At 37.7% G+C, this 72,089-nt stretch overlaps 1 protein-coding gene across 6 annotated transcripts; it reads right to left on the minus strand.

Moving 5' to 3' along the window:
- Positions 1-25,636: 25,636 nt before the first annotated feature.
- LOC107790712 (uncharacterized) lies at positions 25,637-35,975 on the minus strand. 6 transcript variants are annotated; one of them, XM_075222829.1, is made up of 11 exons: positions 35,508-35,975; positions 33,321-33,484; positions 32,589-32,712; positions 32,365-32,494; positions 31,284-31,345; positions 30,226-31,196; positions 29,547-30,139; positions 26,688-29,462; positions 26,523-26,606; positions 26,294-26,398; positions 25,637-26,161 (listed from the first exon to the last, which is right to left on the minus strand). In XM_075222829.1, exons 1-11 carry the CDS (start codon positions 35,660-35,662, stop codon positions 26,108-26,110), a joined length of 5,217 nt encoding a protein of 1,738 aa, XP_075078930.1. In that variant the 5' UTR covers positions 35,663-35,975; the 3' UTR covers positions 25,637-26,107. The 6 variants fall into 6 exon arrangements, with proteins under 6 accessions (XP_075078930.1, XP_075078929.1, XP_075078928.1 ...); XM_075222828.1 differs by having other exon boundaries at positions 26,688-29,465; XM_075222827.1 differs by having other exon boundaries at positions 29,547-30,145.
- Positions 35,976-72,089: the final 36,114 nt, after the last annotated feature.

Here is a 72,089-nt window from a genome sequence, read left to right on the forward strand (position 1 = left end):
GAGAAAGAGGAGGAAGTGCAATATATGAACAACTTTCAAGGGTCTTAAGGCCCGAATCAACAACAATGGAGACCTCAAGATAATTGGTATTCTAACAAGCAAGGTAATTGGAGTGGAGGTAACAATCAAGGGAATTGGCATAATAACAACAATCAAGGAAATTGGAGTGGAGAAATAGCCAAGGTAATTGGTGTGGCAACAATCAAGAGGGATGGAACAATAATCAAGATAATCGGGGGACGATTTTTCAAAGGCCCCCGATGTATCAACAATCGATCAACCCACTTCCTTATCCTTCTCAAGGTCCAAGTTCTTCCAACAATAAAATGGGGCGAACTGAGAATATGTTCAAACAAATGATGGAGAAGAATACCAATTTCGATGCCCAACTCACCTCACACACTACATCAATTTGCAACTTGGAAGTTCAAATGGTGCAAATCTCTCAAGCTCTAAACACTCGTCCTAAGGGGGCACTATCAAGTGATACGGTGGTGAACCCAAAGGGTGGGAGCAACACGGGACATGCCATGATCGCCACGATAAGGAGTGGAAAAGGTAGGAATGCACCCATCTCAAGCCAAAGGAAACTTGTGGATGATGAGCAAGTGGTACAAGAAGATGAGACCCCGAACTATGTGGTGCAAGCTAATGATGAAGTTCGGATTAATATTGATGACAATGTGGAAGAGACTCAAGAGGAAGTGAACCCATCTATGGATCATGTTATTGACATACCAGAACTGGTAGTGCAAAAGGCTAAGGCACCATTACCTAAGCCTTCTCCTCCATATCCTCAAAGGCTTGCCAAGCAAAATAGCGAGCATTAATTCAAAAAGTTCATTGACATGATGAAGAGTCTATCGATCAATGTGCCATTGGTTGAAGCTTTGGAACAAATGCCAGTTATACAAAGTTTATGAAGGATTTGGTGACAAAGAAGAGGTCGATAATTTTTTAAACTATCAAATTCACTCATCAAGTAAGTGTAATTGTGCATTCAATGGCTCCCAAATTCGAAGATCCCAGTGCTTTCATAATCCCTTGTACCATTGGAAGTGTCGAGTTCACTAAAGCTCTTTGTGATCTTGGGCAAGTATAAATTTGATGCTCTATTAAGTTTTCAAGACTTTGGGAATTGGGCAACCAAGACCCACATCTATGAGATTACAAATGGCCAATCGTACTATGAAGAGACCGTTGGGAGTAATTGAAGATGTATTGGTTCGTGTTGATAAATTAATTCTTCTGGCGGATTATGTCATTCTTGATTGTGAAGTGGACTATGAGTTGCCTATTATTCTTGGTAGACCTTTCCTTGCTATGGTGAAGGCTCTTGTTGATATGGAAGCCGAACAACGTACCTTCCAGGTTGGTGATGAAAAAGTAGTTTTCCATGTGTGTAAGTCCATAAGGCAACCTAATAGCAATGAGGTATGCTATTTCGTGGACTTGGAGACAGATGTGATTGTGGATGAAACAACTGTTGGGATTAATGTTGATGACACATTGGAGGCTGTCTTGCTAAACTTTGATGATGACGAGATGGATGGCTTCGTGAAATATGTGAACTCTTTTCAAGGAATGGGGTTGTATACTTATGAACCCCGCAAATTATCCTTGGATATTTAAAATAGGACAACTCCTCTAACAAAGCCTTCAATTGAAGAGCCTCCTATCTTGGATTTGAAGTCATTACCTCCACATCTTCGGTATGAATTTCTTGGCCCTTCTTCTACTTTACCGGTTATTCTTTCCTCTTATTTGACTAACGTGCAAGTAGACTCTACATTTTCCATGCTACAAAAGATGAAGAAGGCTATTGGATGGACATTGGCGGATATTTGGGTGATAAGCCCTGCATTTTGCATGCACAAGATTAATTTGGAGGAACGTTCCAAACCATCTGTTGAATATCAAAGGAGACTTAATGAGCCATGCAAGAGGTTGACAAAAAGGAGATCATCAAGTGGTTAGATTCCGGGGTTGTCTACCCCATTTCTGATAGTTCGTGGACTTCTCCAGTTCAATGTGTCCCAAAGAAAGGGGCATGAAAGTGGTCACCAATGATAAGAATGAGTTGATTCTTACAAGAACGGTGACCGGGTGGAGAGTGTTTATGGACTATCATAAGCTCAACAAAGTCACAATGGAGGATCATTTTCTACTTCCCTTCCTACATCAAATGCTTGATAGATTGGCCGGTCGTGCTTTCTATTATTTACTTGATGGGTATTCCGGCTATAACCAAATTCTTATTGCTTCGGAGGATCAAGAGAAAACTACCTTTACATGTCCTCATGGTACTTCTGCCTTCAAGCGGATGCCATTTGGGTTGTGTAATGCACCAATGACTTTTCAAAGGTGTATGATGGCGATTTTCACAGACATGGTAGAGGATTACCTTGCAGTCTTCACGGATAACTTCTAGGTGGTGGGGAATTCTTTTGATAATTGTATCGTAAACTTGGATAAAGTGTTGGCAAGATGTGAAGAAATAAATTTGGTGTTCAATTGGGAGATATGTCATTTCATGGTCGAGGAAGGCATTGTCCTTGGCCACAATATCTCAAAGAATGGCATTGGCAAAGATCGAGGTAATTTCTAAACTTCCACCTCCAACTTCAGTGAAGGGCGTGCAGAGTTTCTTAGGCCACGCGGGGTTTCTTCAAAGAAAATAGCTCTAGCTAGTGACTTTGTGACTCTTGTATTGACTTTGATACCATCGAGTGGTCTAATTGGACCATAGGGATCTACAATCTTGAATGTGGTCATTGTGGGCCCTCGACTCTATCCTTTTTAACAATATAGTTGCATGAGGGGTGAGATGCTTTGTTGCTAGTCCGAGTACTTGTGCGGAAGGTCTAGAACTTGCCCTGAATGTGTTTTAAGGCAAAATCATAAGTTTTGCTTGGCTTGATAAGTGGTTTTAGGCGTTCCTTGGCCCGTTTGAGTTTCATATTGCCTACTAATGATATCATCCCTAGTCAACCCCTTATAGCCTTTAGTCTTTCTTATTTCAAAATCATGTTACAAGCCTTTACCCGTTCTATGGTGATCCTCTCTTGGCACTCGAGCTTTCCTTAACACTCATGTGAAACAATTGGCTAAAAACATAAGTTTAGGAGAGAGACGAGGAAGTCGAAGAAAGGTATTAAGGCACAAAAAGAGAAAAAGAAATGACGAGAAGGAAAGGCGAAGAAAAGAAAAGAACAAAAAGAAGAATGCAAAAAATGAATATGAAAAAGTTGAAGGGATTCAAAAAAATGGCAATAGCCCCAAACATGGAAAAATATGAATGAAATGATCAATAAAGAGTGATGTTAAGTCTCTCTAGACCCCCATGGAAAAGAATGTGCCTCAAGGAATCGGTAAAGTGTGAGCCGAGAATTGAAAGATGGAGTGCTTAAGGAAGGTGTAACCACTTGTCCATATTGCATCAATCCCTATTCCAAAAGCCTTCATTACATCCCGAAAGAAGTCCTATTTGATTTCAAGCCGAGTGAGCTACAGTAGTGGTGATTCACATAAGGGGCAAGCTTATGGTACCAGAAGTCGTACTTGTGACATTCTCTTGACAGAGATGAGTGAACCTTTCGTAAAACTGAATTGAGTGCTAAATTCTTAAGTGATCTTGGCAAATGGAGAGGAGAGGAGAAGGAGTTTGGAATCCACCATGACCTACAAGATAGAGCGGAAGTCCTAGATGAGCTAAGACAACCCTTGATGCTCGAATGTCGCATTAGACCTATATGTGCATAAATGTTTAACTTGTTGCCTTGTCAATAATGCATAAGTAGTGTAGGTAATTATTGGTCCCAACTGAGGTGTGAATGATTCTCCAATGGCTGGTTATAATGTCCTTTAACTTTTGGAGGTGGAAAATATTTTGTTTGCTTGAGGACAATCAAAGCCTTAGTTTGGGGGAATTGATAAAGTTGGGAATTTGACTACTTATTAGCGCCTTTTAGCTTTTGTTTTAGTCTAAAAGTGTTCAATTGTGTTCCCAAAAACTGATAAAATGTGCTTAATTGCAGGAATATTGGAAACTAACTCCCGAGATGAAATCCAACTCAAGAAGGAGTAATCTGAAATCAAGGACACAAAAGGCACAGTAGCTCAGAAGTGCGAACCGCAGAATAACTTCTGCGGCCGTAGAGTATGAAGGAAAGGCCAGTAGAAAAAGTTACAAAGTGCAGTCTGCACATGAATTACATGGCTGCAGAAGCTGGGTCAGGAGAAAAGTTTAGAAAGTCTGCATTTCAAGACCATCAAAAGCGCGAATCGCATAATTATTAAGCGGCCGCATAAGAAGAACTATGCAGCCACGGTTACAATTGTGCGGACCGCAGAAGAGAAAGGTGCGGCCGCAGTTACAAATCTGCGGACCGCAAAAAGAGTGCAGTGTGGCACAGTCCAGAATTATGCTGCCGCAGATTTCCAATCCTGTCAAGCTGAACAAAAGTGCATACCGCACATGGAATTATGTGGCCGCAGAACCTCCGAAAGGGCATTTTTCTCTAAAATTTCCAGGCCTGTATAAATAGACGAGTTTCACATTTTAAGGTTAATTTTTGATATCAGCAGCTAGAGTAGTCATTTCTCTTTACTTCTTTTAGTAGTTTTTTATCTTTTGGCTTATTTTAACATAGATTTTGTCATTTTAACTTTGTAATATGAGTTTAATTATCATATCTTCTTCTATTTCTTCAATTTCAAGCATGAGTATTTAGATTTTTACTCGGGTTTTGACCCAATCCTAGTGTGTAAACCTTATGGGTGTTTGATTTAGTGCTTGTTTATGGTTGGGTGTTTATTATTTAGCCTTGTTCATGCTTTAATTTGTGGAATTAATAATTGCAAATATTAGTTTATGCCTATTAGTCTCTACTTGAGAAAGAGATACTTAGTATAGGAAAACTTGGCTAACAAGAAATTGGGTCAATCGAGAGATTGATAATCCCAATTAAAGGGTTCAACCTAGAAATAGTAATAACCCGACTTGAGCTATTTTCAACCGTTTTGTGCAAATACCCATTTGGACTTGAGAAAGTCAAATTGGGTAAAATCACTCTCTAACCGAGAGGTATTGAGTGGGTAACTGAGTGTTGATAGTTATAATACACCCCGACCAACAAAACAAGCATTAAATTTTATATCCCATTAGGCTAACACCTAGGTAATGGTCATATCCCCAGGCTTTTTACAAACCTTGAAAAACAATGAAAACGTAGTTTCATTTCTTAATCTTGCATTCTTAGTTTAAATTAGACTTAGAAATAACCTAAATTTGTGGAAGTGTAAATTGAGATAGTTCAAGCTCATACGGTGCAATATATATTCCTAAGTACCATTCATAGCTCCCTGTGGAAAATCGACCCCGACTCCTTGTTGGGTATTACTATTGCATCAACTGTTTCATAATCTTAAATAGAGGTATGACTTGGACAAGATCACTAGACATATAAGATAGATAAGAGTGATTGCACACACAGTTGACTTTATACTTTCAAGTATTTGAATTACAGGTCCAAAACTACATGTCTTTTATATGAAACCAATTCTACTTGAATTGTTTCTTCAAACTTAAGATTCTCATTTATATTTAGCGTTATCATAGATATAGTCGACGGACATTTTATATCTGTTTCAACCTCTTTTTTTCACAAAGACATAGCATAGAGATCTCTTCATTCATATTTTCAGATACATGAATCTCTCTAGAGATTTTATGAAGTGATATGTCATGTTCTTCTAGATAACTTGCCGCTTTATTATGATTATTTTGATCATTTTCTCATCTTTTTTATCAAAAATTTTATTTGAAACCGATTTGTCTATACACTTTAAATGTACCATAGACTTTGTCCTTCTATGGCTTATTCTAATAGGAGCATTTATAGTGAGAATATAGTTACTTTCTTTGGGTTAGTAAATGTGTCTGGCATGCTTTGTAATATATTGCAGATGAATTATCTTTTTATAAACTTTAAGTTCATATTATCTTATTTGAGAATCCAGATGTATAAATGATAATTCATTTCACGTAACATTTTCTCAACTATTTATCATGTCTCCCCCTCACATTAGAAAAACTACTTTGCTGTCTCAACTTAGGAAGACTACCTTTGTGTGTTATGGTGTTAATCAAAATATACACTGCACATCTATAATAACAAGATAAAATTATTTGGTTCCTGGCCCTGAACCACTTGTGAGAGGAGAATGTAATATACTTTCGGATATAACGTATATCAAACTGATATAGATAACTTTGCTCTCATACGCAATAGTTTAGCTATTAAGTGGATGCACTCAATAAATTATTTTACTAAACCAACTGTGATGTAAATCAACTTATCAAGATGAACTGTCTTGAATAGAAAATCTAAAAATTATGCTCTAAATTAAATTATTGAGCAAGTTACCTCGCAAAAATAAGTTTCGGGATAATAAGAATCTCACATGTAACCATCTGATAGTATATCTTATGTGGTATACATGGCAGGTAAATGGACTCATATTCATTTTTGAAATTTTCAGCATTCATGGGGTTCAATCCCAATTTTAGTTGTCTATTAATTAATGAAACAAAGAATTCGTAAAGAAATTTCTAGTTCTTTAATATTTACCCATGTGAATTCTCTTTTATTTTTGCATATCATACTTAAATTAATATGGCTAAACCAATTATGTTGACCGGATAAGTTATTAATATTAATAAACTTCAGGTTTACACCATGACGTGTGTAATTATCAATAAACTCCAAGTTTATTATGATATGGATTATTATATTAATAAACTTATACTTTATTGTGGCATTTTTTTATTTGTATAGTACAAACTAAAGAATAAATCGGATAGCTTTTCACATACATATTACCCCGCTACAAGTTGTATTAATAGAAGATATTAAATCTTTCCTTTATTTATAGTTTCAATATAACCAACCATTTTCGTGAACACTTTAGAAACTCAATAAGTTTCTTTGAGACTTACTACGACATAGTACCTTATTGATAATCAATTTTATTTCTCCAAAATAGTATAATTGACTCTTCCAAAGCTCTCAATTAATTTTGTACTAGCATATATTCATCAACATCAATATGGTGAATATCTCTTTCAAGAAGAAATTTATACCATCATGGTCATGGTCAAAATCATTATAGGCAAGATATGTTGCTTCCATTATTTTTGTCTTGTAATAATCACATCGTCATAATATTTTGACATGCAATAATAATGAAATTATTTTCTTATTTCATCTCAAACCTCCTTCTAGAGGTAAGTGTGGTATATTTACTACCACTGACACGTTCATATTCTTCCAAGAATGAATATGTATTCGTAAATCACATGTTGTCAAATTCACATCATGAATGGACCATAATCATCTATATGTGCCTTACAATATCTCATGTCAAATTGATGACAAACATTGTTTTCACAAAGTGAAGGATTATGTTGAGAATTCTTATTGTTCTCATTACCACAATGATGACGATTATAATTTCGTCTATTTCTACGTTCACATCCATTGATACCTTCTCAAAAATAATTTTATCTTCTTTCAGACTTATCAGATATTGCTACCACATTCTCTTAAGGGAATAAAAATGAAGTTACTTAAGTGGGACAAATTTCCATTTCTTGTGCTCACAATCATACATGAATTTAATCATGGCAAGACATAGAATTTAAGCACTTCGGGTGGTTATAATTTCTTACAAACTCTATTAGAGTTATAATCAAAATTTATTGTCTTTGCTTGTATTTAAAATCAAATCATTGAATTTCAAGAATTTTAAAAAAAAAGGTAAAATACTTACCTTAAATCCAAAATGTATTTCTGAAGGAAGTTCACGGAACAATTGATAATCATTACGCTTAATATTATGTGCAAGTTAAGCGTCATGCATGTATTCCAAAGCCTGGTGACCAAAGTAGATGCCTAGTCTAGTGTTTAACCAAAAATAGATTTCTCGGTCAAAGTCAACATTTAGAAGAAAGTGGGTTACTGATAACCAATATTTACTTCACTTTCCTAACAAATTTAGGAAAAATAGATCGAAGTATGGAAATGATTAACAAAGAAAATTTAAAGAACGAACTGGCCATCGCTACTCGAAACCAAGACTTAACACTTGTAGAGTAAGTAAAGAATCATAACGGTTCTCACACTTAATTTGGAATCATTAAGGGGGTTAATTATATTTATTGTCCGTTGCCATAGATAACTGTAAATGGCATATTTATGACTAAAGATTCCTCATAACTGCTCCGATTACCCTTCCTTATTTACTCCTGGTTCATGTATCTTCCCTTCTTTGCAACCTTCATTCATTTTGTTCCATTTCTCTTTTGAAAACTGTCATGCCCAGTTCTTTTCTCTATGCTACCCCGTGTGTATTTTTCTCGCACCTTCCTTTTATTCTTAATTCAATGAATTGAGAGTGCCTCTTGCCGCTATATCGACGCTCCACACGTCATGCCCCATCAGCTTACTGATGTTTCACATGTCATATAGAGTTTCGTGCTGATAACTTGTTATAAAACAATAAAAGAAGAAGAGTATTATAGAGAAAAGTAGAGATGAATTTTTTATTGATTTGGGATGAATATATAATAGAACTCATCTACTAACAAACTCTAAAATCTCTCTAAAAGATAGACATTTACCATAAATAAAATTGTATTTAACACTCTTCGTATAGTTCAACTGCGCCTTAGATAGTTTGACAAGCTTGGGAATTTTCTACTTGCCCTTTGAAAAAAAAAAACATGTTCATATTTCATACAGAAAGAACATTGGTGATCCATAGTCTGCAAATTTTGTTTGATTGAGATAATGGAATAGTCCAAGTCTATATGGAGATTCTAATGTCTTATTTCTCATGTGAAATTAGAGTACTAGTAAAAATTTATTTTTTATTTGATATTTATACTCACCCAATAAATACATAATACATATTTTCATATATTCATCGGGTGCGAGTAAATTTTTACAGTAGAGTACCTCTTTTTTTCCCTTATTGCAAAGCTAGCATTTCCAATTATTTTAAGTTACAGATGAATCAATTACCAATAAAGTTCTTGTTTTTTCATTCTTCTGAAAAGAATTCCCTTATTGATAATTGATGATAACAGCATTTGGTTTAAATTCATGGGTAGACCAAGAAATTTTAGTACATATATTCTTTAATTAGCAAATATTTTATGGGGTCAAACTCAAAAGTATCAAATCACGTTTTCATTGACATTTTACGAGAAGATTATCAATGATGCAAAGATTTGAAGGTGTTTTATTGACTATTGTATGGTACAATAATAAGCAACATGGAACCAAATGATTGTTGGAAACTTAAGTTTTAAAAAAGCGCATATAATATAATATTAGACATCCGTAAAACCAGAATACCTGCAAGAAAGTTAATTATGTACGACAGTCATTGCTTACATAAGACAGTGGAATTTGAAAAACATAAAGTTTCTAGAGAAGAACAATCTCTCTCTATATATATATAATTTAGGGACAAATATTAGCCTAGTGATGTGGCAGCCTCATTAAACAGAAAGTATTTTTTTACAATTAATTTGCTTTTCCTTTCGACTTTTACCATGAAAAATCCAATAGCAGTCGTATTTGTTCCCAAAAAGACGTAATGTTTAAAATTAACGCTCATGCACTCAATAACATTCAATTTGTTAATACACTCAAATCTCTCTATAACAACATCGTTTGTTCCAAAAAATTTTGACTTTTATAATAAATTACTGTTATACACCTGTAACAGCATTTGACATTTAAATATATTTTGGCTGTTATAGACAAAAACTATCCAAAAACTAATTGTTTTTCTTTTATAATATTATATATAAAATATTAATAAAATATTTAAATTCAAAATCTCAAAAGATATAAATATTTCACGAATTAAATGCTAAAGAAATCTAATATATTATTAAAAAATTCTTAACTAAACGCACAAATATTTAAACTCTAAGGCACATAATAAAAAAAACGAATAGATTATGGTTACATATTATAAGTAATTGTCCAATATAAGATATATCATGTGTACATCTTCAAATAAATAAAGAATGATGTGCATATCTTCATAAAGTATAAATAGATCTTTTAAGTATTTTTTGGCGTTTTTCTAATGCAAGATATATCATTTGTAGATTTTTAATTATAAAAATATTTGATGTGCATATGTTCATGGAACATACTGCTATCCTTAAGATAATATATATAGCTATTATAAATTGTACATTAAAGTTATATTTGCTTAAATATTTAGAATTATAATCTTAGAAAATCTATATGGCTGTTATAGAGGGGTAATTTTACAAATAGTGTATCGTCATAAAGATGGTTGTTGCTCTTATAGGCAGAATGTTGTTATAAAGAGGTAAAATATAATATAAAAAATTAGTTGTGAAAAAAACTAGGTATTTATAGTGAATGGTTGTTATATAGGGATGTTGTTATAGAGGTATGATGGTAGTCCTTTGGTTTCCCCAGAAGACGCAAATTTTGACAAAGTAACGGCATACTAATTTTTGGCAAAGGTTTGGCTCATTTTATTTGTTGCTTTTTGGTCTATGAAAACAATAGTTTTTGGCTCATTCTATTTGTTACCAAACAATGAGACGCAATCGTAGATCGAGCCTTGGAAGTTCTCTCGCTTTTTCGTCTGTGAACAATGTCTTATCCAGAAAAAGAAAACAATGGTCTTCATACCCAAAAATTTTCATTCATCACTAAATTATGATTATGTGGTCTTCATGAACTAGGAAGCATGAAATTTTATACTTAAGTATACTTCAGAAACCAAATATGAAAGCCTAGGACTCGACCTATTTATTACCACTGTGGCTTCGGATCCCTGATAAGAATGACATTATTAATGTACTTTGTGTGTAAAGGGAGAAGATATCGTGCAGGTATGTTATACAAAATACCGTTTTCCAGTCAATTTTGATATAGAGAATGATGAAGTTAAGCATTTGATATTGCACTGCCTTTCCGTAACATTAAGCAATCAGCAATAATTCTAAAATCTTAGTTAATATTCTTTTACAAAATTAGTGAATCTCACTTCTTCTAATTTTATACTTTGCCAAGTAGGTGGTAATAGATGTTTTGGATTTAAAAATTAACAATAACAATGTAAGTACTTTAAATAGGAGAAGAGAAATGAACAAAAAATTATGTTAACGACTTTTTGGGCAAAATATGAAAACGTTAATTTATTGCCCAAGAAGTAACACTTTATGTTCTTTTCTCTTCTCATATTTAAGATACTTATATTGTTAATTGTTAATTTTTATATATTTATGAGATAATATAGAATTATTTTATCCATATGCATGTAAAAGTTATCTATTCTCTATTTTTTCTTTTCTTCTTTACGTCCTCTTTCCTACCATTACTTGCCGTAAAAAAAAAATCTATTTCTTTCACTTATATCATTTTTTATTATTACTCCAATTTATTTAATCCAATTTAATATTTTTTAATTTTATAAAACACGGATAATTTAACTAGTCCTAAAATAAAATAAAGCCGCATTTGACACGTGGCATACCTGTAAAACATGGCCCACCACAAGAATAGGGATAAGAGATCACTCATGAAATTAAGGTATACGTAAATGACTTTGCGGATATATTTAGCCATTTAGGGGTAACTTATATATTTCCCTTTTTCATATTCTTTAGAATCTGCCAATAATAAAGGCATAAAGACAGAGATATGGATGCAATATGAGGTCAAATGAACCCCTAATGTTTTACATGGAATATATGTATGTGTGAAGTCATTAATACTTCAATATATATTTTGAATCCAATCTTTGTTAGAGTTTTGCAGTGAATTTTTAATCTATTAGGACTCTCTTTTTCGAATGAAGGGATAAAGACTTCTAAAAGGAATAAATTTCATTCATATGTCTTATCATTTTCTCGTAGGAAAAGTCTTCGACATCCTAAATTGAGGATCTATGCTTCTCACAACAACAACAACCTCCACAATGTAACCTTTTAGAAAGTTTTGTTTAGGGGAGACTATTCTCTCAAATTTTTTATTTTCTCCTTTGATATTAGTGATGAATCATATGTATGTCGATTGACCAAATCATAATAAATTATTGTGCCTGATTTAATATATTTTTCTTTGTCATATGATTTATCGTCGTTAAGGTTTACCATATTAGCTTCCGCATGAATCATAATATTTTGATCCCAACAAATGATATCAGAGCCGACGATTGAACAAGATTGAAGATAGATTCAAGGGTTCAGATCAAGATGCAGCAAATTCGGAAACATTTATAATAGTAGACCCATTTTATTATGGGTTGGTTACATAGGTATAAGGTCTATGAGTTATATAAATTTTATTATTAAAAAATAAAGTTTTAATATGATATGGCATGTTAAATATGTGATTTTTATTTTCTGAGTCAAAAGATAATTGTTGAATGACTTTGTTGTCTTAAAATAAATAAAAATGACTGTAATAGAATATCCTCATAACTTGATCATCCAAAAAATTAACTTGAATAAGTAATATACCTTGAATTGGAAATTATTAGAATAAATTTAGAATGTTGCACGACGTATACCTTTTGGAGACTAGTCTTGGCGGAATGTCCCTTTTTTACGGTTTTAGCAAAATGATCCCGTTTTTTACTTGAAAACCTTAGTTTTTCAAATTTTAAAGCTTAAAATTCTTATTTGGCGGTGGAATTAGAAGTTAATGATTGATTATTGTTAAAGCATTTGAATATTGATAACTTATGCTAAAATTAAAAGTTCAAATACAATTTTTGGTGATTTTGCTGTAAAAATTTTGAAACTCCATTGTTGGACCTTAAAAAGTATTAAAGAAGACAAAACAATTTTTTTTTATTGGTGTTATTTATTAAATTGACTATTGGGGATTATTTGTGTTGGTATTTGGAAGATTTATTTCAAATTTGATATCATTTGGAGCAGATTTGAGATGGTTTGATCGAAAATGAAGTTGCAAATTCGAAGAACACTTTGTTAAAATAATCCAGAAAAAGTATGCCAATCGGGTAGATTTCGATGAACAACTTAACAGATAGATAGAGAAAATATATCATTAACTCCACTAACTGGGTAGAGAAATTTCTGGAGAGCAAAAGTACGACAAATAGGTAGATTTATTTAAACAATTTAACAGATAAGTAGAGTAATAATAGCATTAACTCTAAATCCAGCAAAAAATCCCAAAGAATAAAAGTATGACAATCGGGTAAATTTTAATAAAACATTTAATCTGATAGAGAAACCTTTGAAGAGCTATGTACGAGTACAAGATCATTTTTTAAACACCAATAAATTTGAGGACATTTGACTATGACCAATGCAATGACCCAACCGGTCATTTTTCTTTCTAGAACCTCGTTCCCTTAAATAAGACTTTCCGTACATATTTTTACTATTCTATGACTTGTGGGGATCGTTAATTTGGGATTTGGAAGGGTTCAGATTGAAATCGGAATACTTGGTTCCTTAAGGTTGGCTAAAAAGACTAAGTTTCACTGTGGTTAATATTTTGAGCAAACGACCTCGGAATCGGGATTTAACGATTCCAATAGGTTTGTATGATGATTTCGGACTTTGGTGTATATTTGGATCGGGTTTTAGATGACCCGGAAGCGTTTCGGCGCCTAATAGGGAAAGTTGGTTCTTTGAAGGTTTTGAACTTCTTTAAATTTGGTTTGGAATAGGTTTTGGTGAAATCGAGGTCCAAATGGGATTTCGAGATCGGAAATAGTTTTGTATGTTAATTTAAGACTTGCACGTAAAATTTGGTGTCATTCCGAGTGCCCTAAGTATGATTTGGCGCATTCATAGCGATTTAGAAACTTGAAGTTCATATTTTGATTCAATTTGGTTTTGGGGTATGATTCTTGATTTTGTTGTTGTTGTTTTATGCAATTTAAGAGTTCGAGCAGGTTCATATTATATTTATAGACTTGATGGTGTAGTTCGACGGGGTCCCGAGTGGCTCGGGTGTGTTCCGGAGCACCCGGAGCAAAGTTTGAAAAATCAGAAATTTCCAGTTCTGGTTTCCTTCTACGCAAAAGCGGAAGGACCCTCGCGTTCGCATAGAAGGATTTGGGGGACTGGGGCTAAGGGTATTTTTCCCTTCACGTTCGTGTAGGCAGGTCCGCATTCGTGGAGGCCTGGGCCCTTTGGCCTTCGCATTCACGGTTGAAGGGCTGTGTTCACATAGAAGCTTGGGCCTGGGCCTGGGCCACCCCTGTTTCCCTTCGCGTTCGCATGCAGGGCCCCGTGTTCGTGTAGAGCCTTTTCTGGGCTCCTCAAGTCTTTGCCTTCGCGATCGCGTATAAGGATCCCTGGTCACAAAAAGTTTAAAAACGGGACTTAGGCCTTTTCCTCTCATTTTTCACACACTTGAGCGATTTTGGAGCTTCAAAAAGGGCGACTTCAACCTAGCTATTGAGGGTAAATAATTTTTATCTAATGTGACAACAACAACAACGACGACCCAGTATAATCCCACAAGTGGGGTCTGGGGAGGGTAATATGTACGCAGACCTTACCCCTACCCCGATGGGTAGAGAGGCTGTTTCCATACATAGATTAATACATAGATTATGTGAGTTTAATACATAGATTATGGGTAGATTTTAATATGTAAATTTGTGAAATTTATGGGTTAGATGGAAAACCTAGGTTTTTTATAAAAATGGGATTTAACCACGAAATTTCTTATGAAACTTAGGGAAAATCATATATTTGAGTTTATGAGGTTATGGGTAACAACTTTCTTCGAAAATTTCCGGAATTCGGGCACGTGGGCCGGGGGATGAATTTTAGGAATCCTACATTGGGGTTGGGTAATCACTTTAATAGTTGGAATATGAACTTTCGAACATGTATTGATTAATTTATATGTCATTTGATTAGTTTTGGATTGTTCGGCACCGAATTGAGGGTTTGAGCATAATCTTAGACCGAAAAAATAGGCTTTGAGACGAGGTAAGTCTCTTTTCTAACCTTGTGAGAGGAAATTAACCCCAAGGTGAATTGATTAATATGTGCTCCTATTTGTGGGAGCTGCATACGCACGAGGTGACGAGAGTTCGCATGTAGCTACTAATTATGCTATTGTCCGGGTAGTCTAGGACTCATACCATGCTATACTTACGATGTTTGCACCCTACTTGTTACCTTAATTGCCTAAATCTTGTTGGGACTTGAATAAAGAATTTTAAAAGGTTAAATTTCATTTACTTGAATTTTGGACAGGTCACTTGACTGTTATTGAGAATTTGTGTTTCTTTAAATATAAGCATGTCTTAAATCGGCTGTTATAAAGTATTTTTTATTTTGTGGAGCGGGTCGAACGCCTCGGTAGCAGATAGATACATCTATGGTTCGTGTCGTTCGACCCTCGGCAGTGCACAGTTTAAATATTTTATGTTGGATCAGGTCGTACGACCTCGTCATAAACTGCGCGTAATAAATCTTTGGAACTAATTAAAATTGATATTGCTTCATTGGCTTGAGATATAAATTGTTAGATGATGGAAACAAACTTGGGATTTATTATTAGTGAGAGGATTACATATTATTTTCCTGTGATTTAGCTTTCAGCTATATTTATATAATCCATGTTTAGTTATAATGTTGACATTTCATTATTAGCCCATAGTAAGTGTTAAAGTCAACCCCTCATCACTACTTCTTCGATGTTAAAATAGATACTTACTGGGTACATATTTTTTATGTACTCATGCTACACTTCTACACTAAATGTGCAGGATCTGAGGCAGGTGCATCTGGATATCAGTCCGGCGTGCATCCCTGATTTCCGAGACTTCGCCGTAAGCTGCCCTTCTGAGCTTGTTCTGCAGCACCCGAAGTCTTTTTTGCTTGTATTTTTTGTCTATTTCACTTCAGACGATAGATTAGTATTCTTTTGTATATTCTACTAGTTGCTCATAAACTTGTGACATCAGGTCTTGACATACACTAGTAGACTAGTGGTTTTGGTTTATTTCTATGGTTATGGTTGCACTCAATTAGTCTCATTTTATTTATTTTAAATATGTTATTTCTTAAATCTATTAAATTAAGGAAAGTTTAACTACTTGGAAACATATTAAAAAGGGAAATCACGTGATTAGTTCATGGTTGGCTTGCCTAGCGGGGGCGCTGGGCGCCATCATGGCCTATAATAATTGGGTCATGACAACATGGTGTCAGAGCACTAGGTTCATGTATGTATCACAAGCTATGAGCAGGCCTAATAAAGTCTTGCAGATCGGTGCGGAGGCGTTTGTACTTATCTTTGAGAGGTTATCGGGTGTTAGGAAATTACTCTTACTTCATCTGCTATCGTGTAGTTGATGTTATACTATGTGTATTTCTCTTATTCTCACATAGATGATGCGAACGTGCACGGCGAATGTTCCGCACCCGGAAGGAGCTGCTCCCTATGTTACTAGAGGCCGAGGCAGAGGCCGGGGAGGGCACCAGCCTAAGGTAGGGGACAAGGACGTCCCAGAGCTGCCCCATCTATACAAACAGCGGATCTAGTGGAGGATCCCACTATTAAGGAGCAGGGCGAGGTCCTTGCAGCAGAGCCAGCCTCGATAGATTACATGTCAGCATCGGGCTTTCAGGAGGTTATAGGTCGTATGATGCGTTACATAGATACTATGACCCAAGCTAATTTATTTCCAGCAGGCCCAGCCACATCTCAGGCGAGAGGGGGAGCACAGACCCCTACCGCTCAGGCTCCTAGGTATGCAGCTACTATATATCAAGACCCCGGGCGCACCACTCATGTGTGGGGCCTAGCTAGTAGCAGCAACCATACTTGAGCCTAGACCAGCTGCAATTGGTGAGCCGCAGAAGCTATTGGATAGATGGACTAGGCTACACCCTCATGTCTACGGGGGTGAGCGGCATGAGTTTCCAGCTGGAGGACAGGGCCCGTAGGTGGTGGCAGTCTCATCTTCTCGGCAGACCAGGAGGTTCTCCTCATATGACTTGGGATCAATTTACACGCCTTTTCTTGGATAGGTATATTCCACCCTCCCAGAGGGAAGAGTTGCATTTTCAGTTTGAGTAGCTCCAGTAGGGTCAGATGTTAGTGACCGATTATGAGGCGAGGTTCTCTAAGTTGTCTCGCCATGCACTTATGATACTTCATACGGACGCGGAAAGAGTGCGGAGGTTTGTTACGGGGTTGCACTCTGGTGTCCAGGCCACTATGGCCCGGGAGGTTGAGATGGGGACTTCTTATCAGCTAGTAGTGGAGATAGCTTAGAGGATTGAGGGTTACCTTCAGATATGTAGAGAGAAAATATAGCGGGACAAACAGGTCCATTAATCTAAAAAGTTTAGAGGTGCCCCGGCTGGGGGTAGAGGTCAGTTTGGGAGAGGTCAGCCTAGCAGGCCCACATATCCAGCACCACCGCCTCCTCGGGGTGCTCCAGTGCGACCCTATTTCAATGTCATGCCAGAGAGCTCTTACCACCCACCAGCTATTCAGGGTTCTTCCAGTAGGTACTCAAGCTATCAGGATTTTTCCAGTGCCTATTTTATTGTTATGCCAGAGAGTTCGTACTGCCCACCAGCCATTCAGCATTCTTCTAGTGGGTACTCAGGCCATCAGGGTCAAACTTTAGGCCCGCAGATCATCGTATCGAGAGTTTGTATTGAGTGCGAAGATTTCAGTCATGTGCAGAGGTTCTGCCCTAGGCTTCGGGGCAAGGCAGTGTAGCAGGGCCAGCAGCCTATGATTATAGCACCAGCTCTCCAACTGCCTAGAGGCGTAGGGAAGGCGGTAGGGTTCATCCTAGAGGTGGAGGCCAGGTGGGTGGAGGCCACCCAGCTACAGCCCAGTCAGGTGGGGGCCAGCCATTTGGCACCCTAGCTAGGTTCTATGTTTTTTCGGCCAGACCAGATGCAGTGGCCTCAAATGCCGTGATCACAGTTATTATTTCTGTCTGCGTAGGGATGCTTTAGTATTATTTGATCCAGTGTATATCTATTCATATGTGTCATCAATGTTTGCTCATTTCCTGGATGTTCCTCGTGAGTCCTTGGGTACTCTTGTTTATGTGTCCACTCCTATAGGCGATTCGGTTGTTGTGGATAGGATCTATCGGTCCTGTGTGGTCATATTCTGTGGTTACGAGACTAGAGCGAATCTTCTGTTGCTTGATATGACTGACTTTGAGGTCATCCTGGGCATGGATTGGTTATCCCCATATCATGCCATCCTTGATTGCCATGCCAAGAGTATTACCTTAGCGATGCCAGAGTTACCAAGATTGTAGTGGAAGGGTTCGTCTTTCAGCACATCTAGTCGGGTTATCTTTTTTCTGAAGGCTCGACATATGGTCAAGAAGGGTTGTTTGGCTTATCTAGCTTATGTTCGGGATACTACCGTAGAGACTCCGGAGATTGATTCAGTACCAATAGTCTGGGAGTTCTCCGGTGTGTTTCCTTCTAACCTTCCAGGCATGCCACCAGATCGTGATATCGATTTCTGTATTGACTAGGCTCCAGGTACCCAGCCTATATCTATCCAACCGTACCGTATGGCTCCGAAAGAGTTGAAATATTTAAAGTAACAATTTGAGGAGTTTCTAGCAAAGGGGTTCGTCAGACCAAGTGTATCACCTTGGGGTGCACCAGTGTTATTTGTGAAGAAGAAAGATGGGACTATGTGGATGTATATTGATTACTGCCAATTGAACAAAGTTACCATTAAGAACAAGTACCCGTTCCCGTGTATTGATGATTTATTTGATAGTTGCAGGGTGCTAGGGTTTTATCTAAGATCGACTTGAGATTGGGGTACCATCAGTTGAAGATTCGAGACTCGGATGTTCCGAAGACTGCTTTCAGTACTAGATATGGACACTATGAGTTTCTAGTGATGTATTTCGGCTTGACTAACGCCCCAGCGACGTTTATGGATTTGATGAACAAGGTGTTTAGGCCATACATTGATTCGCTTGTCATTGTCTTCATTGATGACATTTTGATCTACTCGCGCAGCATGGAGGAGCACGAGTAGCACTTGAGAGTGGTGCTTCAGACATTGCGGGAATAGAATTTATATGCTAAATTCTCCAAGTGTGAGTTTTGGCTAGATTCTGTAGCATTCTGGTTTGGGGATGTATACTGTGTATTGCGACTCTTCACGTATCAGTTTTGGGATATGTATTGATGTAGGAGGGGCTAGTTGTTGAATATGCTACACGTCAGTTGAAGATCCATGAGAAGAATTACCATGTGCATGATTTGGAGTTGGCCGTGATTGTTCATGCTCTTAAGATATGGAGGCATTATCTTTATTGGGTGTCCTGTGAGGTTTACGCTGATCATCGCAGCTTGCAAAATTTGTTCAAGCAAAGGGATCTCAATTTGAGGCAGCGCAGATGGCTTGAGTTACTGATGGACTATGACATCAACATTCATTACTATCCGGGCAAAGCAAATGTAGTTGTGAATTCCTTGAGCAGAAAGGTAGAGAGTATGGGTAGCTTGACATTCATTTTAGCAGAGGAGAGGCCACTAGATTTGGACATTTAGTCCTTGGCTAATAGACTTGTGAGTTTGTATATTTTAGAGCCCATCCAAGTTCTTGCATGCATCGTTTCACAATCTTTACTATTGGAGCAAATCAAGGCTCGACAGTTTGATGATCCGCATTTGATGGTTCTCAGAAAGACGGTACTCCAAGGTGGTGCCAAGGAGGTTTCTATCGGCGAGGATGGTGTTCTGCGACTCTAGGGTCATCTATGTGTTCCTAATGTTGATGGTTTGAGGGAGAGGATTCTAGAGGAGGCACACAATTCTCGGTATTCCATTCATCCAGGTGCTACGAATATGTATCGAAACCTTAGACCACATTATTAGTGGCAGCGGATGAAAAAGACATAGTTGAGTATGTAGCTAGGTGCCTAAATTGCCAGCAGGTTAAGTATGAGCACCAGCGGCTAGGTGGCCTACTCTAGTAGACGACTATACCAGAGTGGAAATGGGAGCACATTACTATGGACTTCGTAGTTGGGTTGTAACGGACCTTGCGGAAGTTTGATGCAGTTTGGGTCATTGTCGATAGGTTGACCAAGTCGGCACACTTCATTATAGTTGTGACTACGTATACTTCAGAGAGGTTGGCCCAGATTTATATTTAGGAGATAGTTTGGTTGCATGGTGTGCATATTTCCATCATATCATATAGAGGCCCTTAGTTTATTTCGCATTTCTAGAGAACAGTACAGGGTGAGTTGGGGATCCGTGTAGAGCTCAGCACAACATTTCATCCACAAACCAGCGGGCAGTCGGAGCGGACAGTTCAGATCTTAGCGGACATGCTCAGAGCATGTGTGATTGACTTTAGAGGATAGTGGGATCGATTCTTACATTTGGTCGAGTTTGCTTACAACAACAATTATTAGTCCATCATCGAGATGGCTCCATTTGAGGCTTTATATGGTTGGCAATATCATTCTCCCATCAGGTGGTTTGAGCCTGGCGAGGACAAGTTATATGGTACTGATTTGGTGAAGAAGGCCTTGGAAAAGGTAAAGTTGATTCAGGAGCGACTTCGCACAGCACAGTCCAAACAGAAGAGTTACGAGGATCAGAAGGCGTATGATTTATCATTTATGGTGGGTAAGAAGGTTCTCTTGAAAGTCCCACCGATGAAGGGGATCATGAGGTTCGGGAAGAAGGTCAAGTTGAGCCCAAGGTTTATAGGCCCATTTGAGGTGTTGAGACGAGTTGGGGAGGTTGCTTATGAGTTTGCCTTACCTCCCAGTCTATTGGGAGTTCATCCGGTCTTTCACGTGTTTATGCTCCGGAGGCATCATGCCGACTTGTCACATATGTTAGACTTCAGAACGATTCTGTTAGATGAGAGCCTAGGTTATGAGGAGGAGCCAGTTGCCATTGTTGATAGGCAGGTTCGCCAATTGAGATCCAAGAGGAATTCCACGGTAAAGGTTCAGTGGAGGGGCCAACTAGTCGAGGAGGTGGCTTGGGAGTCCGAGGAGGACATGTGGAGCAGATATCCACACTTATTCAGCACTCCAGGTATGATTCTAAACTCGTTCAAGGATGAACGTTTGTTTAAGAGGTGGAGAATGTAACGACCCGACCAGTCGTTTTGCTTTATAGAATCTCGTTCCCCTAAATAATACTTCTTGTATGTTCTTTTACTATTTTATGACTTGCATGGATGGTTAGTTCAAGACTTGGAAGGGTTCGGGTTGAAATCGGAACACTTGGTTCCTTAAGGTTGGCTAAAAAGGCTAAGTTTGACTTCGGTCAACATTTTGAGCAAACGACCTCGGAATCAGGATTTGACGGTTCCAATAGGTTCGTATGATGATTTCGAACTTGGGCATATATTCAGATCGGGTTTTGGATGACGCGGGAGCGTTTCGGCACCTAATAGGGAAAGTTGGTTCTTTGAAGGTTTTGAAGTTCTTTAAATTTGGTTTGGAATAAGTTTTGGTGATATCGAGGTACAAATGGGATTCTGATACCGCGAATAGTTTTTTATGGTGATTTAATACTTGCACGCAAAATTTGGTGTCATTCCGAGTAGCCTAAGTATGATTCGGCGCGTTCGGAGCGATTTAGAAACTTGAAGTTCATATTTTGATTCAATTTGGTTTTGGGGTGTGATTCTTGGCTTTTTTGTTGTTTTACGCGTTTCAAGAGTTCGAGCTGGTCCATATTACGTTTATAGACTTGTTGGTATAGTTGGATGGGGTCTCGAGTGGCCCGGGTGTGTTTCGGACCACCCGGAGCAAAGTTTGAAAAACTAGAAATTTCTAGTTTTGGTTTCCTTCTACGCGAAAGCGGAAGGACCCTCACGTTCGCATAGAAGGATTTGGGGGACTGGGGCTGGGGTTATTTTGCCCTTTGCATTTGCGTAGGCAGGCTGCGTTCTCGGAGGCCTGGGCCCTTTGGCCTTCCGTTCGCGGTTGAAGGGTTGCGTTCGCATTGAAGCCTGGGCCTGGGCCACCTCTGTTTCCCTTCGCGTTCGTGTGCGAAGCCCCCCGTTCACGTATAGACTTTTCTGGTCTCCTTAGGCCTTTGCCTTCGCGAGCGTGTGCTTGGCCGTGATCATGTATAAGGATCCCTGGGCAGAAACATTTTAAAAACGAGACTTAGGCATTTTCCTCTCATTTTTCACACACTTGGGCGATTTTGGAGATTCAAAAGGGGGATTTCAACCTAGCTACTGAGGGTAAGTAATTTCTATCTAATGTGAGTTTAATACATAGATTATAGGTAGATTTTAACATGTAAATTTGTAGAATTTATGGATTAGATGGAAAACTTAGGTTTTTGATAAAAATAGGATTTAACCATGAAATTTGTTATGGAACTTAGGAAAAATCATATATTTGAGTTCATGATGTTATGGGTAACAACTTTCTTCAAACATTTTCGGAATCCGGGCACGTGGTCCAGGGGGTGAATTTTAGGAATCCTACATTGGGGTCGTGTAATCACTTTAATAATTGGAATATGAACTTTCGAACATGTATTGATTAATTTATATACAATTTGATTAGTTTTGGATTGTTCGGCATCGAATTGAGAGTTTGAGCACAATCTTGTACCGGAAAGTAGGTTTTGAGATGATGTAAGTCTCCTTTCTAACCTTGTAAGAGGGAATTAACCCCATAGGTGAATTGAATTAAAAATGTGCTTCTATTTGTGGGGGCTACGTACGCACGAGGTGACGAGAGTCCGTACGTAGCTACCAATTATGCTATTGTCCGGGTAGTCTAGGACCCATATCATGCTATACTTACAATGTTTGTACCCTACTTGTTAACTTAATTACTTAAATCGTGTTGGGACTTGAATAAAGAATTTTAAAAGGTTAAATTTCATTTACTTGAATTCTTGGATGGGTCACTTTACTGTTATTGAGAATTTGGGTTTCTTTAAATATTAGCCTCTTAACAAATCTTAAATCGGCTGTTATAAAGTATTTTATATTTTGTGGAGCAGGCCGAATGCCTCGGTAGCAGATAGATGCATCTATGGTTCGTGCCGTTCGACTCTCGGCAGTGCACAGTTTAAATATTTTATGTTGGATCGAGCCGTACGACCTCGGCATAAATTGCACATAATAAATCTTTGGAACTAATTAAAATTGATATTGTTTCATTGGCTTGAGATATAAATTGTTAAATGATGGAAACAAACTTGGAATTTATTATTAGTGAGAGGATTGCCTATTATTTTCTTGTGATTTAGTTTTCAGCTATATTTATGCAATTCATGTTTAGTGATAAGTTTGACATTTCATTGTTAGCCCATCGTAAGTGTTAAAGTCAAACCCTCGTCACTACATCTTCGAGGTTAGACTGGATACTTACTAGGTACATGTTGTTTTGTACTTACGCTACACCTTTGCACTAAATGTGCAGGATCTGAAGCTGGTGCACATCCCTGATTCACGAGACTTCATTGTGAACTGCCCTTCTCAGCCCGTTCTACAGCAGCCGGAGTCTTTCTTTTGCTTGTATTTTTTGTCTATTTCACTTTAGACAGTAGACTAGTATTCTTTTGTATATTCTACTAGTTGCTCATACACTTGTGACACCAAGTCTTGGGACACACTAGTAAACTTTTGGTTTTGGTTTATTTCTACGGTTATGATTGCATTCAGCTGCTCTCGTTTTATCTATTTTAAATTTATTATTTCTTAAATCTTTTAAAGTAAGGAAAGTTTAACTACTTGAAAACCTATTAAAAAGGGAAATTATCTGGTTAGTTCATTGTTGGCTTGCCTAGCGGCGGCGCTAGGCGCCATCACGGCCTATAATAGAATTGGGTCATGACAACCAACCTCAAAAAATCCATTTATGTCAATCTCCCGGATAAATTAGACTAGGAAATGGGCCGCACTTATAGGGATTGACCTTTCAAGAAACTGAGAAAGTACATTAGAGGTGGCAAAATAGTTAAAAAAAGCGCTTATCCAACCATATTATCCATTAAAAATGAGTTGGATAATGAATTTTTAAAAACGGATCGAATATGGATAAGAACCATATTATCCACTTAGAAAATGGTTAACCAAATGGATAACCATGGATAACTAATCTGTTTAACTTTACATTTATAAAGCCTCAAATCGGGGGTTCCTCAAGTTTGAAAGACTAGGAATTCTCCCACAAGTGATCATATTCAAGAAGACATGGATAATATGGATATCCATATTATCCGCCGGATAATTCATTTTTTATCCGTCTAAAATACGTGTCGGGTCGGATAATTTATTTGTTTTTTTGAATTACCCATTTTCGACCCGCTCATATCCGACCCGACCCGTCCATTTGCCACCCCTAAAGTACACTTTACTATGATAAGGACGACGACAACAATTTTCAAAAAGATGCCTTTAGTAAAAAGTGTTTTTTTGTTTATTGTTGAAAGTACTTTAATTTTATAGTTAAGGTGTTTGACTAAATTTTTAAAAAGAAAAAAGTATTTTTTGAGTAAAAGCAGAAGTAGTTAAAAAAATATAATTTTTTTCCCAAAAGTACTTTCCTAAAAAATACTTTTGAGAAATACACTCAAAAGCACTTTTTAAAATTTTGACCAAACACTAATTGCTGCTCAAAAGTGCATTTGAGAAAGTTCTGTCTCACGAAAGGTACTAACACAACTACCGATAATTTGATCTGAATAAAAGTATTAAACAATTTTACCGGTGTGCATCAATCAGTTCCAATATGATTTTTGCAGTTTAGTTTAAGTTTCGAATTTTAAAACTATTCGTAGGCATACATGTGTGCAGAAGCGGATGCATCCTTACAGCATCTTCATATGAACCCAACACTTTTAAAGCGTAGTACAAACTTATGCCTAATAGTTCACTTAAACTGCAACAAATAGTTAAGCCTGAATCCATAACTTTTAAAATAAATTCACTGCTAAAAAAGAGTATATATAAGCATGCATACGTAATGGATTGTAGCAACATTTCTCTATTTTGGTGAAAATGTGAAGCAAACTGACATAGATAAGATACATAGTTGTGTGATCCATGTGTTTAAAGAAGCATAAGTAGACATATTTGTCTCCAGCTTTTTATGCCATTAATTTTGTATTCTGGCACTTTTCCATAATTACTAAAGAAAATGAAACACTTGCAATGGATACCGGAACCATGATAAATCCCTTCTTACACTCAACTCTCATGCTTCACATAAGAATTGGTGAGATACTTCAAAAACATAAGGAAAGAGCATAAAGACCATGAAAATACTGATACATCAACTCCGTCACCGCCCACGATAATTAATTGCAAGAATGCTTCTCGCTAGATTTTGTTTGGGGGGCGGTGGGGGAGTGAGGGGTTTTGGGGAGGGGGGGGGGATAACGTGAGAAAATTCTATCTTCAGTGAACATCTCAGCCCAAAGCAGCAAGCAAAAACAAGTGCTTTTCCAGATTTACTCCCTGCCAATATTGTCACAAGTTAAGTTACGATTACGAAAACATTTGATTCATTCTTTCAAATCAAAGTAACCGAGGGATGCTACCAAGTCCAAGAACCTGTGAAAAATATCAGTACTTTATACACAGCAGAATTGTTTGACTGACGTATACGCTAAATTTCAACAGTTACAGCGTAAATACTCTCTCAATCCAGACAAAGCAAAGCCACTACTACTATATGGTAGATACAAAAATTGACCAGGCCCTTTACACTAACTTTGTAAACAAGAGATGCAATACATAACTGCCTTTACATGAAAAATGAATAACAACGCGCTTACACGCGATCTCATGATTGAATATACTTTTCATACTATGGAATGAAGACAACACTAACAATTGGCTACATGCTATATAGAGAGGGAGAAAGGAGTGGGAGAGCGTATTTTACAATGGGTGAGAGAACCATGGAATATTCTGAGAAGAGAGAGACACTTAAATCTGTTTCACTGTCAGCTTGATCACCGAGAATGTGGTAACAGATTTTTGGAATCCATGGCACTAGGAATTTTTCATAGTGCTAGATAATTTCATGAATCACTCCAAGAATCCTCATCATCTTCTTCATCACTTCCAGCAAAGGCCTGTAATATAGAAAACCTTAACACCAATGATATGCAGAGGCTCACCTGATTCATATTTATTCCCTTGCATCCGCGTGCCCACACACAGAGACGCGCGTATAAGGAAAGACACAGAGAGGTTGAGAGACTGACCTGACGAATTGTTTTTGCTTTCTCCAAAATGGCAGCAACTCTCAGATTAGTTTGAGGACCCTGAATACTAGGTCTTGTTGCAACTGTAGGTTTCAAATTGAATGACTGGAAAAGCAAGAAGATGCTCAACGTTTAGCTTGGACAAATAGTTACCAACTAAGAATATGAAAACTATGAACTTAGAAAACAAAGCTAAATAAACAATAATTAAACTGATGCCCAGTCTTACCTTTTTCCTTATTTGTTCCAAGAGAGAATCTCTTTCATCATCCTTCTGTATTTCAGGCCTAACCCGCTCTGTTACCTTTCTCAACTGCACAATGATTAATGTTAGAAACGTGAAGTTTAACAACACTGTACTCTCCAAGTTTGACCAAAAAGAAGCAAAACTTACTTTGCTTTTGTCATGCACAGCAAGATCGTCAATTAGTGGAGTCCGTGGTCTTTGTAGTTTCACCATGCGGACCCCATTAGTGTTTCCTTCCTCCACAGCTGGCCAAATAATTTCCGCCTCTGTAGGTGGAATATTGTGATCAGGCTTTGCATTTTCTGTAAATGATGGAATAAATGTGCCGTGAGCCACCACATTTTTCTCCAATCTCGTAGGGGTTTCTTCAAGATTGGATCTGTTTAAGCTAGTCTCCGGTGCTAACAGATGGAGGGGATGATGCTGGGACTGGGACTGGGACTGGGACTGGGGCTGAGATGGTTCAAGGCATAATGACTCAGAAGCGTCTGTAAGCCCTGTATTTATAGGAGCTGCTTTTGGTTTTATTCCATCAGTTACTGGCATATGTTGTTCCAAATGATCAGAGCCTTGTTCGTCTAAAAGAAATTCTGGAGCAACTCGACTCAGTGGTTGGATAAGTTCTTCACTTGAACCCAAAGCATCAGTAGAAGGTTTATCCAGAGAAGTTACATCTGAGATAGAATTAACAGGCTGTGTTTCCCCTCCTCTCATGGCATGCAAAGTAGACTGCTGCACCTCATGATATTGACCTGGCAATGGGAAGTGAGGCTTTACAGAGTGTTTATCACCTGGATCAATAAACCTAACTCTACTGTTTCCACAACTGAGAGCTGTACTCTCTGTAGCTACAGCTGACAGTGCCATGTTTCGATTCACAGGTTGAGCATTCTGATCAGTCCTAGGTGGCAGACTTGATGAATTGGCACCTATATGATGCTGTGTTAGCTCCTCCTCCAAATCAGGGGAAGAATGTAATTTTCCCATCCTCCATTGAATTGGAGGAAGAGGAGGCAATGGGGGCATTTCCGCCAGATCGATCTGGTCACCAGGAAGCAGGACAAAGCCAGGAGAGGTAGAAATCATTGTATTCCCGTGTTCAAAAGGATTGACATTATGGCTGCTAAGAGGTAAGGGATTTGAAACTGAAGTTTGACAAGGAACATTTGCCATAAATGGTATAGAAGAAGCACTGACGGCTCCAACTATATCAGCATGATTGGAGAGGCGTGCCTCTTCAAACTGAGGTAACAGCTCCTCTTTAGCAACACCTTCATCTATCAATTTCTCTTCATCTGGTTCTTTACACGGTATCTCGTCCTCTTTTCTGTCAGAGTGGTGGGTTGGCAAAGATGTCAAACTGTCTTGATTGCTCTGTGATAAAAGCTCTGGAAATGAAGTTTGACTGGGACTAAATGTTGGTGAAGCAATTGAAGAAGCTTCAGCAGATTGTTCAAGGTCAAATGAATCCACCTGTTGTGGCTGGGCTAACAGAGCTAATGGCTCTGATTTCGACTCACCATTATCCAGCACCTCCATTTTATCATGCTCGTGGATTGCTGACTCAGCCCTCTCTTCTGCACAGTTATCAGTTAGCAAGGGTTGAGGATCTTGATTGCTGCTGTGGGCTATAACATCTGGCACTGCATCTTGACTTGGAAGGTTTGGCAGCAAAGATAGGGAAGAAGCATCCAATGCTCGGTCAACATGACTTGAAGGCTGCATTTGCTCCATGAGAGGTGATTCATCATCGTCCAGTAATTCCTCATTGAGTTGATCATCTTTTAATTCATGCTTTCCTTCTTCAAGAGAAATAGTTTGCAATGATGAAGCATCTTCAGTGGAATCAACAACATTCTTCCTTTGGGAGGATACTTGTTCAGTATCCAAGCTTAATGGTGACTGACTGGAAGCAGTGTTTGATTCCAACATGTTTTCAGCATCAAAAGAAAGTTTGTTGTCAGAAAGAGTGTCAAGAACCTCTGGCTCGGGATGATGATAGTTGGATGCATCATGCACGAAGGAATTAGAATCTGGGGAATCGGCTATCTGTATCTCGAACTTTGATTCTACATGGCCATCAGGTAGATCAGTTTCCAATTCATTCTGGCTGGAATGTCCAATTAAGCAAACAGATTCTTCTGAAAACCTTTTCTGATCTAAAGACGAGTCTAGATCATCAATATCTTCTTTATAAGCCAAGGCAGCAAGAGAAGCAGTCTCATCTGTGACATCAGATTTATCTATCTTATGTTCTGTCTCATCTGAGAGTATTGCTTCTTTGGCCAATGATTCGAGATGTTGAGAGGTAATTGAACCAGTAGATGCACTTGCATACAAAAGCTCACTGGGGACAACACTATCTTTTTCCTCAAATTTCGTCATACTTGATACTTCATCATAATTTTCCTGCTTAGAACATGAAATCTCCACTTTTCCAGATTCAAGGGGCTGAATATCATTTGCAATTTCTGGAATCTGAGGGTTCAGCACATCAACCGAATTGAGGTCATCTACTCCACAGTTCTTACTGATGTCTCCCGGCTCAGATGTAACTGCATCACTGAATGCCCCACACGTTTCTTCATGCTCTCCATCTGCATCACCAGCTTCAATCTCTGTGGTGGTCAGGTTATGTGGCTTTTTCATGTATGTATCTTCAGCAGTTTTATCATGAGACATGGTAAACCATGAGTGTTTGCCACATTCTTTGTGAGGAGCACCCGATATATCCAGCGTTTGAGCTGAACCCTCAGAAATACCATTTGAATTCTCATTGCCTAAACCATTCAGATGATTTGGATGGTTTACAGCCAACGATGAAGGTGAGGTGTCACCTTCTTTTGATGGACCATCAGAAAGATTATATAAGCAGGTTAGATCTTCACCCAATAATGGATCCTCACGGTCCACATTGTGCAACTGCTGATTATCAGAAGACAACAATTTATGCCTGTCTTGAGAAGGAACATTTAGGAGCTCAGAAGTAAAGGGAAGATTACTAACCAGATTCATATCATCATCATCATCTAACTCGCTTTCATGCTGGATTTTAGGAGATTTTGACCACAGCAAGTTACCGGTGGCGCGGCGAGGAACATCAGAAGAATTTGATGCACGAGACACATTCTCACCTACACGCAAATTTCCATCAACCGATTCATCTGCTAGCTTGTGTTCAATGGATACTCTAGATGGAGAATCATCTCCGTTCTGTTCTGGTGCCTTGAAGATAACAGGAGCAGAGGGTGGACTGACATGCAAATCTGCATCATTATCTAACTTGCTTTTGCGCTGGACTTTAGGAGATTTTGACCACGGCAAGATACCGCTGGCGCGGCGAGGAACATCAGAAGGATTTGATGCACAAGACACATTCTCACCTACACTCAAATTTCCATCAATCGAATCATCTGCTAGCTTGTCTTCAATGGATGCTCTAGATGGTGAATCATCTCCATTCCGTTCTGGCGCATTAAAGATAATAGGAGCACAGGGTGGACTGACATGCAAATCTGCTGCATCTTCTGCAATGCTAGCTAAAGGGTTTTCACTCTTGCCATGGGCGACAAACTCTTCATTTGTTTCAGCTCTCATCCCTGCAACTTCCAAACATATTCCTGCATAAGCATGTATTGTGACATAGGAGTTGAATCTGTAAAACTAAGGGTTGTGGTTGGCTCACCAGAGTCGCAACTGCCACTGTGTTCCCTAGCTACCATAATGCATCTTTTATCATAATCACCATGTTCTGGAGGCTGGGGCAATTGAGTCTCCTCATTAACAGATTGCCGATCATATGAAATGTCAGATGTCTTTGCTTCCTTGCTAGAAATTTCGCTCTCCAAAAGGACACTTTCAACAGAAGTGCTAGGGGAATCAGAACAAGAAAAACTAGATATTTCCTTCTTAGAATAACTATTCCCATCATCAGATAATGTAGAGTTCCCCATTGAGTGAGAATCTGAAGATTGAGTTTGAAGCTTCTCACTGCTAGAAGACAGACGTAACACTTCATTTTTGCTGTTCAAAAAGTGCAAATCCCTTCTGGCTCTCTGCTCGGAGTCTGTTTCTAATTCTGACTCCATTGTGGTTAGGGCATCTACATAATTATCTATTTCACTTGCAACATCATCAGACTCACAACCAACACTTCCTTCTGTTCGGCTTTCTCCATCCATTGCTATTTCCTTTTCATCAACTATGCTATGAGTAGATGGCAATAAATCAGTTGATTGCAAAGTCTGGTTTGGTCTGGAAATTTCTCGAATTTGATCGTGGTAGAGATCCTCAACGACTTCATCCAAGCATGTTTTTAGAGCATTGCTCTCTTCACTTTGTGGTGGAGAAGGAGATGAAGATGCACTCTTGATCCTCCGCATCACCTCTTTATCAGGACTCGGTGGTCTAATATCTTCAGTGTCCATCGAAGTTTCATAAGCATCAGTTGATGTCAATCTCAAAGGTGATGAATCGATACCAATTTCATGGACTACTCTATGCTCTGGCAAAGTAGCCTCCAAGAACTTGTTCATATAGCTCTTTCCAGTTTTTGGGTCAAATGGAAATCCATTCAGCTTTCTTTTCAGCTTCACACGATGTGCAGGAACATTTATACCATTTTCAATGCGTTCCTCCAAGAAAAGCTGATGAAGTCTGTAGAAATGTGAGAAGCACACAATAAGATACTCGACCAGAACAAACATAACACACATCTAATACATTAATCATCAGGGATCTCACTTGGCATGTGATGTAGGCAACACCTCAGGTGTCTCCCCATTCCTCCAGCGAGAACCTCTCTTCTGCAACAGCGAAATAAAATATTATGTTGAAGCACAAGAAGTGATATTACAAATTCAACATCTTCTCTGATATTATCACCGAGAAGAAGCTGCTTGCTGATGGGATGAAATTGTAAGAACCCTCCAGAAACGTTAGCCAAGATGGAAAGACTATGCTTTATCAAAGTAATCAAACCCCACCCCCTTGCCTTAGGCAGCATCTTCCTATGCAGAATACAGGTTTTCTCTACTGCATTAAGTAAAAGTCATCTTTCTGCCTATATGCTAAAGCTAAAGAAATTCCTCTAATCTATAACAAACATCAGATGCATCAGATTTGAAACAATAAGCACATTAGGACGCACAAATTTGCTCACATAGCAAGTAACAATTTCACTTCTTAGTACAGGTGTCACTTCTTAGAATGTAATTGGTCGTCTATTGATGCAGGGCTTTACCTGCTAGTTTTACTATACCAGCCATCTATTTCGTATTTCGTATTCTGTATTTCATATCTCTTATATTGTTGTTATTTTATTATGCATTTTTATGGTACTAATATATCGGCTCCTGTTGCTTTTTTGAGCCGAGGGTCTCCTGGAAACAGCCTCTCTACCCTTCGGGGTAGGGGTAAGGTCTGCGTACATATTACCCTCCCCAGACCCCACTTGTGGGATTATACTGGGTCGTTGTTGTTGTTGTGTAGTACAGGTATCAACTTAAACTTTAATACTTTATGGTGAGATCATTCTGCTCCCTTTCTCCTTACTCTCTTACGGGTCAAGATGGAGCTATGAGGGGCTGGCTTCAGAAAGCATCATGAATGAGATCAGTGGAGGCTCGAGCAAATAAGCACACGTTGCCACATAAAACCCTTCCAATTGTCAAACACCCCCACCACACTCCCCCCCCCCCCCCAAGGAAAAAATGAGAGTGTCATCTCAGATACCAAGCCAGAGAAATACCACTAAATCAGCATGTAAGTAAACCAAATGGTTGCAGAGAAACAGGAGCAATAGTTTCTCTTTTTTTTTAATTACCTTTGACTTGCGAGTTTTCTTTTCCCTCTGAACATCTGAAGTTGTGAATGTATAAGAGGATGTCTCCACTTTAAAAGATGAAGGGTCAGTATAACGTTTCAGACATGCTCCAGCTCCAGCAACATCAAACCTTTTACAATCCAATAAGTTTGTCAAACGCTATTCAAACGAAGTTTAACCCTCTATGTAATGTTAAGCTGTTGACGATAAATATCAGAACATACTTGTCTAGAAGGAATAAGCGAGGTGGACCTCTGCATTCTTCATATGAGTCCATCACAAATCGAGGCAAATCTCCACTTGTAACCATATTTTGGTCGATTCGCAGATTAGGATGCCAATCAGTACCTGAAGTAATGTTTGTGTTACTAATACTTTTATCTACTCATCAATTATATAGAAAACTTAATAAAATCTTCAAAACACTAATATCTATTTATGACACATGTTGTTTTAGTCGACATTACATGTTCAAGAAACTGAAAGATAAACCTTCGCTGTATACTCTACATATATGCTCATGTGCACATATACAACAACAACAACAAAAACCCTGTATAGTCCCACAAGTGGGGTCTAGGGAGGGTAGTGTGTGCGCAGACCTTACCCCTACCTTGAGGGTAGAGAGGTTGTTTCCGATAGACCCCTAGCTCAAGGAAAGAAAAAGAGAGCAGTAACAACAAGCAATACCAACAATAAGATAATAAGAAAACAAGCAGTAACAATAATAAGATAATAAGAGAACAAGCAGTATCAACAGCAATATAATACATGTGCACATATACAAACATGTATAAAACAATTACAAACACCCCAAGACTAGAAATGACAGAATCTTTTGGTACGGAAGTAGAAAGAAGCAGAAAAGCCATCAAAATGCACGAAAAAGCAAAGTACAATAAGTCTTCCAGGATTATTTTGGTGATATTGACAAATGATCTGCTCTTAGCACTTACCAGCATTATAGAAGAAGGAAGAGTGATTGGTCTGTGAGAGGAATGCCCTCTCAATCAAAGGAAATTCTGCTTCAAGCTGCTGGACCCTGACTGTCAAACTGTGGCCCCTTGCAGCAGTTGCCATCACTTCTTCATGTAAGTCATGGAATATCTCAGCAGCAAACCTTCAACATTTACAAAAAGCAAGCTTAACAAGAAATACCAACATTTTAGACGCTACCACAATCAAACCGAACTTCAACTACAGTATTCTTATGAGATAGCACATAAGATCCAGGAAAGAATCTTTCTCTCTTTTCTTCTTTCTATATTATAGAGATATGTACAACTTTTATCATCAGTTTCCTTTATTTCTTTATCTAAAGTAAAGGAAGGGCTAAAAAGAGACAAGAATTTTCACTAAAAATAAAGAAGACCTCTTTTCTTTGCCTTGATTTTGTTCCAAAGGACCCTCTTATTCTCATGGCCTGGTCTGGTCAGTACCCAGTCGGGTATCCTTTTTTCCAACGAATTTGAACTTGAAAACCAAAATGCGTGTTATAGTTGTAATAATTCTTTTAACTGAATAGTTAATATTCAAGCAACAAGAAAAAATTTCCATTTTTTGTAAAATTTTTGTAAAAGTAAAATAAAATATATAAAATAGAAAATTCGATCAAATATAATAAAATAGAAAACTCGATCGAAATAAAAGTCAAATAGAGTGATCTGGAATCACTTGCAGGGACATAGTACACAAGCAGAAAGACTCATATTTGGCACCACATCGTATTAGATTCTCCCAAATATTTCTGCCTCGGAGTTAGTTAGTCAGCACTAAGCTCCTATATACTCGAAAACAGCATTCATATCAAATCAACCCAGACAAATACTAATATTTGCTGCCATGTTTCAACTTCCAAAGCAAGGTTTGTTAAACTATGCAGGTCGTGGTAATCTAAATTGCTTGGACGCGGGTGCGGGTGTCCGACACGGGTGCGGATCTAGAGGTCGGATCCTTCGAGGTGTAAATTCTAAGATTCGGCGATACGGATCCTAGTAGTGATACGGGTGCAAGGATCGGGCTAAAAATAATTCATAAAAATAAAAATATAAAGATACCTCTAAATTATGAGAAATTTTGTGGAATACTTATGTTTAGCTTGTAAAGTGTGGATTTCTTTTTTATTCTCAAGTTGTAGATAAGTAAAGGATTGATTTCCTAAAATTATCTGACAAAATCTGGTCGGATCTCATACCTACACCCATATTAGTGTCGTGTCGACACAGGTGCGGTACCTAAACTGCTATGTCGGAGCAACTTAGGTGGTAATGACGCATCTAGCCAAAAAAGTTATTCTGAGAACAAAAACAACCTAGTCCACATTTACTTGTAAAGGCTATGATTAGCGGGTTGGGAAAAAAGTAAGAAAGAAAATGCAAAGACAAGGTTCATATTGGAAACAAAATGATCTAATCAGCAAATCCAATTTTAACAATTCAATTCATCTTCTCACAAATTCACTCGGCATTACAATTTAAATAGTAAACTAGCTACAGATGTCTGAAGTTTCAATTCTCACTTTTTTTGGACAAGCATATTCTAGTCTATCAATTCAAATAATACAAAGAGAGGAACTCCATAAAAATATTCTAAATCAAATACTAATTCAAACAATCAACTCAAAAATTCATATTTCATATTTCCATTTTTAATAACTCCAAATTGTATCCTAACTACAAATTTCCATAGATTTCAATACTGGCATATTTCACTGTATCAATTCAAATTACAGAAGAAAAAAAAAAAGACGACTCGACGCATAAAGTTCACACAGCATTTACTTGTAAAACGCCAAAGTTCTAAAATCATTGACTCACAAACGCGTATTTCCATTTTCACTATTCCAAATGGTATACTAATTAGTGTGTTACATTTTATCTATTCAAATTACAACCAAAAAAAGGACTCGAAACACGAAACTTCACTCAGCATTTGCTTGTTCACTTGTAAAACGCCAAAATTCTAAAGCCAATAATAAACTCACAAATTCATGTTTCACTATATCGCTTCAAATTACAAAAAAAGGACCCAAAGCACAAAAATTCGCACAGCATTTACTTATTTACTTGTACAGCGACAAAGTTCTAAAGTCAAAAAAGCAAAAAATAAAAAATAAAAATAAAAATGAAGATGAAGAGACTAACTCGGCGAGGTCACCGAGCTGGCGTAAAACACCGACAAGGCCAGCCATAGCAACGCCTTCAAGCAGAGCTTCTGGATCATCTTTATCAGCAGCTTTATACAGCTCTGGATCAGCCAAGCTGTACTCGTTCCTTATCTGATACCTATTCAACGGCATTTTTACCAAATCAAAACCCTAATTCCTCTAATTCAGCATCTCAATTTGCACATACACTACATTTTCCACATTTAATTCATACACATGGAATCCATGTGTGTATCTATTGCGGATTTTGTGTATAGCTGTATCTTCGTTGTGCGCGTTGGTAATTGTAGCTATTGATAGGAGAGAGAGAGATAGAGAAAAATGAGGTGATGTGAATGTACAGTTTGAGAGGAAGAGGTGAGGACTGAAAGAATGAGGGTCGGTTGACTCTATTTTACAAGGGGAACATTGTGTATTACACTTTCTTTCTTTTTTTTGGCTTTTCATTTTGTTTCCGGGTTCGAGCCCGTAAAATTCATTAAAAGAAAAAGCATTTTTAACTGAATTTTTTTATTTTTAAAACTCAAACTTTGATCTCTATTTGTAAATGCATGATCACATTCATCTCATATTCATCTTGCTACAATCCTTTGTAATAATATTTATACTAACTATTAATTACTTTCGTGTATTATAATTATTATATATTTAAATTATTTTTCAAATGCTTTTAGAATTTGTTTCCTAAATCACCTTGAATGTGTCTTAGCTAAATACCGAACGATTAGAATTTCTTTCTCCTGTAATAGTAATAAATCGATGCTAAAATTAGCACCTACTATAATGTTATTACTCTTATATATTTTAGTCTCTCAACCATCTCAATCTCACTAACATTTTAAAAAAAATATTACCAAAGATGTTACTTGTTGGTTACAATCTACATGTATAGATGTTGAGTAAATTTACTAATAATGTGATAGTGATAAATTGAAGTACATGTTGTAGTTGTGTTTCACAGCTACGTATTACTACTATTTTTATACTTTAACCTCTCAATCATCTCCTATAGACTAAATTGACATCTTTTTATAAGTATTTTAACTATAAAGTGGAATATAAGTTGTAGTTCATCTGTCCGAATGATATTACTATTTGGTGAGTCAACAATTTTTTGTCATTAATTATGAATTTAAAATAATGTTTAGTTGTAAATTTATACTTTGTGCAGTAGTTTCTAAATATATATAACTTGAGAATTTTTGGAAGGGAATGGAACAAACAAAATAGAGATGGTATGTACGCAGTATGCTGTACAAAGGCGCGGCTGAGCTGGTCGTGCCGGTCATTGTGGGCCTCCCTTGTTGTATTGGATCCCGCATCCAATTTCACATAGCACATAGCCTATTATAATAATAATAATAATAATAATAATAATAATAATAATAAATTCCTAGTATGACTAAAACAAAATTGAGTGCCCTTCAAGGTCTCTCCCATTTATTCTTTTTAATTTTATCCGGCCAAATGATATGTTATATAAAAAAGGATATTTCAATACACAAAATATTTTGTGTTCACGCAATATTGGAACAGTCCTTTGACTCCAGATATCAATGATCGATCCATAACTCAAATTCGAGACATATAAGTAATACAAAAATAATTTTACCGTCTTTCAACTCAAATTCCTGACATATAAGTTTTAAGAAAATAATTTTACCGTCTTCCAAGCATCTCTTTCCCTTCCCAAATGATATTGCATATGTGTAAAGAAATTGGTTTCCCCATTTAATTACTCTACTAGTGAAAAGGCAACAAGCTTGTCCTCATATGACAACTTTATTTTGATTTTCTTTTTGTAATATTTGTACAACACGTAAAAATTCAACAGCAAGAAAATATCAAAGATTAGTAGATCGTGGAGGAAAAGGATCTAAAATAAGTTATCAAAACTAGTAATTTCTAATTATTTGGATCACGATGAGAATTAGCACAAGTTGTTTCCTCGGTGGGCCCGTAACTGCAGACCAGGCGTGAACATTAGGCTTCATAAGGATTGTCACGTCTTCCATTAAAATGGACATGTCCCAATGCGTGAATTAATTATCCTATAAACTAGAAAAAGTTTCTTTTTTATTCTCGATTTTCTTTACCATATTACCTTCCCCTGTAATTATTTTGTTCAAGAAAAATGACGATGATAGTTAACATATTTAATATTTTCTATAAACTTGGACATCTCAAAATTAGATTTTTGTAATAAAATATAAGTACTTATAAACTAAAAGAGTTATTATAAACCATAATCTTTCATAGTTAAAAATATTTTAATATCGTAATCATTGAAAAACTGCCTAAGGTCATCTCCAACCTTACCCCCGTTCTCCATAATGGGGGCAATTTTTGGGGTAATTTAGCTCAATCCTCCCCCATTTTTGTCCCCAAAATGGGGGATGAATAGTGTTCCCTCAAATATGGGGTACACTATTCATCTCCCCTACTACTATTCATCACTTTTTTATTATTATTTTATTATTTAATCTTTTAATTTATCTCTTTATATATATATCTAATTATGTTTATGTAATGTCTTTATAACATTAATTTTACATCTTAACTTTGGTGTATAATTTTGATAAATTAATTTTCGTGCATTTATTTTTTTTATTTAAAATTGTAAGTTAATTTTATTATAAGTTATAATTGTACAAAAAATATATAATTATCGCAAAAAATGAATGATGCGAATATAAAATATTTGATATTGCAATGACTTCACTTTTATTTGAATTATTAGTTAATCTATAATAATTGTTTACAAATTATATTATTTAAAATTTTATGAAATTGTTTTAATGGAAATTACAAATTAATAAAAATAAAAGATGGAAGTTGCTTAATGGAAATTAAAAAATAAAATTGAAATGAAAGATAATAATACAATATAGAAGAGAGAGAAAAATATAAAAAAGTGGTGGGGGAGAGGAAAATGGGGAAATTGTTGGAGTAAGTTGTCCCCAAAATGAGAAAATACTCATTTTGGGGACCAAAAATGGAGTAAAAGTTGGAGCCCACCAAATTTGTTAGGTATGGAAAATTAGTATCCTTCTTTCTTGTGAGAATTTTTTGTTTGTTAATTTAAGCCTTTAAGGTTGGTTGAATGTTATGGTATTTGTTCCATTTTAAAGGAGATCGTTGGTGCAACATATTTTGACAAAGATAACTGAAATGAATTGACTACAAAGCTAGCTAACCCAATTTTTTATTTTTATTTTCAAAAAAAGCCTCAAATCGAAACGGAGTATTGATTAATCTTTCTTCCTTCTCTTTGTAAGGGTGATAGTGTTTAATTTGTGATTTTTGACTCATGGTTTATAGCTACAAAAATGCGTTATATATGGTCTATGATAAGAAATAAAAATTTAGATTAAAATTTAAAACATTATCTGTGTATGATTACTTATTTACTAACTGGCATTTTTGACCTTCTCGTTTAATTTTGTTTGTCAATTATTTTGCCCATAATTTCTGTTTTAATTGTTTACTTCACACAATAGGTCAAATAAAGGGAATATGATTATGATCGTCAGCAAAATTCGAAGCAGGGCAGGATCTATGAACATCAGCGCTGGCCACCTAATCTTTTAAGGTAGATATTATTACCCTTTTAAATTCTTTAAAAATATATTTTTATGCATGTCTTATACTTTTTTTAAGTTTTCTTCTTTTTCATATAGTATAGGCTAGGCCTCTATCTTGATAAATTCTGCATCCGTATCTAATTCAAAGTAAAACATATATTATATGTGTAGCTTAAACCCTTTTAGTCGCCTGTTGCAGGTCCCCGTACATACTTCTACTTCTAGAAGTAAAAATACTCCCTCCGTCCCATAGTATGTGTCATGGACCTGGTTACTACTAATAGTTATCTCAAATTATTTGTCATTTTAGAAGTTCAAGACAAAATGATTATATTTTTCTTTTTTTACCCTTAATAATCAATTGCATTCACATTTAGTAAAAATATAGATAATGTCATTGATAGAGATGACACATAAATTGAGAAAATATTTAATACGGGTAAAGTAGTCAAAAACTATTCTTTCTTAAGGGACGTGCATAAGAGAATCACGACACATATTATGAGACGGAGGGAGTAGTTGTCAATTACTCCCTCCGTTCTAATATATATGAACCTGTTTGACTGGGCACTGAGTTTAAAAAAAATAAAGATTTTTTGAATTTGTGGTCCTAAAAAAGTCAAAAAGGGGTCCAGGATATTTGTATAGTTATAAAAACTTCTCATTAAGGGTAAAATTATAAGTTTAAGCTAAATTGTTTTCAATTTAGAAATGGGTCATATTTTTGGAATAGATCAAAAAAAAATAGGTTTACATAAATTGAAATAGAGAGAACAATATGTTTCAGAAGTTTCAGGTTCGAGCGTGAAAATAAAAAGTTATAGTAGAAAGTGCTTTTCTTTTAATAAGTATTATACGGTGCAAATATGCATTAGTTGGGATTTGGATGCGAATACTAGACATCAAATGAGAAAACAAAGAAAAAGTTTAATAATTAAAATGACTTGAGAATACTCTCTCAACCTTTCTCAATATTTTTTTCCAGAGTTGTCCATTTTCCGACCTAGACGTTTGCCTTTTTACAAGGCAGAAAATACAGCAGACCAGGTCAACTATGAGAAATAAAGTTGTTTACTTATGCTCCTCAAAATAAATTTATGTACCGACGGATTATGCATATTTCTCAATCGTTGAATTTATACGGTAAAAAATCAAATATTTCTTTTTTAACAAAAACAGATGATTTGTTTTAAATTTCTCAAGCTTACTTTCTTATGAAAGTTAATGTCATTCTCCTCGGTAGTACTACTTTTGTCTTGTTCTTAAATTGCGAAATTGATAACTATGGTCCACCCCGACTTAGGGAACATAGAATAATGTTTTATTTTTTTTAATAGGAGAGGTTACAAATATGTGATATGCAACTATTGTGTAATCAATATTCACGAGAGGCAGCAAATATGCCTTTGGTTTTTAATTTGCTGCTTTCGTCGGATAACCCAGGGAGTAGGATAATATTTTTAACTCTTTTTTCCATTTGTCTTTTGTTGCAATAGGTTTATTTCTCTGCCTAAGGCTAATCACTTAGTAAAACAATTTGTCGATTTTATTTTTGTTGTTAATGATGGATAAGGATTTTCAACTACTCCAACTACTAACCAAGAAACAAGGTATGATCATTTGAGAGTGATTTTGGGTAAGAATTAGTGATTGTATAAGATTACATATTCAAGATTTTAAATGAGTACAGGATCTTACTATATACATTATTTTTTCATGACAACAAATATGAATTCAATATATTTGTAGAATTTTTCAATTGCATAAATATAATTTGAATAGAAAACAATTGGTGCACATAATTATCATGGTTTCTTTCTATTCTTTTGCTCTGAAAGTAATAATATATTTGCATCATTTGCTATTTCTTATGAAAATGATAGAGCTCAATGACTTCTTTAAGGAACTAACCCTCTGGTAGATGTGGAAATAATCATGTAATCTTTGCTTTAAAGCTTTGTTTCATTTGGGTGGTAAGGTTTCAAAGTGTAGATATATATATATATATATATATATATATATATATATATATATATATATATATATAATTGATGATAAATGTTACATAAATGTCTACCGTATTTTCTCAACTTCAACAACTGCGTTAGACAATTGTGTTTACTTGGTGTGAGAGCTACGCTTTTTACATTGATCCTTTAGGTGCTCTTTTTCCCTCTCTAACTGTTAATACCAATACTGAAATAGTCTGCCTTTTCCTTGGTTGGGGTAAGTCAATGATGAAAAATGCAGTAGGTTATTTTATCTAACTTTTCGTGACCCACACCAATCATTTGCAACAGAAAAATTAATTATTTCTGAATAATATATAGCAGAGAATCTTCCTTTCGATACCCAACCTTCAGTTTGCCTGGTCTATTTAATGTTTGTATATATAAACTACTTTATTTTCATTGGTTATTGTTTTTTTTAGAGATGTCCTGGCAATTGCCACATTTACTAAATATTGTTACTCTCATATCATGCTACTACTTACACAATCTTTTTAATTTGACGACCAACGAACACCTTACACTTCTTTTGGTGGTTAGAACAAATTAACAATATTGAAAAATTGACAAAATAGTTACTCTTATATTGAATCTACGATTTATACAGTAGTTTTTTTTCCGGTGTTAGTTGATCCCAACTTTTTTGGAATTGAGGTATTACTGTGACATTATAGTGATGTTAGCCGGCTAGAATATATCTACTTTCTACCCAGCATAGGAACCTATGTATATCATAGTTTTATTTCCAAACTTCGCGTCAGCACTCAAACTGGATAAGTATTCAAACTGGACAAAAACATCAATGTAGTGTGGTGATCCAAAAGGTCATCTTGTGTTTTTTAGCTAAATTCGGGATTCCGAGACCTTAAAAACCTTATTTTGTATCACCTCGATTTCCGTGCGCAGTCCGGATGCACTTTCGGAAAGCCTTTATGTGAAAATTTGAGAAAATAATAATTTTTGTCTTTAAAAGTTAATTTTAGTTGACTTCGGTCAATATTTTTGAGTAAATGGACCTGGACCCGTGTTTTGACGGTCCCGGAGGGTCCGTAGTAAAATATGGGGGTTGGGTGTATGCCCGTAATCGAATTCTGAGATCCCTAGCCCGAGAAATGAATTTTTGAAGGAAATTGATAAGACTGAAAATGCAATAATTTAAAGGATTTGACCTTGTTGGTATCGGGCTCGTATTTTGGTTCCGGAGCCCGGTACAGGTCCGTTATGATATTTAAACCTTATTTGTGAAATTTGGTGAAAAACGAAATTGATTTGACGTGATTCAGACCTTTGGTTGAGAAAATAGATGTTTTTAAACTATCTCGAAAATTTCACGCAATTTGGTGCTAAATTCATAGTTCTAGGTGTTATTTTGGCGATTTGATCACATGAGCAAGTTTGTATAATGTTTTAAGACTTGTGTGCATGTTTGGTTTGGAGACCCGGGGGCTTGGGTGAGTTTTGGATAGGCTATGAAGTGTTTTGGACTTAAGAAAAGTAGCTGGTGTGCTTCAGCTGTGTTGCATGCATCAGACCTCGCAAATACGAGGTCAGGATTCGCATTTGCGATTACTATGGAGGTTGCATTTGCGAGGCCTTCATCGCAAATGCGAAGGAAAGCTGGGCCAAGCAGTCTTCCCAATTGCGAAGATTTCTTCGCATTTGCAAAGTAAAACTGGGTAGGGCAAGGATCAAACTTTCTATATATTAAACTTAGAAAGAGCTTAGGACTTCTCTCTAAGTAAAGAAAGTCAGATCTATCTACTGTAATCATCCACTTATAATAGTAAGTAAAGTACCTTGCACCTATGAATGACTGCACTCGAGTAGGACCCAACCCGAATGGGAAGAAGAGGGGTCAGCCAAACTGCGGTCCACTTTGTACGTTTGCTGAGCAGACCACTCAGGCATTTTAGAAAAGGATCGCAATTGCAATCATTTCATCGCATTTGCGGAGGGTCATGTTCGCATTTGCGAATTTACCTTCGCAATTGCGAAGGTAGAAGAAGTGTGGAGGACCTCGCATTTGCAAGCTTCGCAATTGCGAAGCTCAGGACATCTGCAGCTGATAACTTTGGACTTAGACGGGATTTTTCATTCATTCTCCCATTTTTCAAAACCTAAACCTCAAGAGGCAATTTTTCAAAGACCATTTCTTCCCTAAATCATAGGTAAATGATTCTTAACTCATTTCTTTCAATCTTTTACATCCTTTTACAAGATTTCATCCTAGAATCTAGGGTTTTTCATGGTGGAATTGGGTGTTTTTGGGTAAAACTTAGGAATTTCAAATTTTGGGGATTTAGACCTCAAATTGAGGTCGGATTCCAAAACCAATTGTATATATGGGCTGGGGGTGAATGGGTAAAAGGGTTTTGATCCGAATTTCATGTTTTAACCAAGTAGGTCGGGGGTCGGTTTTTGACTTTTTGAGAAAAATGTTGGGAAACTTATAATTATGCATTGGAGCTGATTTTATTAGCGATAATTGATGTTATTATGTTAATTATGACTAGATACGAGTGGATTGGAGGTGGAATCGAGAGGTAAAATGGTATTTGAGCTTTGAATTGCTCGTTGGATTGAGATAAGTGTTTGGTCTAACTTTGACTTGAGGGATTAGGGATCCCCGACTTAATTGCTATGTGAAAATCCATGTGTGTGGCGTATAGGTGAGGTGACGAGTACCTATGCGCCGCCAAATTATCTGTTTAGCATGTTCCCTTCCTCGTTCCTAGTATATTGTTTTCCTGTCTTAACTGCTACTTGCTTATTGATGTTTCCATGTCTAATTACTTCTTGTTAAATGTTGTTTTCTCTATTGAAGGTATTAAGTTTTCCGTAGTTTCATTATATTACATTGTTGGTTTAAGTTGCTTTATTGGTGCTTTATGGTACACTTTGGTTGGTCTCGCTATGTAGTATTAACTGATGAAGTTTCATAATTGTATAGGTTTCCTATTGTTTTGGTTTGAGGTATAAATGTTGTGGAGGGTTTTGAGCTAAATTGTGAAATACTTGGTCTTATTTTGTGAATGGTACTGATATGGTGAAATCGAGTTGCACGCCGCAACAGGAGGAATAAGGGTGAAATGTGATTGTCTGTGGAATCGGGATGCGCGCCGCAACAAGGAGTAATAAGGGTGGACAGGTGGGATCGTATTACACACCGCAACAGGAGGAATAAAGGTGATATATTGAGGAGTAATAAGGGTGGACTGGTGGGATCGGGTTGCACACCGCAACAAGGAGTAATAAGGATGAATGTTCATATTGTTACTTGTTATATGGTGGGATCGGGATGCACACCGTATCATTTTGTTGTTTATGTATTCTTCCTCTACTGTGATTTTATTCCGTAGCAATGTAACTCTCTTAAGGTTTGGTTATAGCTGAGTACTAGCAAATTATTTGGGTTCCGTATTTACTTTGCGGCAAGTTATTGTCCCAATTCGTTCTGTATTTCCTTTTATTTTATTATATACTGTTGCAGGTTATATTGTATAAGCCCGGCCTTAGCCTCGTCAGTACCTCGTCGAGGTTAGGCTCGACACTTACCAGTACATGAGATCGGTTATACTAATACTACACTCTGCACTTTCTGTACAGATTTTGGAGTTGGTTGTGGCTGATCGAGAGGTCTATTGCAAGCGTTCATCAAGGAGACTCAAGGTAGTCCTGTAGGCGTCCACAGGCCCTGGCGTCCCCTCCTATGTTCTACATTTCTGTTTTATTTTCTTTCGAGACAGATGTATTTTTCTTTTAGACCAGTTAATTCGTAGAAAGTTCGTGGATTGTGACACCAGTTTTTTGGTGATAACTATTTCGAATTTGTTAATAGTATAAGGATAATCAATTGATTATGTTCGCTTTTATTTTCGTTAATTTAGTTTTGTTAAAATTTTGATTATAAAAAATGAAGGAAAAAGGTGAATAGAACTCTAATGTTGGCTTGTCTAGCGAGTGCAATATTAGGCGCCATCACGGTCCCGATGGTGAGAAATTCGGGTCATGACAAGTTGGTATCAGAGCACTAGATTGGGTAGGTCTCACAATTCTTGAACAAGCTTAGTAAAGTTTGAGGGATCGGTACGGAGAAGTCTGTGCTTATCCCTAGAGGCTACAGAGTTAGGAACAATTTTACTTCTATTCTTCTCTGTCGTGCGATTTGATCTTCCCAATGCTAATTGAACTCTCTACTCTTGTTCCTTCGCAGATGGCGAGAACACGTACTGCTTCATCACTGATCAGCAGCCTGATCTCCCCAGTGGCAGCTCCTACGAGGGGCAGAGGATGAGGACGAGGTCGTGCTAGAGGCCGAGGCAGGGGCAGGGCTCAGCCCAGAGTTCGAGCAGCAGCACCAGAGGCGGAGCCTCAGGTAGAGTTTGATGATGAGGTTCCGGCCCAGACCGTTCCAGCGGGGCCAGCTCAGGTTTTAGAGGGGTTCATAGCTACCCTAGTACTTCAGGATGCTCTGGTCCGTCTAATGGGCCTTATAGAGAGCGTTGCTTAGGCCAGTACATTCCCTATAGCATCAGCCGTCTCTCGGGCTGGGAGAGGAGCACAAACTCCCGCTACTCACACTCCGGAGTAGATGGCTCCTTAGTTTCAGACTCCAGCAGCTCATCCAGTTGGGGTAGTTCCGCCGGGTGTTGTAGCACAGACCGACGATGGATCAGTTATGTCTTCTGAGGCCTTGTGGAGATTGGATAGGTTTACCAAGCTTTTCACCACTACCTATGGTGGTACATCTTCAGAGGATCCCTAGGACTATTTGGACAACTGTCACGAGGTATTATGGAATATAGGGATAGTGGAGACCAATGGGGTCGACTTTGCTGCTTTTCGTCTATCAGGTTCCGCCAAGAAATGGTGGAGGGATTATTGTTTGGCCAGACCAGGTGGGTCACCAGCTCTTACTTGGGACCAGTTCTCTCAGCTATTTTTGGAGAAGTATCTTCCTATCACTCAGAGAGAGGACTATCAGAGGCAGTTCGAGCGCTTTCAGCAAGGTTCTATGACCGTCACTCAGTACAAGACCAGATTTGTTGATTTGGCCCGTCATGCTCTTCTTATACTGCTTACCGAGAGAGATAGAGAGAGAGAGAGGAGGAGGAGGTTTATTGAGGGACTTGCTCAGCCTATCAAATTGCAGATGGCTAAGTAGTCAGGGAGTGAGATTCCCTTCCAGGATGCACCCAATGTGGTCAGACAAATTGAGATGGTTCTATCACACGGGAGTTGTCAGGGGTCTAACAAGAGTCCATGTCACTCCGGTGGATTCAATGGGGCCTCATCTGGAGGCCGGGATACTTTTGGTAGGGGCCATCCTCCCAGGCCATTTCATTTAGCACTTTAGACATCCCATAGAGTTTCAGGAGGTCGTGGTCCTTATGTACCTCCTTCGGGGCAGCCAGCTTATAGTGCATCGCCAGCTCCTATCAGAGCACCTCCTCTTCAGAGTTATTATCGCGGCCAACCGACCCGTCAGGGTCAGTCTTAGTTTCCTCAGTCGCAGTATTCAGATGGATGTTTTGAGTGTAGTGAGTATGGGCATGTTCGGAGGACCTGTCCTAGATTAGTGGGTGTTTAGTCACAACAGCAGAGTTCTCGTGCCATGTGTCACACCTCCTTTTTACCGCCCCGCGAGGGGTGAAGGGAGTTTTTTCCAATTAAAGGACGATTGAAACGGGATTTATTTATTTATTTCAGAGTCGCCACTTGGGAGATTTAGGGTGTCCCAAGTCACCAATTTTAATCCCGAATCGAGGAAAAGAATAACTCTGTATTACAGTCCGCGAACCAGAAATCCGGATAAGGAATTCTATTAACCCGGGAGAAGGTATTAGGCATTCCCGAATTCCGTGGTTTTAGCACGGTCGCTCAATTGTTATATTTGGCTCATTTATCTGATTTTTAAACAATTAAGAAGGTTTCCTACATATCCTGGGCTGAATAGGAATCAGGTCAATGTAGTTCGGGAAATCTTGGTAGCTGGGACTACCATGGGACTGCAATGTTACTGCTGTTGCATGCTACTTTTACTGTTTGCTGACCTCCTTATTACACCATGCTTAAAAAAAATAAGAAGCTAGACTAAGCTAAAAATTACAGAATCTTATCTGTCTTCCCCCTTGCTCCGGTTGCCTTGCTTTTTGTCGGCTTGTATTTCCTCTGGTGCCTTTCTACCAAGATTTTTGGCCCTTCGCTTTTCTGAATACTAGTTTTCATCATTTTGTTCGGTCCGCTGGGGACAGGGCTTTCTTCATTAAGCTTTTTGGCGGTTCCTCTGGGGATGGTTTTTCCATTTATCCCTTCCCCATTTTGTATCTCAAAAATTTCTGGAGGTTATTTTGCTGAAGATGGATTTTCCTTTCTTCCCTTCCCATTCTGTGTTGTCTGACCACCTCGGAGCTTGGTCGATATTCGGTCGGAGTCCTCTGGGGATCGTCTTGGAACTTGGCCCACAATTTCCTCAACATGTTTTTTTTTCCGGCTCTTCCCCGTACTTTCCTTGCCATTTTAGGACAGTATTATTCGGCCTGGCAACCAACGTCTTTTGTCTTATTGCCTTGTCTCTGGCCTGCCCTTTTCACATTTTATGTTGTACCATTTTGGCAACTGGTAGTAAGCTCTGAAAGACCTTCCTTAAAACATAAATTTCTAGAAAAATTCTTTTAAACAAAGAAATGAAAAGATAGAAAAAAAAAATTTTCTGAACAAATGATGGGGAAAAGAAAAGAAATGAACTTATATGGGTGATATAACTGATTCCAACGATCATGTTGTGCATTCTGGATTAATCAACCCAGTCTATTTGTGTCGATCAATCTTTCTGATGTCTTCACTTGCTGGGGATAAATAGGTGCCCAATTCTTCGCAAAATGCGGATCCTTTCCGCCAATCTATCTTGTTGCCTCATAGTGCCCTTCGCGGGGTTTTCACTAACAAGGCTCTCTCATTTCTCACAACGCCCGTCGCCTTTTGGTGCCTGTGAAGGTTTTCACCGATAAGACTCTCTCATTTTGTATTTCTCAGCTTACGTCGCCTTATGGCGCCTGTGAAGTTTTCGCCGATAAGACTCTCTCATCTTATTTTCTCAGCTTGGGATTGGAGTGTTGCCGATAAGATTTTTCTCTGCTGGGAATTCTTATGGCTATGAATTCTTTCAACTCATGATCCTCATTCAGTCGAGGACCGGCGTTTTATTCTTGGTTTTCATTTGCCTGTCTTAACACCTCTTGGATACTGATCGGGAGGTCTTTCAAAGCCATATCATCTGTAGATTTGGGACCGGGTCGACCATAACCCAACACCCCTATTATCTTGCCTTTCAAAAATAAAACAAAAAAAAATAAAATGAAAAACCCTAAAACTATACTAACTACCCGCCCCCCTATCATTTAGCTTCTTCTTCTCCAAATTCATCAAGCTCCCCTCCCATGGCTTCCCCCCCATCCATGCCCCTCCCATGGCTGCCCCAACTCTTCTCCTTCACATACACACACACATACACCCACTGCCCGTGTTCCTTCTTCTTCTTCAAGATCGCGAGGTTTTTCATTTTCAAGTTTACGTTGAATGTCGTTGCTTCTTCTTCCTCACTTCATGCTGCATTTTCCAGCTCCCATAGCTGCTACTTCTTCTTCGTGTTTCGTCGTCTACCCGTCGTGCTGCTGCTCCGTTCTCTTCTCCGAGCTGCTGCCCCGTCGCTGCTGCTGCTGCCCGTCGCCGCCGTTGCGCCGCTGCTGCTGACTGTCGCCGCTGCTGCTTCACGAGCTGCTGCCCGCCACTGCCTGGTGCTGCTGCTGCGTTCCAGTTGTCTTCTTGATGCATACTTCTTTATCTTTCACCTCGAATGATGTTTGTTGCTTCGACGTCTCCCAAGTTTCGTTGGTTTCGTTTAGAGTTCATTCGATGTTCTTCGTTGGTCATTTACGGTTAGTTGTTCTAAGTTTTATTTCGTCCATAATTTGTTTGATATTTTCAGATTTGGAATTAGTATAAGTTTTCTTTAGTTTTCTTATTTATTTTAGATAAAAATTGTTAGTTTAATTATATTGTTGTTAGATTTAAGTTGAAGATTCAATTTAATTATTTTTCAGCTTGTTTTTTTTAGTTTTAAGAGGATTTAGTTTTAATATAGAAAGGTATTAGTTTAAATCGTTCAAATCCGTTGTTTGTTGTTAATATAGATTTAGTTCGTGTTCATCTTGTTTGAAGTTCGTTTTTAATTTAGTAATTTAATGCGAAGTTATGTTTTGGTTTTAATTTTTGGGTCATGTATCTTTGTTATAAGTTTTGTTGGATTTAATTTAAGAAAGATTAGTTGATTATTTGAAGATTAGTGATTTGAATATGTTTATTTGTTTTGTTTAAGTTTAATTCGAAGTTTGAATAAAGTTTGTTTGTTATTGTTATTGAATATTTTCATTCATGTTCATACTTTGTTTGGTTGATCTTGAATCCGAAATTTGTATAGTTTGATTTCTTGTTTTATTGTTTATCATTTATGATTATTTCTTGAATTTGTCTCATAATCTTGTTTAAGTTTAATATAGGAATTGTTGGTTGTAATGTTGTTAGAGTTGATTTTAAGTTCAATATTATTGAATTTAGAAATTTGAATATACTTGTTTGTTGTTGTTGTTGTTGAATCTGAAAATAGGTTTGTTTGTTGCTAAAAATATTGTTCAATCAAAATTTTAGTTGTTCTTTGTTGTTCAATTTGTGTTCATGTGATTTGTTGTTGAAATGCTGAAGAAATCATGTTCATGTGATTTGTTGTTTGAATTTGTGTAGAAATTGGTCATATTGGCTATATTTTGGTTGAGTTTGATTAATTGATTAGTTATAGTTGATGAGGGTAGTTTGGTAAATTGCAGTACGTCTAGGGGTAAAATAGTAATTGCAATAAGGTCGGAGGGGTAGTTTAGGAATTATACATTTTGTAATTTTTTATGTTAAGCATGGGGGACAAAAGGTAATGGGGTGTAGGTGATATAGTTGTTTAATATAAATGGGGGACAAGACAAAATGTAGTGGAGGGGAATATGGTAATTGTTTATGGTAGGCATGGGGGATAAAATATAATGAGGTGGGGTTGATATATTTATTTAATATAATAGGGATGAGTGGGAAGATAATGGGTTTGGTTGGAGAAAATGTTGATTTATTAATTGATTTAAGGGTTTGGGGATGTGATATATATAGAAGGCTTGATCAGATTTTAAAAAAAAGACAGACAGAGAATAGAGAGAGAACAAATTAGAGAGAAAAAAAGGGCTGAACATTTATTCCGAAAAAACATTGAAATTCTCAAGAAAAGAAAAAACATACAAAGAAAAATAAAAATAAAAAGTTGAAAATTAGAAGAGAGAGTAGTACACACCTGATAAATATTCTGGTACACAGGTGTAGAAATTAAGGGTTGAAGATTATATAGCCTTTCAAAAATCTGAAAATTTCCCTTGGTTTCTGTCCGTTATTTTCGGCATTCCTGGATTTAATTTTGAATTTTTCAAATCTGTCACTGGGGTTTTCGTTGACTGGTTATTGCTGGTTATTGTTGTTGTTGCTGTGTTACGTATTACGTTGCTGACTTTCTTCTTCTTATATTGACAATATCAGGTACACAACGGTAATTTTGGTATTTTGTAAGCTGAAATGAAGAATGGAGTGTTAAATTTTTAATTTAGTTTTAATTTTTTTTTTGTATTGTATTTAGATTATTCATGTATTATTATTCTGTAAATCACTGTCATTTGGCATAACTAGGCATGTTATAGCGATATATTAAATAACGCCTTAACCAGATTATTAGGAAATATATTTAAGCCTGATTACTAATTAAAACTGTTTAATAATCAAAATAGAAGAAATAACGTAAAAATGGCGTTATTGAATCAGTTTGGCAAAAATTGACTAAGTTCCTTATTCATAAGGTTTTTTTGTCAACGTTAAGTTAATCGGAATCATGTAGTTAATTTCAGTTAAAACATGAAATTAGTTTGCGAATCAAGTATTAGGACATGATGTGAATTAAAACAAGGTTAGTTAAGGTTAAATTGTTTAATTTTTAGAAATATGGTTTAGTAATCAAGTTTTTTTTCCAATTTTCAGTATTTGTAAATAATTAATTTCAATAAGCTTAAGTCATACTAACAATATGAATTTTAATCCAACTATGGGATAATTAGTTTTTTTTTATTTTTTGACAATTCCATGTTGTTTGTAATTATAATTTTAGTAATATTACTTTCCATTAATATTTGTTTTAAATTAGTAATTAATATGTTATTTTTAAGTATGTAGAGATTGACTTCATAATTATAGACAAACTTAGTAATAATAAAGATGTAGTCATTAAAGGGTATTCATAAAATAAAATTCTCTCTCTAAAAAATAAATAAATATAAATAATACAAAAAATTGCAGTCCTCCAATCTTATTTTTTTTTTTAATATAAGAAAATACCTAGATTCCGAGATGGACGATTTAGTAAAATTCATAGTCCTACCTAATAGTATCATAACGCGTAGTATTTTGGCGCATATTTAATAAGGTTATTTTCTTAAATACGGGTGTACATTTATGTAACCCAAATCACGATCTTGACGAAGTCAAAATGCGTCAACAAATCACGTGTGCACTGGTTGTGGCGTGGTTCGAGATGCGTTTTCACGACGTTGCAATTTTGTATAAAATAAATAATGATAAAAGCGGTTTTAAAAGTTAAATTTGCATATAAGTTCTTAATTGTTTAAAAATCAGATATATGAGCCAAATATGACAATTGAGTGACCGTGCTAAAACCACGAAATTCGGGAATGCCTAATACCTGGCCGACAGAAGACGTTGTTACGATGCGATGACCAGAATGGAAAGACAAATGGAGATGTTCCAGGATCAACTTGCCGACAATGCTCAAGCACTGGGATTAAAAAACCAGCAAATAGAGCAATTGTTCGTTGAAAGGGACAACATTCGAGGAAGGATTGACGAGATTGGGCACTACATCTACATGAGATGCCTAGCATGTGAGCAAATACCTCGGAAAACCCTCCTTGTTTCCATCATGGGCTGCGTCCACCGGATCATGAATGAGTTGAAGAGCTTGCAGAAAGACCTTACACCAAGAGCCGCGGAAAGGATGGTTTCAACTTGAGAAGACATAGCACAAAAGTTAGCTATGGCTTTGATTTTTGCTTTCTTGTTTTTCGGATTATTCATGGTGTAATCCAAATCTCATTTTGTCTTGTAAAAGTGTGAACCCTGTTATCCCGCATTTTTAATAAAATTCTTTTTCTTGTCTCATTTTAATTTTGTTTTCTTCTTTTCTCTTTCTGAACAGTTCTCTTTTTACTGGTTCTAATGACATGGCATGCACGACAGATCTTCGACCTAGTCTAATAAATTAATCTGACTCTGATTTAATGATACAAGAGATCGATTGTGACGATGAGTCTGAATATGATGAAGATAAAGCCTTCGAAGAAATAAACCGAGAACTATGCCAATTTGAAGAGAAACCCAAGCCTAATCTGAATGACACCGAGGCTGTAAATCTAGGGGATGCGGATAATGTCCGAGAAACCAAAATCAGCATCCACATTGAGCCTGGCATCAGGGAAGAATTAATCAAAGCACTCATTGAGTTTAAAGATGTTTTTGCATGGTCGTATGATGACATGCCGGGTTTAAGCACCAAGCTAGTGGTTCACAAATTGCCCACTGACCCGGCATGCCTTCCCGTCAAGCAGAAACTGAGGAAGTTCAAGACAGATATGAGTGTGAAGATTAAAGAAGAAGTAACCAAGCAGCTGCAAGCAAAGGTTATTCGGGTCACTCGATATCCTGATTGGTTGGCTAATGTGGTGCCAGTACCAAAGAAAGATGGGAAGATCAGGGTATGCGTCGACTACCGCAATCTGAACAGGGCAAGCCCAAAAGATAACTTTCCATTGCCCAATATCCATATCTTGATCGACAATTGCGCCGGACGAGAAATCGACTCCTTTGTGGATTGCTACGCCGGGTATCATCAGATTCTGATGGATGAAGAAGATGCAGAGAAAACAGCTTTCGTTTGTACAAAATCCACCACCGCCTTCTTGGTTACAGACTTGAAACTTTTGGCTTCAACCCACTTAGGGAAATAATCGATGGCTACCAGAATGAACTTGTGACCGTTCGAAGCGGCCGGCTCGATAGGCCCAATGACATCCATGCCCCATTCCACAAATAGCCATGGTGCTAACATTGTGTGCAATTCCGTTGGTGGAGAATGAATCAGATCTCCGTGTATCTGACACTGATGGCATTTTCGTACGAAACTGATACAATCATGCTCCATAGTGAGCCAATAATATCCCGCTCGCAGAATCTTCTTTGCCAACACATATCCGCTCATATGGGCCCCACAGACTCCAACATGTACCTCTGTCATCACTATCGTGGCTTGACCTGCATCAATACATCTCAGCAATCCCAGATCTGGGGTTCTTTTGTACAACATTCCTCCACTGAGGAAAAATCCATTTGCCAGTCGTCGAATGGCTCTCTTTTGATCTCCGGTTGCCTGCTCCGGGTATATCCCCATCCTGAGGTATTCCTTGACATCATGAAACCATGGCTTGCCATCCATTTCTTCTTCTATTATGTTGCAGTAGGCATGCTGATCACGAACCTGAATATACAACGGGTCAACATGGATTTTGTCTGGATGGTGCAACATCGATGCTAAAGTGGCCAAAGCATCGGCAACCTCATTGTGAACTCTCGGGATGTGTCTGAACTCCACTGATCGAAATCGCTTGCTCAGATCGTGCAAACATTGTCGATATGTTATAAGCTTCAAATCCCGTATTTCCCATTCACCCTGGATCTGATGTACTAGGAGGTCCGAGTCTCCCAAGACCAAGATGTCCTGAACATCCATGTCTGCAGCCAATCGTAGGCCCAAAATACATGCCTCATATTCAGCCATGTTGTTGGTACAATAGAAATGTAGCTGAGTTGTAACAAGATAGTGATGTCCTGTTTTTGAAATAAGTACTGCTCCTACTCCAACTCCTTTTGGATTCGCAGCCCCGTCAAAGAAAAGCTTCCACCCTGGTTCCTCATTCAGTTATAACTCCTCTATATGTATCACTTCTTCATCTGGAAAATATGTCCTCAAAGGCTCGTATTCTTCATCAATAGGATTCTCAGCCAAGTGATCGGACAATGCTTGGGCTTTCATGGCCGTCCTCGTCACATAGACAATGTCGAACTCTGTGAGTAATATCTGCCATTTTGCCAATCTTCCTGTGGGCATAAGCTTCTGGAAAATATACTTTAATGGATCCAGGCGTGAAATAAGGTAAGTAGTATATGACGACAGATAATGCTTAAACTTCTGTGCTACCCAAGTTAGAGCACAACATGTCTTCTCAAGTTGAGTGTACTTATTCTCATAGACTGTAAACTTCTTGCTGAGATAATATATGGCTTGCTCTTTTCTTCCTGTGATGTCGTGTTGCCCCAATACGCATCCAACGAATGCTCCAAGACCGTTAGATAAAGGATTAATGGCCAAACCAAACTTTCTTCTTCATTTTCCGCGCTCGCTTTACATCTGCCGCAGTCGGTTTGAACCCCAACCCAAAGGTCTCCAAATTCTTGGGCAAGGAAACAAGTTGAACAATTCCCTGAAGCTCAGCTCCCAAGCCTTTTCCTGGCACAAACCCATTACCCAGCATTTCTGAAACCATCATGACCATTGCGGAAGCTACCCTAGGGTGCTGAATGATTTCACCCTCAGGGATCTTGTTTGCCGATACTGCATCAAAAATCTGGTAGACCCAAGGACCTTTGTCATCATTGGTCTCTATAAAGGGTACAATGGCACCTCCTATGGTGCACGCAGTGTCCTCGCTGTGCAACACGACCTCTTGTCTATCCCACTCGAATTTGACCATCTGATGCAAGGTGGATGACACGGCTTTGGCTGCATGGATCCACGGTCGTCCCAACAGAAGGTTATAAGATACCGCGGCATCTAATACCTAGAATTCCATGGTAAACTCGACTGGACCGATGGTCAACTCTAGTACAATATCCCCCACGGTGGTTGTTCCATTTCCGTCAAATCCTCGGACGCAAATGCTATTCTTGTAGATTCTTCCGTGGTCGATCTTCAACTGGTTCAGGGTGGATAATGGACTAATATTGGCACTTGAGGCGTTATCCACCAATGCCTGAGTAACTGCCGAATCTTCACATTTGACAGTTAGGTAGAGAGCTTTATTATGCTCTGTGCCCTCCACTGGCAGATCATCATCTGAAAATGTTACCCTGTTCACCTCGAAAATTTTGTTAGCAATCGTTTCCAGGTGATTTACAGAAATATCGTTGGGCACATAAGCTTTATTCAGTATCTTCATCAGGGCCCGACGATGTTCATCCGAATGGATTAGTAATGATAGCAGCGAGATCTGGGCCGGTGTTTTCTTCAACTGTTCGACCACGGAGTAATCCTGCACTTTCATCTTCTTTAAGAATTCCTCAGCTTCTTCTTTTGACACAGGTTTTTTTGTTGCAGCTGGATTGGGTCTTCTCAACTCCGCCGGAGCAAAACACCGTCTTGATCGAGTCAGTCCCTGCGCCTCACAACTATTCTCCTCCACTTGTTGTCCCTTGTACATCACCACTGCCTTCTCGTACTTCCAAGGCACGACCTTGCTATCAATCACTGGTGTTTGGACTACTGGCTTTATGATGACCGGTTCCCTGCAGACCCCCTTCACAACAACCACGGGTGCAGATGATGCTCCCGTAAGGCAGAAGGTTACAACAATAATCCCCAGCAGGAAACAATAAAAATCCCAGCACATGAAGGCATAAGGTGGCAACAAGAAGTCTCAGCGCAAATTCAAGCGCATGAGTCAAAAGAAAGAAAAGACGCGTCTTGAAAAATGGCGTGTGAACATTAAATCATGCCCAACATAACAAATCTGATGAAGAGAATCGTATCCTCAGAGGAACCGCCAAAAAGCTTAATGAAGAAAGCCCTGTCCCCAGCGGACCGAACAAAATGATGAAAACTAGTATTCAGAAAAGCGAAGGGCCAAAAATCTTGGTAGAAAGGCACCAGAGGAAACACAAGCCGACAAAAAGCAAGGCAACCGGAGCAAGGGGGAAGACAGATAAGATTCTGTAATTTTTAGCTGAGTCTAGCTTCTTATTTTTTTTAAGCATGGTGTAATAAGGAGGTCAGCAAACAGTAAAAGTAGCATGAAACAGTAGTAACATTGCAGTCCCATGGTAGTCCCAGCTACCAAGATTTCCCGAACTACATTGACCTGATTCCTGTTCAGCCCAGGATATGTAGGAAACCTCTGAAGCAAAGGTTCGGTCAAAATCTTTCAAAAAAAAAAATGCTTCACACGGAGTACTCGAACGGGCAAAAATCGCTCGTATTCGCTCACTTTATCTTTGCACGAAAACCCTTCGTGTTTTCGGACAAAGAGGGGCAGCTGCGAGCACGTGATTTTTGCCCTATATGAGAATCACTCCCAAAAAATTTAAAATAAAACAATTTTCCTTTGTATACAATTTTTGTATTTTTGTGGTATTTTTGTATAATTATTTTTATCTGTGCATGTTTATTTTTTAAATTAATAAAAAATAAAAAAAAATATGTCGCATTTGCATTTAGGATTTAATCCTACAATTATTAGTAATTAAGTTTGTTTTACAAAAATTAAAAAATTACAAAAATAGGCATCTTTTGCATTTTTAGCATTTAATGTCCAAATATACAATTTTATGCTTAATTACTACTTAATTATGCGTTAATTGTTATTGGGAATTAATTTGCGCTTTTATAACTTAACTTAGTTCTTAATAATAATTTAAGTATTTTTATAATTTAGTTCTAGAAAAATAAAAGAAGAAAAGAGCAAAAATACAAAGAAAAATCGGATTGCGCCATTTATTCAAATTTCAACCCCAAGCCCAAACAATTGTCCAATCTTCACCACGATCCGGTCTATTTCAGACCGAGTCGACCCGGTCCATAACCCAACACCCCTATTATCTTGCCTTTCAAAAATAAAACAAAAACAAAAAAAATGAAAAACCAGGCCGGTGTTTTCTTCAACTGTTCGACCACGGAGTAATCCTGCACTTTCATCTTCAGGATCCTATGATTCCGGCACCGTTTGCGTAACCAGCTAGAGGTAGGGGTCAGAGAGCCAGAGGTAAGGGTCAACCTACTAGAGGTGGATGTCAAGCCATTAGAGGTGAAGGCCAGCCAGCGGGAGGCCGTCCCATGGATATGGTTTAGAGTGGTGGGGCCCAGCCCCGATGTTATGCTTTCCCAGCCAGACCTGAGGCTAAGTCCTCCGATGTTGTTATCATAGGTATTGTTTTCGTTTGTAGTAGAGATGTTTCAGTTCTATTTGATCCAGGGTCTATATACTCCTATGTTTCATCTTATTTTGGTTCATATTTGATTGTGCCTCGTGATTCTTTGAGTACTCCCGTGTATGTGTCACACCAGTAGGGGATTCCATTATTGTAGATCGTGTCTATTGCTCATGTGTGGTTATTATTGAGGGTCTTAAGACTAGTGTAGACCTCCTACTTCTCGATATGGTTGATTTCGATGTCATTTTGGGGATGGATTGGCTGTCACCTTATCATTCTATATTGGATTGTCATGCCAATACCGTGACCTTAGCCTTGCCGGGGTTGCCCCGATTGGAGTGGAGAGAGACTCCTGGTCATTCTAATCTCCAGCAGAGAGAGTCATACCGGCAACACTCCAAATCCCCAGCTGGAAAGTGATACAAATGAGAGAGTCTTATCGGTGAAAATCTTCACGGACACCATAAGGCGATGAAAGCTGAGAGAAAAACCAAAATGAGAGAGACTTGATAGTGAAAACCCTTCGGGCACTACAAGTCGAATAAGATTGAGAATCAGATGGGGAATCGTCAAGGGAAGATCTTTAAAGACGATTGACGGCGGAGGATAGGCCACATGTGCATGTCATGACCATTAGAGTCGGTATCTGCGTTTGATAGGTTTTTATTTTTAGTTTCTTTTGTTAAAGAGTCATCTTTTTCCTTTGTCTTTTCATTCTGTTCCCTTTTTTTTTTCTTTTCCTTTCATAGAAAATTCCCCAGCAGAGTCGCCAGAGCTGTCACACCTCCTTTTTACCGTCCCGCGAGGGGTGAAGGGAGTTTTTTCCAATTAAAGGACGATCGAAACGGGATTTATTTATTTATTTCAGAGTCGCCTCTTGGGAGATTTAGGGTGTCCCAAGTCACCAATTTTAATCCCGAATCGAGGAAAAGAATGACTCTGTATTACAGTCCGCGAACCAGAAATCCGGATAAGGAATTCTGTTAACCCGGGAGAAGGTATTAGGCATTCCCGAATTCCGTGATTTTAGCACGGTCGCTCAATTGTCATATTTGGCTCATTTATCTGATTTTTAAACAATTAAGAACTTATATGCAATTTTAACTTTTAAAACCGCTTTTATCATTATTTATTTTATACAAAATTGCAACGTCGTGAAAACGCATCTCGAACCACGCCACAACCATTGCACACGTGATTTGTTGACGCATTTTGACTTCGTCAAGATCGTGATTTGGGTTACATAAATGTACACCCGTATTTAAGAAAATAACCTTATTAAATATGCGGCAAAATACTACGCGTTGTGATACTATTAGGTAGGACTGTGAATTTTACTAAATAGCCCATCTCGGAATCTAGGTATTTTCTTATATTAAAATAAATAAATAAATAAGATTAGAGGACTGCAATTTTTTGTATTATTTATATTTATTTATTTTTTTAGCGAGATCCTCCCTTATTTTATGAATACCCTTTAATGACTACATCTTTATTATTACTAAGTTTGTCTATAATTATGAAGCCAATCTCTACATACTTAAAAATAACATATTAATTACTAATTTAAAACAAATATTAATGGAAAATAATATTACTAAAATTATGATTACAAACAACATGGAATTGTCAAAAAATAAAAATAAAAACTAATTATCCCATAGTTGGATTAAAATTCATATTGTTAGTATGACTTAAGCTTATTGAAATTAATTATTTACAAATACTGAAAATTGGAAAAAAACTTGATTACTAAACCATATTTCTAAAAATTAAACAATTTAACCTTAACTAACCTTGTTTTAATTCACATCATGTCCTAATACTTGATTCGCAAACTAATTCATGTTTTAACTGAAATTAACTACATGATTCCGATTAACTTAACGTTGACAAAAAACCTTATGAATAAGGAACTTAGTCAATTTTTGCCAAACTGATTCAATAACGCCATTTTTACGTTATTTCTTCTATTTTGATTATTAAACAGTTTTAATTAGTAATCAGGCTTAAATATATTTCCTAATAATCCGGTTAAGGCGTTATTTAATATATCGCTATAACATGCCTAGTTATGCCAAATGACAGTGATTTACAGAATAATAATACATGAATAATCTAAATACAATACAAAAAAAATTAAAACTAAATTAAAAATTTAACACTCCATTCTTCATTTCAGCTTACAAAATGCCAAAATTACATTTGTGTACCTGATATTATCAATATAAGAAGAAGAAAGTCAGCAACGTAATACGTAACACAGCAACAGCAACAATAACCAACAATAACCAGTCAACGAAAACCCTAGTGACAGATTTGAAAAAATTCAAAATAAAATCCAGGAATGCCGAAAATAACGGACAGAAACCAAGGGAAATTTTCAGATTTTTGAAAGGCTAGTTAATCTTCAACCCTTAATTTCTACACCTGTATACCAGAATATTTATCAGGTGTGTACTACTCTCTCTTCTAATTTTCAACTTTTTTATTTTTATTTTCTTTGTATGTTTTTTCTTTTCTTTAGAGTTTCAATGTTTTTTCGGAATAAATGTTCAGCTCTTTTTTTCTCTCTAATTTGTTCTCTCTCTATTCTCTGTCTGTGTTCTTCTTTTTAAAATCTGATCAAGCCTCCTATATATATCACATCCCCAAACCCTTAAATCAATTAATAAATCAACATTTTCTCCTATCAAACCCATTATCTTCTCACTCATCCTCATTACATTAAATAAATATATCAACCCCACCCCATTATATTTTGTCCCCCATGCTACCATAAACAATTACCATATTCCCCTCCACTACATTTTGTCTTGTCCCCCATTTATATTAAACAACTATATCACCTACCCATTACCTTTTGTCCTCCTTTTTTTAACATAAAAAATTACAAAATGTACAATTCCTAAACTACCCCTCCAACCTTATTGCAATTACTATTTTACCCCAGACGTACTACAATTTACCAAACTACCCTCATCAGCTATAACCAATCAATTAATCAAACTCAACCAAAATATAGCCAATATGACCAATTTCTACACAAATTCAAACAACAAATCACATGAACATGATTTCTTCAACATTTCAACAACAAATCACATGAACACAAATTGAACAACAAAGAACAACTAAAATTTGATTGAACAATATTTTTAGCAACAAACAAACCTATTTTCAGATTTAACAACAACAACAACAAACAAGTATATTCAGATTTCTAAATTCAATAATATTGAACTTAAAATCAACTCTAACAACATTACAACCAACAATTCCTATATTAAACTTAAACAAGATTATGAGACAAATTCAAGAAATAATCATAAATGATAAACAAGAAATCAAACTATACAAATTTCGGATTCAAGATCAACCAAACAAAGTATGAACATGAATGAAAATATTCAATAACAATAACAAACAACTTTGTTCAAACTTCGAATTAAACTTAAACAAAACAAATAAACATATTCAAATCACTAATCTTCAAATAATCAACTAATCTTTCTTAAATTAAATCCAACAAAACTTATAACAAAGATGCATGATCCAAAAATTAAAACCAAAACATAACTTCGCATTAAATTACTAAATTAAAAACGAACTTCAAACAAGATGAACACGAACTAAATCTATATTAACAACAAACAACGGATTTGAACGATTTAAACTAATACCTTTCTATATTAAAACTAAATCCTCTTAAAACTAAAAAAACAAGCTGAAAAATAATTAAATTGAATCTTCAACTTAAATCTAACAACAATATAATTAAACTAACAATTTTTATCTAAAATAAATAAGAAAACTAAAGCAAACTTATACTAATTCCAAATCTGAAAATATCAAACAAATTATGGACGAAATAAAACTTAGAACAACTAACCGTAAATGACCAACGAAGAACATCGAATGAACTCTAAACGAAACCAACGAAACTTGGGAGACGTCGAAGCAACAAACATCATTCGAGGTGAAAGATGAAGAAGTATGCATCAAGAAGACAACTGGAACGCAGAAGCAGCGCCAGGCAGTGGCGGGCAACAGCTCGTGAAGCAGCAACGGCAACAGTCAGCAGCAGCGGCGCAGCGGCGGCGACGGGCAGCAGCAGCGGCGACGGGGCAGCAGCTCGGAGAAGAGAACGGAGCAGCAGCGCGACGGGTTGACGACGAAACACAAAGAAGAAGTAGAAGCTATGGGAGCTGGAAAACACAGCATGAAGTGAGGAAGAAGAAGCAACGACATTCAACGTAAACTTGAAAAAGAAAAACCTCGCGATCTTGAAGAAGAAGAAGGAACACGGGCAGTGGGTGTATGTGTGTGTGTATGTGAAGGAGAAGAGTTGGGAAAGCCATGGGAGGGGCATGGATGGGGGGGGAAGCCATGGGAGGGGAGCTTGATGAATTTGGAGAAGAATAAGCTAAATGATTGGGGGGGTAGTTAGTATAGTTTTAGGGTTTTTCATTTTTTTTTGTTTTGTTTTATTTTTGAAAGGCAAGATAATAGGGGTGTTGGGTTATGGACCGGGTCGACCCGGTTGAAATGGACCGGGTCGTGGGGAAGATTGGACAATTGTTTGGGCTTGGGGTTGAAATTTGAAGAAATGGCCCAATCCGATTTTTCTTTGTATTTTTGCTCTTTTCTTCTTTTATTTTTCTAGAACTAAATAATAAAAATACTTAAATTATTATTAAGAACTATGTTAAGTTATAAAAGCGTAAATTAATTCCCAATAACAATTAACGCATAATTAAGTAGTAATTAAGCATAAAATTGTATATTTGGACGTTAAATGCTAAAGATACAAAAGATGCCTATTTTTGTAAATTTTTAATTTTTGTAAAACAAACTTAATTACTAACAATTGTAGGATTAAATCCTAAATGCAAATGAGACATATTTTTGGTATTTTTTTATTAATTTAACAAATAAACATGCACAGATAAAAATAATTATACAAAAATACCACAAAAATACAAAAATTGTATACAAAGGAAAATTGTTTTATTTTGACTTTTTTGGGAGTGATTCTCATATAGGGCAAAAATCACGTGCTCACAGCTGCCCCTCTTTGTCCGAAAACACGAAGGGTTTTCGTGCAAAGATAAAGTGAGCGAATACGAGCGATTTTTGCCCGTTCGAGTATTCCGTGTGAAGCATTTTTTGAAAGATTTTGACCGAACCTTTGCTTCAGAGGTTTCCTACATATCCTGGGCTGAACAGGAATCAGGTCAATGTAGTTCGGGAAGTCTTGGTAGCTGGGACTACCATGGGACTGCAATGTTACTGTTGTTGCATGCTACTTTTACTGTTTGCTGACCTCCTTATTACACCATGCTTAAAAAATAAGAAGCTAGACTAAGCTAAAAATTACACAATCTTATCTGTCTTCCCCCTTTGCTCCGGTTGCCTTGCTTTTTGTCGGCTTGTGTTTCCTCTGGTGCCTTTCTACCAAGATTTTTGGCCCTTCGCTTTTCTGAATACTAGTTTTCATCATTTTGTTCGGTCCGCTGGGGACAGGGCTTTCTTCATTAAGCTTTTTGGCGGTTCCTCTGGGGATACGATTCTCTTCATCAGATTTGTTATGTTGGGCATGATTTAACGTTCACACGCCATTTTTCAAGATGCGTCTTTTCTTTCGAAAACTTCTGGGGATGACACTAGCCTTTTGCCTTTTTGAGTATAAGTTTTATTATTCCATTCTGTCTGTTGGGGACACTGCTTTCTACATTAAAGCTTGTTATGCTGAGGATTTTTGTTGTAACCCTCCTCATTACTGCCTTCTGCTTGATCTTGACATGTATTCCTCTGTTGTATGGGCGAGCTCCCAACTTCAACACTTGAAAAGTAAAGACTGAAATGTATTCCTCTGTTATATGGGCGGGCTCCCAACTTCAACACTTGAAATGTAATACTGAAATGTATTCCTCTGTTTTATGGGCGGGCTCCCAACTTCAACGTTTGAAATGTAAAGACTGAAACATATTCCTCTGTTCTTATGGGCGGGCTCCCAACTTCAATACTTGAAAAGTAATACTGAAATGTATTCCTCTATTCTATGGGCGGGCTCCCAACTTCAACACTTGAAATGTAATACTGAAATGTATTCCTCTGTTCTATGGGCGGGCTCCCAACTTCAACACTTGAAATGTAATACTGAAATGTATTCCTCTGTTCTATGGGCGGGCTCCCAACTTCAACGCCTGAAATGAAAAGACTGAAATGTATTCCTCTGTTCTATGGGCGGGCTCCCAACTTCAACACTTGAAAAGTAAAGACTGAAACGTATTCCTCTGCTCTATGGGCGGGATCCCAACTTCAACACTTGAAATGTAATACTGAAATGTATTCCTCTGTTCTATGGGCAGGCTCCCAACTTCAACGCTTGAAATGTAAAGACTGAAACGTATTCCTCTTGTTCTATGGGCGGGCTCCCAACTTCAACACTTGAAATGTAATACTGAATGTATTCCTCTGTTCTTATGGGCGGGCTCCCACTTCAACGCTTGAAATGTAATACTGAAATGTATTCCTCTATTTTATGGGCGGGCTCCCAACTTCAACGCTTGAAATGTAAAGACTGAAACGTATTCCTCTGTTATATGGGCGGGCTCCCAACTTCAACGCTTAAAATGTAAAGACTGAAACGTATTCCTCTATTATATGGGCGGGCTCCCAACTACAACACTTGAAATGTAATACTGAAATGTATTCCTCTGTTTTATAGGCGGGCTCCCAACTTCAACGCTTGAAATGTAAAGACTGAAACGTATTCCTCTGTTCTTATGGGAGGGCTCCCAACTTCAATACTTGAAAAGTAATACTGAAATGTATTCCTCTGTTCTATGGGCGGGCTCCCAACTTCAACTCTTGAAATGAAAAGACTGAATGTATTCCTCTGTTCTTATGGGCGGGCTCCCAACTTCAATACTTGAAAAGTAATACTGAAATGTATTCCTCTGTTCTTATGGGCAGGTTCCCAACTTCAACGCTTGAAATGCAAAGACTGAAACGTATTCCTCTGTTCTATGGGCGGGCTCCCAACTTCAACACTTGAAATGTAATACTGAAATGTATTCCTCTGTTCTATGGGCGGGCTCCCAACTCCAACACTCCTTAAATTATAACATTCTGTTGGCGTTATTCTTTCCTGCCTCCTTAGTCATTTTTCCTCTTACTTGAATCATCTCCTTTCAGAACTGCTTTCCTCAAAATTAGTGTTTCATTCCTCCGAAAACTGCTGGGGATATCACTTTATCCAGACCTGCGTTGCCTTCCTTCTTCCCCCAAGAGGGTACCTGATTTTTGAGAAAATTTTCGCAATGAGAAAATTTTCTGCCCTGGTTTGATGATCTTCTTTATGGCCTGTCTTTCCGCCATCCGTAACATTTCTTTTCCCTGCTTCAAATCAAAGAAAGATTTTGTTAGTTAAAAAAAACATGGTGAGTGGTCGTGCCACTCCTGCTGGGGATGGTTTTTTCCTTTCTCCCTTCCCTGCTCGATGTTCCATTACACTATCAGAACTTGCTGGGGATGATACTATTTATTGGGGATGATATTACTGCTGGGGATCACACTCCTGCTGGTGATCACATTCCCGTTGGGGGTGGTTTTCCCCTCTTCTTTCCTCGCTCCGCGTTGTCCGACCCTTTTGGAACTTGGTCGATGATTGGCCAAGGATGCTCTTGCATCTCGATAATCTGCTGTGGATTTTCATGGAACTTCATCCTTAGTTTTCTCAATTGTTGCTTTTCAGTTTTTTTTATCATTATACCCCCTTGACATTTAGACCAACTCATCATTTGGTCTTGCAACAAACTTCCTTTCCGTTTCATTGCCTTATCTTTGGCATGTCCTGCTCGCCTTTTGCTTCGCACCATTTTGGTAATTAGTAGTAAGCTCTGAAAAAAATTCCTTCTAAAAACAAACTACTGGAGAAAAACACTTTAAACCAAGAAATGAAAAGTGATGACTTCAAAAAGATAAAAGAAAAAGTCTTTCTGAACAAATGTTGGGGAAAGAAAAAGAAAAGAACTTATCTGAATGGTACAATCAATCCCAATGATCATGTCATGCATTTCCGGATTAACCAACCCAGTCTATTTATATCAATCAATTTTTCTGACGGCCTTACTTTGTTGGGGATGCGCAGAAGCCTAACTCTCGCCGGATGCGGATCATTTTTGTCAATCTTATCTTGCTAGCCCCTTTTATATCCTTGTCGCCTCATAGTGCCCTTCGAGGGGTTTTCACTGATGAGGCTCTCTCATTTCTCTCAACTCCCGTCGCCTTATGGTGCCTGTGAAGGTTTTCACCGATAAGACTCTTCTCACTTTATTTTTCTAAGCTGGAGATTGGAGTGTTACTGATATGACTCTTTGCTTGGGATTTTTTAGGTTATCAATTCGTTGCCGATTTTTCTCTGCTTTCATTTGCCCGACTTGGCACTCCTCGGATTCTGATCGGGAGGTCTTTTTTGGACATCAACATGGGTTTTTGTTTATGGCTAAAAGAAAAGGGGGCATCAAAAAGGTTCAAAATAATTCTGATGGGTAAAAACTATTACAACTCTTGGAATCGAACATCTTTGCCAACATTACAAACATAACTTCTGCCCCAGTTTCTCGCTTGGGGATTCTTATTTTTTGGTTACACTATGACCGAGCCGTGAGGCGCCTACGTATCCTTCTTTGAGGAATCAGGTCAAACGTAGTTCACATGACTCCTTTGTTTTTGTTATTATTTTCCTTTTTTTTTCGTTTTCATTAATGATTCCAAGAGAGGGGTATGAAGGAATAAGTAAGGCTCAAAGGGGTAAAACAAAGGTTAAAAGTGTTCGGATAGAAGAAAGAATTGCCTCCGTCATTTCATTCTCCGATAAATGCCAAGTATAAACAAACAAACAACAATTACAATTAATAGCCATGTCGATGCATCTTCCCTCGACATCTGTCTGACATAAAGCGCAACTGGATAACATCTTGGTCACAAAAGACGGCCCTTGCCAATTCCTGTTCCCGAAAGGGACGCCGGAAGGCTGACTTTGCATAAACGGCCACTTTTGGGTCATGCTTAAGATTTGGTCCTGTTGACCCCCATAGCCTTAAAAATCTTCGTCCCCGAGGCGTTGAAAGGCCATGTTTGCAATATTGAGCTTTCTAATTTGAAAAATGATAAAAAGAGTCATAAATAAGTCAGGTGATGCTGTTTTGTCATAAATAGCCGAATGTTCCCGAAAGGGACGCCAGAAGACTGACTTTGCATAAATAGCCACCTTTTGGGTCATGTTTAGGATTTTGGGTCCAGTTGGAACCACGCAGCCTTAAAAATCTTCGTCCCCGAGGCGCTGAAGGGCCGTGTTTGCAACACCAGGTTTTTATTGTAATGTGAAAAAAAAACAAAGAGTCAGTGGTCAGGTGAATACCGTTTCGATTTTTAGTCAAAAATAAGCCGAGCCAGCTTCGGCCGCGTCTTAAACCGTTCTTGCCGAAATAGCCTTAGAGTATCTTTCAGTCGTCGAAAGGCTATTTTCGTAAAATAATGGACAAGTTTGTAAAGTGTCATAAAATAATCCTCCCCGGCCTCAAAATTCATATGAAATTGGGAAGGGGCCACATTTGAAAAATAACTGTTTGGTTGCTTTTGTCAAACGGGAAAGGAAGCTGGCCTTTTGTTTTGAGGTTACAAATCTTTGACTAGAATATGTGGGTCATCTTTCAACCTTTGAAACCCAGTTTGTTTTATTATACAAATTGATAAAGAAAAAATGTCTCATTGTTGTTACCTTTCATTTTGTCCGAACTACGCAAGGTCTGATTCATGCGGGGTCATGATACGTAGGCAATCTCCATATGATTCGACCACCACTGAAAAAAAATATAGAAAAAATCAAAAAAAAAGAAGAAAAATAAAGGAAAGCGTGAGTGCATCGCATCTCTGATAGAACGGTCTAACTGCTTAGGTGCATTCCATCTCTGATATATGATTATCTGTCAAATGCCCTAACACTAACGTAATGCCTTCCCTTTGCTGTGTTCATATCAGAAAAGTGGTTGGTTGTGATAACTCCTCCCTGCAAAGCAAATGACACAGAACCTCAGAACAGAGTGGGGCGGTACCAATGACCGACAACAACTGGTCGAACGGAACAACAGGTTGGTAGAAGAAGTGAAAATGTTGAGGCAGCATGTAGCAGACATGTATCAGGCATGGATAACGGGGAAAACACCGCCCCCTCCACCGCCAAGCCTCTTGAACTCTGTCATTTCCCAAGCACCCAACACCATAACGGAAGATCCCCCATACTCTCCATCCCAACCCGCTTATGGCAGCTTTCCCAGCTACCCGAGTAGCTCCATCACTCCTCAATGCTTCTTCGCTCCCCAACACCACTTCTTCCCCCGTGACCTTAAAAGCCATACTTCACTTTCCAGGTACCCGGCTCTACGAAATGCCTACCCACCCACACAAGCCTACCAAAATCCATCTAGATCAGGTTTCCGGCCCTGTCAACATGCAAGAATGAAGAGGTTGTTGAAACGAGGAAAGGCTCTCACCCCTATCGGAGTATCTTATGCCAGTCTGTTTGGAAGGCTAAGGCATGCTGGCTTGATTGAGCCACTCCCCGCATGTACTCCAAATCCACTTGCAAAGAACTTTGATCCGGCAGCGCGATGCGCATAATACTCCAATGGCATAGGGCACAACATTGAGAGCTGTCGTAATTTGAAAAGGGAAGTAGAGAAAATGATCCAGGAAGGGCGGATTGTGATCAATAACAGTGACATGGAGCACTCGAACCCTATCGAGAACTTGTTGACGGAGGTTGATGATGTTGAAGCTGGTAATGGTCTTGGCAGTATTGATGCAAAGCTCAGTGGCTAAGATGCCAGTTTTTGATAAAGTGGGAGGACGCTTCGTTCCTTGGTTAGCAAGAGAGAAGCTTGTGGTGGCTTATTTTGTTGTCATTTCTGTTTTTCGGATTATTAGGGTTATAATTCGGATATTGTCTTGTGTCAAACTATCTTAACTTTCCGTTTTGTCATAGCGGTTGTTTAAATTTTGTCCAGTTTGTTTTAGGATTTTATTCTGGTTTGTTTTGTTTGTTTTGTTATTCAAACCATTTCACCGGTAGTCTAATGCAAAATCCGGTCTTTTATTATTTCTAGTCATCTTTTTGTTTAGTCCTTTTGTCATTTTGTTCAGCGCCGATTCTAGTGACATGACATGCGCACACAGTTTGGGCCTAATCTTAAAAGTTAATCATAAAATCCCGGAAAGGTGATCAGAACATTTAAAGGAAATAAGGACGGTTTGAGATTATTCAGAGCTCGAGTCATATGGAACTGGGGCAAGTAAAACATAAAAAAAACCGTTAAAAGCAAGATTCGCCAAATTTGCATGAGGGTCATTCATGATGATGAGAGCGAGAGTGTCGCCCAACGGTGCTTTAAAAAAGACAAATGAAAAGCAAATGTTGAATATAATTATCAAGTCCAACACCATCAGAAGAGACTATAAATCTTTGTTTAAATTGTGTTGTTTGCACTAGGCATGTTTTGAAGACTGGAATGACAAAGGCATTTTGTTCTGCTACCTAAACACTTTATCCTTTGTTACCCCTTTTGAGCCTTATTTATTTTCTTTCATACCCCTCGTTCGGAATCAGTAGCAACGAAGAAAAAAGAAAGAAAGAAAGAAACAACAAAACGAAAAAGAAAAAAAAAAGAAAAGAAAAATGATAACAAAAAAAAAACAAAGGAAAGTAAAATGAAAACAGAGGAATTGGGAACTACGTTCGACCTGATTCCTCAAAGAGGATACATAGGCGCCTCACGGCTCGGTCATGGTGTTAAAAAATTTTTTAAAAAAATAAAAATAAAAAAATAATATATATATAAATAAATAATCCCCAAGCAAGAAACTGGGGCAAGGGTTGCGTTTGTTGTAAACAAATATGATTCCGAAGGTTGTAATTTTAAACCCCAAATTTATTTTGTTTTTGAGCCTTAAATACCCTTTCTTTCTAGCCCTATCCAAAAACCCACATTATGGTTCAAAGAAAGACCTTCTGATCAGTGTTCCACAATAGAAAGGACTCTAATCTTCAGCAGAGAGAGTCATACCGGCAACACTCCAAATCCCCAGCTGGAAAGTGATACAAATGAGAGAGTCTTATCGGTGAAAATCTTCACGGACACCATAAGGCAATGAAAGCTGAGAGAAAAACCAAAATGAGAGAGGCTTGATAGTGAAAACCCTTCGGGCACTACAAGTCGAATAAGATTGAGAATCAGATGGGGAATTGCCAATTGAAGGTCTTGAAAGACAATTAACGGTAGAGGATAGACCACATATGCATGTCGTGACCATTAGAGTCGGTATCTGCGTTTGATAGGTTTTTATTTATAGTTGCTTTTATTAAAGAGTCGTTTTTTTTCCTTTGTCTTTTATTCGGTTCCCCTTTTGTTTATCTTTTCCTTTCATAGAAAAATCCCCAGTAGAGTTTGTTTGGTCAGAACAAGTGAGAATTGACTTCAAAATAGACCATCAGCTTTCCAATCATGCAAGATGAGATCTGACTAGTACATCCAAATGGTATAGTCAGCAAGGAACAAGCACAAGACCAATGTCAAAAAAAAGATATCCCCAGCAAAAGGGAATTGACAAAAGGATTGACGAGTGTCAAGAGGGATACCCTTACCGAAATCAAAGGTTATAAACCTCAATGCCAAGGCCCGTGGACAAATCAAGGAGAGCAATGAGCATGATTTGGGAAATTCATGCGAGACTAAAAGGTCGGGGAAATGCCAGTTTCCGAGCTATGCCACAAAAGAAGAGGGATATCCCCAACAGAAAGGGATTATCCCCAGCAAATAATATCATCCCCAACAAGTTGTGGAACACAGAGAAAGGAAGGAGAAAGGGAAAACCATCCCAGTAGGAGTATCACAACCAACCACCACGTTTTAAACTAACAAATTTCGTTTGATTTGAAACAGGTAAAGGAAATGGCATTGATGACAAAAAAACATGCCATAAGGGAGACTGTCAAACTGGGGCAGAAAATTTTCCTTTCATTTAGAAAATTTTCTGGAAGTCAGGTACCCATTCGAGGAAGAATAAAAATAACACCAGTCTCAAGGGAAGTGGTCTTTGAACCAGTGTTGCCCCCAACATAATAAGTTTTAATGGAGGAAGTTGTTCCCCAGCAGACAGAACAAAGGGATGACACTTGTGCTCAGAAAAGCAAAAGGCCAGTATCATTCCCAACAGCCTTCCGAAGAGTGAAGCACTAGTTCTGAAGGAATCAGAATCCTCCAGCAGTGTTATCCTTGACAGCGTTATCCCTAGCTGATAACATTCTACCCCCCAACAGGTAAGTAAATAATTCCCCAACAGTGTTATCTCCAGCAGTTTCGAGGAGTCCAACACAAGTTTGGTGAAAATCGGTGTCCTCAGCGGTTCCTTTCGGGGAAAGGCAAAACGAGTCTTAAGGGAGGTAGTCTCCGAAGGAAGAAGCTAGCAAGAAAAAAAAAAAAAGAAAAAAAAAGAAAAGAAAAATAAGGGAAGTAGTTTGCAGAGGAATGAAGCATCCTACTTAAAAGGAGGTAATTTTGGAAGGAGTAAGATAACATATTTACTCAGCAGAGTTATCCTCAGCAGTGTTAGCCCCAGCAGGGTTACTCAGCAGTTCGCAGTGTTATCCCCAGCTGATCATCGAGATGTAGAAGCATCCTCGACAGAGTTTCGACCAAGTTTCAAGAGGGTCGGACAACCCAGAGTGGGTAAAGAAGAAAAGGAAAATTCATCCCCAGCAAAATAATCCCCAGCAGAGTCGCCAGAGCTGTCACACCTCCTTTTTACCGCCCCGCGAGGGGTGAAGGGAGTTTTTTCCAATTAAAGGACGATCGAAACGAGATTTATTTATTTATTTCAGAGTCGCCACTTGGGAGATTTAGGGTGTCCCAAGTCACCAATTTTAATCCCGAATCGAGGAAAAGAATGACTCTGTATTACAGTCCACGAACCAGAAATCCGGATAAGGAATTCTGTTAACCCGGGAGAAGGTATTAGGCATTCCCGAATTCCGTGGTTTTAGCACGGTCGCTCAATTGTCATATTTGGCTCATTTATCTGATTTTTAAACAATTAAGAACTTATATGCAAATTTAACTTTTAAAACCGCTTTTATCATTATTTATTTTATACAAAATTGCAACGTCGTGAAAACGCATCTCGAACCACGCCACAACCATTGCACACGTGATTTGTTGACGCAACCAGCAGAACTGCTTCATCTTCTCCATTGCTGCTGCGTTTCCACTGCTCCATCGACGACGAACAGCCCGTCGACCTTCTCCAAATAGACCCCGCCGCGTCCAGCTCTCATCGACGTTGTTGTCGCGTCCAGCTGCGTCCAGCCCGTCGATGGAGTGATAACAAGGAGATCGGTAAGCAGTGATAACAGCATGCAACAACAGTAACATTGCAGTCCCACGGTAGTCCCAGCTACCAAAACTTCCCGAACTACATTAACCTGATTCCCCT

This window comes from Nicotiana tabacum, chromosome 10, assembly GCF_000715075.1.
Source record: "Nicotiana tabacum cultivar K326 chromosome 10, ASM71507v2, whole genome shotgun sequence".
NCBI classification, from domain to species: domain Eukaryota; kingdom Viridiplantae; phylum Streptophyta; class Magnoliopsida; order Solanales; family Solanaceae; genus Nicotiana; species Nicotiana tabacum.

Coding starts and splice junctions, on each gene's coding strand:
- LOC107790712 (XM_075222824.1), bottom strand. CDS start 35,662: ATGCCGTTGAATAGGTATCAGATAAGGAACGAGTACAGCTTGGCTGAT. Junction 32,495..32,588: donor CGCTTATTCCTTCTAGACAA/GTATGTTCTGAT, acceptor GGATTGTAAAAG/GTTTGATGTTGCTGGAGCTG. Junction 31,197..31,283: donor TTGCCTACATCACATGCCAA/GTGAGATCCCTG, acceptor ACATTTCTACAG/ACTTCATCAGCTTTTCTTGG.